We start from the raw sequence: 69,466 nt of genomic DNA, 5'->3' as shown, positions 1-69,466 counted from the left end.
CCTCTCGCATAGCGCTTTTTTGCCAAATTCTACTTTTTTTTAAATCAGTAAACCTCGTTTTCATCATAGTACTCCAGATATGGTGTATTAAATCCTCTGCATGTTACACACTTCATTCCCGTGCTGGTTCTTCGATCTTGGGTGGCTCACTATCTTCATTCTTGGTTCATTTAATTTTTTATTGAGATACAGCGTAGATTACACCCTTCCAGACTTTCAAGCCGTGCTCGCTAACAACTCTTCTTCTTCTTCTTGTGTTGTTTTATGGCGGTTGGCAAACCAGCTTTAAGGTGCATTGCCACCACCTGCTAGACTGGATTGTGCTAAACCCCCCCCCACCGATTTCAACTTATACTTATCACAGGACTCTTTAATGAGCAATTAACCAACCAACCGGAAGGCCTTTGGACTGTGGGAGGAAAACCCATGTGATCACGGGGGGATCCAATCAACTCACTGGCATTTAAACCTAGTTAATTTTCTGTTTAAATTGGGGGCACAGTGGCTGCATATGGTGAGTCTGTGTCAGAGCACCAGCAACTCCAAATGGTTCCTTAAATTCTCCCTGTGACTGTGAGGGATTTTAGCATCAAAAAGGTATCCAGGTTGTCAGAAAGATTGGCCACTGAAACCACTGTAGCTGTCTGAGGGGAGGGGAGGGGAGGGGAGTGGAGACACATCAGAGTTCCTGGGGAGATGAGATGTGGGTGGGGGGGAGGAGGAGGAGGGATGCAAAATCCCTAAGGTTCTGTGTTCTAAGGAAATGTATAAAAATGATGAGAATCACAATTAGTCATAGTATTTTCCAGGATAGATATTACAAATACTGATGGCATACAGGGTAACATAGCAGTTTGTGCAACATTATTACAGCTCAGGGTGTCAGAGTTGGAGTTCAATTCCAGCACCGAGTGTCAGGAGTTTATACCTTCTCCCTGTGAGCACATGGGTTTCCTCAGTGCTGTAGTTTCACTCACTGTGAAACAGGTGGGATGCTGGGTGGTGTGGCTCATTAAACTAAAGCTCAAGTTGAGTTGGGGGGAAGTTCATAGACACAGGGAGGAATGCGCTTGGAATCCATTAATGGAGGTTTGGTAGCAGCAGATAAGGTCACATTGTTGAAGAGGCTATCTGCCAGACACTTGCCAGGCGGGGTATAGAGGGATATAGACCATGTGCCGAAAATCTGAATTTTCCTGATCAGATCTATAACTCAGTATGGTTTGCTTTCCTGTCTCTGAGCAAAGGAGTCTGTGTGTAAGACCATCAATCCATAAGACACAGGAGCAGAATTAGGCCAAGAGGCCATTTGAGTCTGCTCTCCCATTTGACATTGGCTGATTTATGAGGCCTCTCAACCCCAATCTCCTGCTTCCTATGCATAACCTTTGATGCCCTCACTGTGCTATTTAAAACTGCCCAAATCAGAAATTTTTCCAGATGTTCCTCTGTGCTTTCACGTCCATCTCCATCAAATCAGAATTGTCCATGGCCCCTATTTAACGGATAAGATATCATTTTTCACCGGAGGGCTGCGCACACGCGGTGCGCTGCTCTCTCTCCTCCCGTCGATAAGACCATTAATCCTAAGACATAGGAGCAGAATTAGGCCAAGTGGCCATTTGAGTCTGCTCTCCCATTCGACATTGGCTGATTTATGATGCCTCTCAACCCCAATCTCCTGCTTCCTATGCATAACCTTTGATGCCCTTACTAGTCAAGAACCTGTTGACCTTCACTTTAAATATACTATACCCAATGACCTGGCCTTGACCGATATCTATGGCAATGAAATCCTTAGATTCACCATCATCTGGCAAAAGAAATTCCTCTTCACCATTGTTCTAAATGGATGCCCTTCTACTCTGAGACTCTGTCTTCTGGCTCTAGACTCCCCAACATTGGAAATGTCCACTCCATGTTCACTCTGCCTTGGCCTTTCAATATTTGGTAGATTTTAATGAGATCCCCTCTCGTTCTTTTAAACTCCAGTGACAATAGGCACAGAGACGTCAGATATTCCTCATCCAATAACCTTTCCATTCTGGGATCGTTCTTGTGAGCTTTCCTTGGACCCTCTCAATACCAGCACATCCTCTCTGAGATATGGGTCCCAAAACTGTTCACAATAGTTGCTGCGCTCCTGACTTGCAGAATGAAGTTGGTAAATCTGGATTGTGAAAATACTGGTAAAACAATTGTATTACTTCTTGAAGCATTGTGCTATTTAAAACTGCCCAAATCTTTATGTTGATATTTGTGTTGAATCTTCCAGAGCAAAATGATCAATATGATGCTGATCAGGAATCTGGTTCTTCCAGTCATCTTGACCTTGTCACAGTTGCTGTGTCCATGAAGATCAGATAAAAGTAGTTAAGCACAGAATCATAAATAATTAAAAATATGTCTCGATGGAAGTGTGCGACCATGAATATTTGTCATTATTTTATTGCAGCCTGTTTTTACAGTCACATCTTCAAATGAATGTCTGGCAGAAATACTTGGGCATTAAATGTGATGCAGAATGTCAACTTTGTTCTTTACAGTGAGATCACTTCCGGACAGTTGGATCACCACAATTGCTGTATACCTGTTTGTTAAACTGCTCGTTGGTCTTGGAGTCATTTACAGTTTGACGAGGATAAACAGAGTAAGATGTTTTTCTTTATTTTGCTGTGATTGCCTGCAAGAAGAGTATATGATGGCATACTGTATACATACTTTGTTAATAAATTTACTGTAACTTTGAAGGTTTTATGTCATTGCTCTTTTCTCCCACCAGGTTAAAGAAAACAGCTACAATAGTTGTTTCATTTGGCCCTTCTGGCCTGTTCCCCCCTTCAAAACATTCACGACTGGTCATCGACTACAGTACCTTATTCCTGCCTCCTCCAATTGTTCCTTTAACACTGAGCAAAATGCCCACTGCTTCCTGGAATATATTTAATGACATGGCTTTTGTGCATTTTGTGACTGAGAATCTGCCTATCTCTGGGTGTAAATATTTCTTCAGTCTGAGCTCCCTGCACTGCGCCATAGGGTTATAAGCAGACCTTGCAGTTATAAGATTCATGTCCCATTCTGGAAGGTTACTAAACAGGAACGGATATCAGGAACAAAAGAAAATCTGATGCTGGAAATCCAAGCAACACACACAAAATGCTGCAGGATCTCATCAAGCCAGGCACATCTATAGAAAAGAGTAAACAGTCAACGTTTCGATCTGGGACCCTCTGATATCAGTCTCTGAGCTGAAAGTGAGACTATCCTTCAGGAGGGTGAGCCCATGAATAACATTTGGGACGGATGATGTACCCGGCCCCGAACTGAAGACCTGTTGAAAACAATTGGCTGGAAAGTTTACTGATATCTTCATCTGCACCACAAGATGGCTCCAGTGAACAACACGAACAACGGCAACATCCTGCACACAGTTCACAAAACTGCTTTGTTTACATCTTTTACTTCTTTCAAATATGATTGTCCTATCAAATCAATTCAAGATTAATTATCATTCAACGGTACGTAGATCAGCTGAATGAGACAGAATTCCTTTGGGGCCAAGGTGTAAAACATTCAAAACAATGAGCAACATTCAAAATAGCAAGCAAAGAAACATTTTCACTCAAAAAAAAACAAGACCCTGAGAGACAATGTCTGGCAATTGATGGTACAGTCTCACGGCTGTGCGCAGACACATATGACCCAGCATGTAATTCCACTGATCGAACAGAGGGTGGCAGCACCAAGAGGAGAGGCCGGTCATTTTCATTTTGAAGGTGTATGTTTGGGCCATTTGAACGATCTAGTGCGTCTCTGTCTTTAAGGGAGTTCAGTGATGCTCGGAGCGGGGTCTGCAGCTTAGAGGCCTGGAAGCCTGGGGATGGAGCTCGAGCCCATGATCAACTCCATTGCTTTGCTCTGACTGAGGCCTTGAGGTTGCAAGCCCATGATCGACTCCATTGCTTTGCTCTGATTGAGGCGTTGAGCAATGGTGAAGTCTCTTTCAATATTTTTATCAATATTATATAAATTGCATAAATAGAAGTACAAAATTCATAAGGATACAAGTAATTAATACGAATTACATTACATTTAAATCACAGTAAGATGATCACAGTATCCCATATTCCAAATCAATCATGTAGAATAAAAGATTGAATTATGAATGAAATAAATAAAATAATTGTATTTTATTTAAAAGAATCTACCCCCACTACCAAAATGAGCCAGTTGGTTAAAAAAAAAGAGAAGAAAAAGTACGTTACTATATAATATTATAATAATAATGGCTCAGAGCCATACTTTACTAACAGTTCAAAGATTATGAAAATAACTCAGAAAGGGTCCCCATGACATTAGAAAATCATGTTTAGAATCAGAAATCGAATAACGAATCTTCTCTTGATCAAGGCACAACATAACATTAGATAGTCATTGAGCATGAGTGGGCGGGGCGGCCTCCTTCCACTTGACCAAGATCGCCCCCCGGCCATAAGAGACATAAAGGCCAATACCCGCAAATTAGATGGCTTCAGTTTTGTAGCACTATCCTCAACAATAGCAAACATTGGCAGTCAAGGGACTGGGCATAAAACTTACATTGAAAAGTACAGAAAAAGTTTGAAATACATCTGTCCAAAATTTTTCAAGGCTTGGACATGTCCAAAACATATGAATTAGTGTGGCCACTCCATTAGTACATCTATCACAGTAAGGGGAAATATCTGCGTAGAAATGAGAGAGCTTGTCGTTAGACATATGAACTTTATGTCCCACTTTGAATTGCAATAAAGAATGATGAGCACATAATGATGAAGAATTAATCAATTTTGAAATAATCTTCCAGTTCTATTCAGATATGAAAATCTATAAATCCTTTTCCCAGTCTCCTTTAATTTTATCTAAAGAGGCCTTTTTCAGTCCCAACAGCAGACCATGAATGTAAGATATTGAACCGTTGTCAAAGGGTTTCAGATTAAAAATTGTATCTATTATATTCTTATCTGGACTTGTAGGAAATGCATGTAATTGAGATCTTAAAATATCTCTAGTCTGTAAACATCGAAAAATGTGGGTATTAGTAAGGTTAAGTTTTGTTGAAAGGTGTACAAAAGAAGAGAGAATCCCTCCATCAAACAAATCCTGAAATTGTTTAATACCCAATCTACCCCATCCTTTAAAAGATAAGTCAATTAAAGATGGTTTAAAAAACAATTAGAAAAGATGGGACTCGAGAGGGAGAATCTCAATAAACCATAAAGTTTTATAAACTGTAACCAAATCCTCAAAGTATGTTTGACCACCACATTGTCAGTTAGTTTATTTAAAGATAACGGAAGTGAGGATCCAAGTAAAGAAATAATGGAATATTTCATAACAGAGTTGACTTCCAAAGAAACCCATATAGGGCAATTCTCATGGTTAATGTAATATATCCAGAATGTAATATTTCATATATTAACTGCCCAATAATATAACCTAAAATTGGGTAAGGCAAAGCCTTCAATCTGTTTGGTTTTTTGAAGGTGAGCTTTATTTATTCGAGGTTTTTTATTCTTCCATATAGGAAGAAAGAATTGAATCCAAAGAGTCAAAAAAAGATTTAGGAACAAAAACACGAACAGCTTGAAAAAGGTATATAAATTTAGGTAAGATATTCATTTTAATAGAATTAATTCGGCCAATCAGTGATAAAAAGAGAGGTGACCAACTAGAAAGTGTTTTTAACATAATTCATTAAAGTGAAAAAATGTTCATAAATAAATCTTTATAATTCTTAGTAATGGTTACTGCTAAATAGGTAAATTGTTTTCTTAAAATTTTAAAGGGTTAATATCAGTTTTTATTAAATTGTTTAAAGGAAACAGTTATGTAAATTTAATTTATATCCTGAGAACTGATTAAAATTAGTTGGTAAACAGAACACAAATGGTAAAGAGGTTGTAGCATTAGATATAAAAAGCAGTAAGTTATCAGCATAGAGCGACACTTTATGAATAGTACCTCTCTTTAAAATACCAGTGATCTCTTTAGACTCTCGAAAAGCAATTGCTAAGGGTTCTAATACCAGATCAAAAAGCAGAGGGCTCAAAGGACAACCTTGTCTAGTTCCAGTTGGAGTTTAAAGGGTTTAGAATTCTGAAGATTTGTAAGAACCTGAGTGGAGGGAAATAAATAAAGTAGCTTAATCCAATGAATAAAATTAGGTCCAAAATTAAATTTTTCTAAGGATGTAAAATGTTGAAGTCAACGAGGATGAGAGAAGAGTATAGGGTGTTCAGAACCATCTGCTTGCGTTTCACTGGTCTTTCTCTTCCTCTTGATGGTTGCTGTGGGACAAAAGTGAAGAAAACTTGTGATCTACTTTGCAAGGATTAATCAAATTCCAAGAGCATCTTCAAAGAGCAGTGTCTCAAAAAGGTGGTGTCCATATTAAGGACCCCACCACCCAGGACATGCACTCTTTCATTGTCATCATCAGGAAGAAGGCCAAGAAGCCAGACGGCACGTACTCAATGGTTCAAGTACAACTTCTTCCCCTCCGCCATGTGATTTCTGAATGGACATTGAACCCATGAACACTACCTCACTATTTTTAATTCATTTGCACTAATTTAATTTAACTACTATATATATACTGACAGTACAGTCTGTAATGCATGTTTTTATTCATGTATGCATTGTACTGCTGCTGTATGTATACAGAATACAAATCTGACATTTATCATCCTGCAGGCAGTCATGAAACTAAGAAACACTATGGAACCCATTCAAGTAAACATCAAACACCCAACACCTGAAAAATGAACAAGCTGCGCAAACGACAAAAAAGTGAGTGAAATCAGAATCAGAATCAGGCTTAATATCATTGGCACATGTTGTGAAATTTGTTAACTTTGCAGCAGCAGTCTTGCCTCCTTTATGACTACATCAATGTGTTGGGACCAGGTTAGATCCTCAGAGATCTTAACACCCAGGAACTTGAAGCTGATCCCTCTATGAGGATTGGTATGTGTTCCTTCGTCTTACCCTTCCTGAAGTCCACAATTGGCTCTTTTGTCTTACTGACGTTGAGTGCCAGGTTGTTGCTGCGGCACCACTCCACTAGTTGACATATCTCACTCCTGTACGCCCTCTCATCACCACCTGAGATTCTACCAACAATGGTTGTATCATCAGCGAATTTATAGATGGTATTTGAGCTATGCCTAGCCACACAGTCATGTGTATACAGAGAGTAGAGCAGTGGGCTAATGACACACCCCTGAGGTGCTCCACTGTTGATCGTCAGCGAGGAGGATATGTTATCACTAATCCGCACAGACTGTGGTCTTCCAGTTAGGAAGTCAAGTATGCAGTTACAGAGGGAGGTACAGAGGTCCAGGTTCTGCAACTTCTCAATCAGGATTGTGGGAATGACGGTATTAAATGCTGAGCTATAGTCGATGAACAGCATCCTGACATAGGTGTTTGTGTTGTCGAGATGGTCTAAAGCCATGTGAAGAGACATGGAGATTGTGTCTGCCATTGATCTATTGTGAAGATAGGCAAATTGAAATGGGTCCAGGTTCTTGTCGAGGGAGGAGTTCAGTCTAGTCATAACCAATCTCTCAAAGCATTTCATCACTGTCGATGTGAGTGCTACTGGGCGATAGTCGTAAAGACAGCCCACATTATTCTTTGACCCAGGGCTGGTTATGGGAGGCGGAGGAGCAATTACAGGATGGCTTTGATTCAGTGAAGTGGGCTGTGTTCAAACACTCATCTAGAGATCTGAATGGATACACCATCGTTGTAATGGAATTTATTTTTAAAAACTGCAGAGAGGGTCAGTTAAGTGGGATAGATGCTGCACTTGAGTCTGGTAGTATGGGCTTTCAGGTTTTTATATATTCCGCCTGAAGGCAGAAGGGAAAAGAGAGAATGTATTGGGTGGATGAGGTCTTTGATTACATTGGCTATTCATTACAATCTTTAATAGTTCGCAATATCGGGTTAATGTTGAGCCAATGACGTTTGGATCATGTGGAGATCTGTTCCGTAATCTGTAAATTCACCCTATCTTTAACTGAATTATGTCATCTATTTCCAATTGCATTTCTAATAATGTGTCATCTATTTTTAAATGTATATGTCATGTTTCTTATCTGATTCATTGCAGAGACAATTCAGATAAAGTGAAAGGAAGAGCAACAGAGGATTCACACGAAGATGCCACATGCAGGTCTTGAAATCTGATACTGATCTGGATCCTTGAATGAACATTGCAGCCCATTGGAGGCTATTCAGCCCATCATGTCCATTCCCCAGAGAGATCTGCCGGTTCCGGAATCCAGACTGATACAGCCTGCAAGTTTTGGAACTTGACTTCTGATTTTACTCTCCGCTTATGAGAGGTGATTAATAAGTTTGTGGCCTAAGGTAGAAGGAGGTGAGTTATACAGCTCTTGTTTCATGCACATGCAGGTCCACTCTTTGAGTGATTATTTAGAAAGTTTGAAGTTAATAACTCATCTCCGTCTAGCTTAGGCCACGAACTTATCAATCACCAATTCGGTGGACACTTTCTGGAGATCCAAGATCCGTAAGCTCCACGACTGCTGGACTAAGTGTGTAAATGTAGGAGGGGACTACGTTGAAAAATATATGTGCTAGGTTTTCTAAAATTGACTCCTCCTACCTTAGGTCACGAACTTATCAATCAGCCTCGTATTTCATGTGACAAGAAAACTTTATTCCCTTTGAAGGGGCAGATGTGTGAAGAAACACAGTACAATTTACTGAAGACATGAATGTACATTTTATCCGTAAATGAATAAAAAATCTTTCAGCAGATCACTCCTCAGGAATGTAACAGAGGGGGAAGGACCAGTGGCCACAGAAGGAGAACATTTTCTCATCTGAGTTCGACTCATCAGAACAAGGAGATAAATATAATTGAAGGGGATCTTCACACTAGTTTCACTCAGGAAGTAGAGTAGGTTTACAGGGTTAAATGGGTCGATTCATTACAATCTTTAATAGTTCGCAATACCGGGTGAATGTTGAGCCAATGACATTTGGGTCATGTGGAGATCTGTTCCTTAATCTGTAAATCCACACTATCTTTAACTTAATTATATTAATAATTTCCTGTTGCTTTTCTAATAGTGAGACATCATCTATTATTAAACGTATATTTCATGTTTCTTGTCTGATTCATCACAGAGACAATTCAGATAAAGTGAGGGGAAGAGCAACAGATGATTCACAAGAAGATGCCACATTCAGGCCTCGAAATCTGATACTGATCTGAGATTCTCAAATGAACAATGCAGCCCATGGGAGGCTATTTGGCCCATCATGTCCATTCCCTAGAGAGATCTCCCGGTTCCAGAATCCAGATCGATACAGCCTGGAAGTTTTGGAACTTTATTTCTGATTTTACTCTCAATTTATTTCACGTGGCAAGAAAAGTTCATTCCCCAGAGAAAATATTGTCAGGCAAATTTCACCTCAGTATTGGTAACTGTATTTGTGAAGAATATACTTTCCAGGCAACTGTAGAAAATCCAGCCTCTAGAAAATATCAGTGTAATCATCTTAAACTCAGTCAATCCGGACAACACAGTATCATTTTGGACAATATTTGTTGCAGTCCCTTCACAGAGAGAACGCTGTGAAGAATTGAAAGTTGCACACAAAACTCTGGAGAGGGTTACATCAACCACGGCATGGCTGCAGCAAAGCCTTCTTGCTCACATATTGCATTCCTCTTGCAATCAGTGCCAACAATATAGTCATAGTTGTCATAGTCATACTTTATTGATCCCGGGGGAAATTGGTTGATACAATAACCTGTTTGTCTTGCTAATTGCTCACTGCTCCTGAGTACTTGCTTTCTGCAACTGATATACAATGACACGAAGATCCAGTTGCAACTTCCATTTACCCATTCTATTATCATTCAGATTACCTATTCTATTATCATTCAGATTATGTTTCCTTTGGCTTTTACAGCCTTAACTCAGTGTAGCACTAGCAGTAAGTGTAACATTATTACAACGCCAGCAAACCATGTTCAAATCCAATATGTCTGCAAGGAGAACATACGTTCTCCCTGAGACTGTGTCGCTTTCCTCCACATGCTCTGGTTGCCTCCAACATTCCAATAATGTAAAAGGACTATTTGAGAAATTGGTCACATGGTGTAATTGGGTAGCACACTCTTATTGGGCCAATAGAGTCTCAGACCATGCCCTGCATCTCAGTAAAAAAACGGATCAGATATGTTTCTTCAAAGTAGGGAATGTATATAATGTAATAATTACTGAGACTATCTGTCACAAATAGCTCCAATCTGAAGACCTTGAGAATTTTTATAATAAAACGAAACTGACAGGAGGTGTCGTTATCGCATGCCGTGATATACCATAGGCAATGAATTTACCTTTGTTAAACTGTGACATATAATCAACCTTTAACTTTAACTAGAATATAGTTACAAACAATTCATTTAAAACGTAGACCCAACAAAGTCAAATAAATGCCTTAAGGGCAACACAGTTGTTGTACTTCCTTCACAGTGGGAACATTATAAAGAGATGAAAGTTGCACTCAATACTCAAGCGAGGGTTACGTCAACCACAGCACAGCTGCAACATTGCATTCTTGCTCACGTATTTAATTACCTTGTGGGGAATGTCAACAATATACTGTTTTACTTGGTAATTGCTCACTGCTCCTGAATACTTGACTACTGCAACTCAAGGCACCAAGATCTAGTTGCAACTTCCATTTACCCATTCTAAATCATTCAGATTATGTTTCCTTTGCGGTAAGTGTAACATTATTATAACGCCAGCAAACCAGGTTCAATTCCGCTATGTCTGCAAGGAGAACGTACATTCTCCCTGAGACTGTGTCGCTTTCCTCCACATGCTCTGGTTGCCTCCTACATTCCAATAATGTAAAAGGGCTATCTGAGAAATTGGTCACATGGTGTAATTGGGCAGTACACTCTTATTGGGCCAATAGAGTCTCAGATCATGCCCTGCATCTCATTAAAAAAACAGATCAGATATGTTTCTTCAAAGTAGGCAATGTATATAATGTAATAATTATTACTGGGACTATCTGTCATGAATAGCTCCAATCTGAAGACCTTGAGAAGTTTTATAATAAAACAAAACTGTAGTGTGTGAATTAGACTCATATGATCATACTGTCAGAAGGCAGGTACATGGATACCAGACGACTGCATCAATGATCATGGGGCTATTGTTCTCTGTAGCCTTGGTATTGTGTCATTCTGAATCTAGAAACAGCTAACATTGCATTTGTCTGTAATATTTTTAAATAAAATTTAGAACAATCTTAATTTGTTTGAAAATTCCTGCTTTGAATTTTATTTCATACCTGAAACGTTGATGACAGAATGTAATGGTACACATATGAATAGGATGTGAGTCATACAATTTGCAAGAGTGTGGCCTCCTGAATATATCGGTGAGACCTGATGTAGATTGAGAGACCAACTCAGCGTAGCAAACTGTCCTCCTCTGTAACCTGTCCCGGGTCAAGGAAGTTGACGCCACTTAGCCTCACTTCTATAGACTCTGTATCCATCTCCGAAGAAAATACAGATGAAAGAATTCATTTAAGGTCACACCTATTTGTTTCCACTCCACACATAGATTACCAATCTGGTCTTCCAGAGGACCAATTTTGTCCCTGGCAATTTTGCTAATTACATTTCTGTAGAATACCTTCATATTCTACTTCACTTTGTCTACAAGAGCGACTTCATACCTTTTTCAGCTTTCCTGATTTCGTTCTTAAGTGTTCTCTTGCATTTCTAGTACTGCATAAGCACTTCATTTGTTCCTGCTTGCCTGAACCTGCTTTTCACCTTCTTTCTTCTCTTAACCAGGGCCTTGAAATTTCTTGAGAACCAAGATTCCCCACATTTGCTATCTTTACCTTTTATTCTGATAGGCAGATACATGTTCTGAACTCTCAAAATTTTGTTTTTGAAGGCCTCTCACTTTCCAAGTACACCTTTGATAGAAGACAACCTGCCCCAATCCAGTTTTGTCAGAATATTTCTAATGACATCAAAATTGGCTTTTCTGCAATTTAGAACCTCTAACCGCTGACCAGACCTATGGTTATATATATTTACTTTGAAACTAATGGCATCATGGTTGCTGGACTCAAAGTGTTCCCCAGCACAAACATCTATCACCTGCCCTGTCTCATTCCCTCATTGAAAGTGTGGTGCCTCACGTACTCTCGTCCAGACTTCTACAGACAGAGGAAGGTAGCTTGCTTGAATACATTTGAAAAACTATCCCATCTAGTCCTTTTACAGTATGGGATTCCAGTCAATATGTGGGAAGTTAATATCGCCTTCTAGAACCTTATGTTTCTTGCAACAATCTGTGATCTCTTTATAAATTTGTTCTTCTAGATTCCTAGGACTGTTGGGAGGTCTGTAATATTGCCTAATTAGTGTGGTCATACCTTTCTTATTTCTCAGTTCCACTCATAACGCCTCACTCGTCAATTTCTCCAGTCTGATCCTGATGGAGCACTGCCGTTACAATTTCCCTGACTAGAAGCGACACCCCTCCCCCTGCAATTGCCCCAACTCTTCCATGTCTAAAACAATGGAACTGCAGAATATCGAGTTGCCAATCCTGCCCCTCCTGCAATCAGTCTCACTGATGGTGACAATGTCATAATTCCAGGTGGTGATCCATGCCATGAGCACATCCACCTTTCCTACGATACTTCTTACATTGAAATATATGCAAATCAGGACACTAGTGATTAAAATACACTAATGGTTTGGGGTGCTTAGACATTATTTGGTTTCATTTTGACCATTTGGGGAGTAGAATGTTCTGTAGCCTGGTTATTAGGCTTCATCTCAAAGAAAGGTTTTACATCCCTGCTTTAAATTTACACTGGTCCAATACCCTCGTAATCCAGCCAGAACTGATCAGTCCAGCCTGTACCCATCCCTTGGACCAAGGTAATAAAAGGCATGTCACTTGAGGGTTATGTTAATTTAGAACTCGGTATTTAGTTTTATTTTGACTATTTAGGAAGTATCAAGTTTCGAGGCCTAGTTATTATATTCAAACTCAAAGTAAGATGCAACTTCGCTACTTTAGACTTACATTGTTCTTTGCTTTGCATCTTGGTGAGTGAGGATTCCATGGGTTAAGTTAACAGGGTTTACTGCAGATTCAGTTTCACTCCACACTGACACTTTGTATTTAGTGGTGACCTGTTTTTTTGCAGTACTTGTTTTAGGCTTTACTTCTTGCCTTTTAGCTTGCAACTCATCATGTTGACTGCAATTTTACCCTAACAATAGACTCACATTGCCTCGGTTTGTAAACCATCTCCCTCATCTTCAGCACCATTATTCGCCTTTCCTACAATACTAATTCCATTGAAATATAAGCAGCTGAGGATACTGGTCGCATCATGCTCAACCTTTTGATTCCTAACTTTGTCTGAGGTCTGACCAACATCTGCCTCCACAACTTCTCCAACTGTTCTGACACGCTGGTTCCCATACCCCTGCAACTCAAGTTCAAATCCCTCAAAAAATCACACAGAAACAGACTAAGTAGATGGGTGAATTGTGCCAGATGAAGAAAACAGATGATCAGTTCAGAAGCAAAGAAAAAAGATTTATTTATACAGGACATTGATGTGCCAAAGTGTCACCAACTCCAGCACACAATTACCAACAAACACAGACATAATAACCTTTTGATCAAATATCTGGGGAAACAGAGTTTCTCACAATCAAGGAGCAAGCTGGATTTGGGAGGAAAAAGAACGTACTCATACAATTGAAGAAATGCAAATACTGAAGTTGCAATGAATATGCTAAATGTGGTTATAAAAAAAAATCCACATACTGGCAGTAATAATATTCATAACTATTGTATAAAAACATTTCTTTCCCTCATCCATACCTGTTCATGCATATCAACAATTTGCTTAAAAATCCTGAAAATGTGCCCGAATTTTTGACAGAATGTAAAACATACCCCTTGCCTAAAGCGAAATCGCAAATGATCCATCAAGATATTGCCATATTACTGGTTTACAAACAATATATAAAATAGTAACATCATGTATTTTACAACTAGTCACCACTCACTTTGATAACCCCAATATATTTATAGAAGAGCAGAAAGGATGTCGTCAGTGTATGACAGGGTATAAATAACGACTGGTAACAGACTCTGTAATTCTAAATAAAGCCCGGCAGAAAAGCAAAAGTCTTCCATGTTGATATATCGATGACCAAAAAGCAATTGCTTTCTGATCCACACTCATAGTGAATAGAAGTTCTTAATATACATAAACTTGACACAATACTTGTGAAATTCCTTCAATATCTGAAGAAGCATTAGTGTATTATAATCACCCTACCTATTAACAACCAAAAAGGAATAACCGGAATTAGAAGGGTTCTTTGTGTCAATACAGGACCAGGTGGTTAACACAAAAATGATCAACAATGACAAACAAATTCCAGCTGATAAATGCAGAAAATGCCAAAAGAAGCCAGAAACAATCCAACACATTGCAGGATCCTGCAGCAGTTTAACTCAATCTGATTACTTACACAGGCACAATCGGGTGGCAAGAATGCTCACAAATTCAGAAATCAAAAGGTTGAGCATGATGCGATGAGTGTCCTGAGCTGTGTATATTCGATGTAAGACGTATCGTAGGAAAGGCGGATAAGCTCGGAGTGGATCAACACCTGGAATTATGACGTAGTAGCCATGAGCGAATCTTGGTTACAGGAGGGGCAGGAATTACAGCTCAATATTCCAGGGTTCTGTTGCTTGAGATGTGTCAGAGTGGGATGGATTAAAGGTGGAGGGGTAGCGTGACCAGACAGGAATAATGTCCTGGCAGTGTACTATCAGGACACATTGGAGAACTCCATTAGTGAAGCATTATGGGTGGAACTGAGCAATAAGAAAGTTATAATCCTGGTAATGAGTTTATATTACAGACCATCTGACAATCCTAGGGATTTGGAGGAACAAATTTGTTTTAGAGATTGCAAACTGTTGCAAGAAACATAAGGTTGTTATAGAAGGTGATTTTAACTCTTCACATATTGACTGGGACTCCAATACTGTAAAAGGACTAGTTGGGATAGAGTTTGTCAAATATGTTCAAGAAAGTTTCCTTCATCGTAATGTAGAAGTCGGAACAAGACAGCAAGCAGTACTGGATCTGCTATCCTGGAATGAGACGGGGCAGGTAACAGGCGTTTGTGTTGGGGAACACTTTGTATCCAGTGACCACAATGGCATTAGTTTCAAAGTAAATATGCAAGGAGATTAGTCTGATCCCGTGTTGAGATTCTAAATTGTAGAAAGACCAATTTTGATGGTATCAGAAATGATCTGGCAACTGTCATTTGAGACAGGCTGTTTTCTGTTAATGGTGTACTTAGAAAGTGGGAGGCCTTCAAAAACGAATTTTAAGAATACAAAGTTCGTATGCGCCTATAAACTCTTCTTCTCGGGCTTCCAGATGAGTACAGATGGCAATTATATTAGACATTTTGATGATAAGTTCTGCAATCTTCATCAGGGATGATGCCTGGGCATGTCTAGTCTGGCGACATTTATACCCTCATTATCCATCTCCCATGATTGGTTAGTCCTCATCAAATCAGGATTCTGTCAACGTACTCACATGACATATGAATGAATCTGACACCTTCTATTATCCGGAGGTTAATTTTCTTTCAGCCATTCACAGTAGAAAAGTGAAAGTGGACAGAATCAATGAAAACAACACAGAAAGAAGACGATCTGTGAAAATACAACAAAAATTAAGAAATACGTAGATAATTGAATAAATGAGCAAAGTAACAAATGCTGAGAACATGAGTTGTAGACTCCTTGAAATGTGAACAAAATATAGAGATAATGATTTTCCTTGAATTTACATTACTAAACAGCTGCAATCTCCCTGAAGGAGGGTGAATCACTTCTTTCCTTCCTTCCTTCATTATTATCCTGGTGACTGGGAAATGCAAAGACAACCCTTTCTGCCAATGATGGACTTTGGGCCGATGGCAGAAAGAGGCAACAGATTCTGATCCAACCAGGAGCAGTAAGTCAATAGCCTCCCATTACCATCAAATCCTGATCCCTGTACAAGGCAGTGAGGGCACTTGCAGAACCTTTTGTAGTATCAAGCCCGGTCTGGTTTCCAGCCAACAATCTTTTCACCATCAAAACATGCAGATTGTATTAGGAAATGGAAATCAATTTGGTAGATTTTCTCTGATGAACGGATGTATGATCTAATAAAACCATAAGACCATAAGACATAGGAGCAAAATTAGGCCATTCAGCCCATCTGCCATTTCATCATAACTTCATGTCTATTTCTTTTGCTGACTGAGGAGAACTTGAAGGAGCTGGGTCGTTTGCTAAGGCGATAGAGACGACACAAAATACGACTTTTCACAGCAAACTCCTTCCCCTAAATGCTGTGACCAAAGCTGTGCTTAACACTGCAACAGGGGGTGACCCAGTTTTCCACAGGTTGCTCCAGATAGGCTGAGATCCAAACACGTCTGGTTACATTTGTTTCCCACTTTGTTCTCTCTCACTTTTCTTGTCAGGACCAGTTGCCTTCCCAAACTCAGTCTCAGGATGGATTGGGAATATCAGAAGTTATCATTAAAGTGGATGAAAATTCTAATAAATGTATATTTTGCATCTGTTTTCAAGGAAAATTCAGGGGAGAGACAAACCTGAACTCACAAATACTGACTCCATTCCTTCACAGAATCACGCATTTCATGAGGAAATATTTCTCTGATTTATCAGCTCACACATTTGAGATCTCCCTCAACATTTAATGTAGCAAGGTTCAGAGTTCAAAGCAAATCGATAACCAAAGTACAGTATGTACTCTATATGACACCATATATTTTCTTGTGACAATTCACAGTAGATACAAGAAGCACAAATGAATCAATGATGAAAAGAAGATCAGACAACCAAAGTGCAAAAGGTGACAAACTGTGTCAGTAAAAGGAGAAAACAAAAACCAATTATAATAAACCAATACATAAATAATATTGAGAGCAAGAGTTGTTGAGGCCTGGAAAGTGATTCCATAGGTTGTGGGATCAGTTCTGATATGAGGTGAGTGAATTCATCAGTTACTGCTCAAGGACATGATGTTCCTGGGAATTTAAATGTTCCTAAACCCGAAGGTGAAAAAGCTAAAACTACTGTCTTTCCATTCCGATGGCAGCAGTGAGTAGAGGGCATTGCCTGCATGGTGGGGATGCTTGATGAACGTTCTTCTACCAAAAGCATCTAAAATGTGCTCTTTCACTTCCCATTTCTGAGCCCTGATTGTTTTTTTCCTTTTCTATCTAAGGTCAGCAGCTTTCAGCCACAATGATATCCACATCCTGAACTAGAAAGGAAGAGGAAGAATGCTGCCATGTAGCTTCATAAGAGATAGCATCAGTGACTGTGCAGAGTGAGACTGGGGACCACAGCTTATTGTGTGTCTCTGTTCTTGGACCTTTGCCGCTGAATCTCTGTGCTTCAACACATCTCTCTTCCCACAATGTAGACAGCCTCACTACAGTCTCACTTCAGGGAAAAGATTGGTTTAAACAGAATTGTGGAGAACAGTCTGACAGGCTGCATCACTGTCTGGTATGGTGGGGGCTACTGCACAGGACCAAAATAAGCTGTGGAGGGTTGTAAATTTAGTCGGCTCCATCTTGGGTACTAGCCTACAAAGTACCTAAGACATCTTCAGGGAGCAGTGTCTCAGAAAGGCAGTGTCTATTATTAAAGACCTCCAGCACCCAGGGCATGCCCTTTTCTCACTGTTACCATCAGGTAGGAGGTACAAAATCATGAAAGCACATACTCAGCATTTCACGAACAGCTTCTTCCCCTCTGCCATCTGATTCCTGAACGGACATTGAACCCATGAACACTATCTAATTTTTAAAATATATATTATTTCTTCTCTTTTTGCACAATTTTTAATCTAATTAGTATACATATACTGTAATTGATTTACATATTTATTATTATTATTATTATTATAAATTAAGTATTGCATTGAACTGCTGCTGCTATTGAATTTCACGACACATGCTGGTGATAAAAACCTGATTCTGATTCCTACACCTTCCAGTTGCCCCCAGAAACTGCAGCCATTGCTGGTCTGCTATCATTCCTGCAAGTGTGCTTTTCGGATCAGCTTTTGCCAGCTCTTCTCTCATCGCTCCATAAATCCTTTTACTCCACTTTAATACTGATACATCTGACTGATACAACTGTCACTCTCAGATGCAGAAAGAATTCCATCAGATTATGTTTGCTGTCTCCTCAGGGTTCCTTTACCTTAAGCACCCTGATCAATTCCTGTTAATTGCACAACACCCAATCCAGAATAGCTGATCCCCAAGTGGGCTCAAACACAAGCTGTCCTAAGAAACCATCTTATAGGCATTCTACAAATTTCAAGGAGAGAGAGAAGCAGAAGAAAGGAAATTATAGGCCAGTGAGTTTCACCTCAGTGGTTGGGAAGATGTTGGACTCAATTGTTAAGGATGTGGATGTAGGTTACTTAGAGGCACATGATAAAATAGACACCAACCAGATTTTCCCAATTTACTTGCATAATGAAATCTTCCCCCGCTGTCACATCTTTCTAAGGATTTGATTTAAATTTTTACCAACATACATCTCTACCCCCTCTGCCTACCTTTTTGTCCTTTTGATGCGATGTGTATCCTTGGAGTTTAAACTCCCAATAATAATCATGACTCACGACTCACTTATTCCCTAAACACCATTCTTGCCAAACTCTGTCTGCACTATAAGATCATCGACTTTATTCTGTGTATAGCATGCATTCAAACATAACATGTTCAGTCCTGTATTCAAAATCCTTTTGTGATTTCATCCCCTGGTTACTCTGTAAATCATCCTGTCATTTTGCCTGCTCTTCCTGACAGGGCTGAGGATGGTGCAGTTGGTATACAAATTGTCTCTGCTTTGATACCAACTTCCCCACCCTCAGCCTGTGCAGGCAGCTCCCTAAACCCCTGCCAAGTGATTTTCAACTATCCCTCACTGTTCTAGCAAACCTACCTGCAAGGATATTGATCCCCCTGGGTTCAGGTGTAACCCATCATTTTTGTACAGTAGAGATTCCAATGATCCAGCAATCTGAAACCCTGTTCCTTGCACCAGATCCTCAGCAATACATTCCTCTGTCAAATCATCACTGCCATGTGGCACAGGCAGCAATCCAGAAATTTGCTGAAAGGAGAAATTAATATTCATGACATCAGGTGTGAGAGACTATCCAGATGGAATATAAGGCATTGTTCCTCCATGCTGAGGGTGGGCTCATTGTGGAAAAATAGCAGGCCATGGACTGATGACCCTTGGCTTCTCAGGCACCACCATCACTTCATGGTCCTCGTACCCAAACACCCATACCCTCTCCCTTCCTCTGACGGCACCAACTCTTCTCTCCCTTTCTAATCCCAGATCTAATCCCTGCTGTGCCTTCACCATTCCTTCTGATCTTCTCCTCTCTGAGGCAGAACATTCTGTCCTCAGCAAGTGCCTTGCCTTTGTCCCCCTTCAACCGCAATTCGGTGAGATCAGAGCCCGCCATGACACCGAGCTCTGCTTCCAACTCCTCCACCTCAAAGCCCAATCCTTCGGCAAGAACTACCCAACCCATATTGTGACCTTTTCTCCTATCTCCAGCTCTTCTCCTCTTCCTGGATAACCCACACTGGTTCTCTGCCTGCCCTGGATCATTTCATCTTGATTTGCCGAGAAGACATCAAACATCTCCATTTTTGTCCTCTCTTCTCCTCCAACCTTTGCTCCCAGAACGTACTGCTCTCCACTCTTACCTACTCCTTGTATAGGATCCCAACTGGGACAAACAGAAAACTGACTCCAGCACCATCACTGACCTCATCAATTGTGGAGAGCTCCCGTCCACAGTCAAAAATCCTAGACAGAGCTCTTAAAGATAGTGGAATCAAAGGTTATGGGATAAGGCAAGAACTGGATACTGATAGTGGATGATCAGCCATGATCACAGTGAATGGCGATGCTGGCTCAAGGGGCTGAATGGCCTACTCCTCCACCTATTGTCTATTGTCTATTGTCTAATTCCCTTACCTCACACTGCCTGCTTCTACCTAGTACCCAAGATCCACTATACTGACTATCAAGGTAGGCCCATTGTCTGTGCCTGCTCCTGTCCAGACCCCAGGTCTCTAGCTGTCATTTCATTGTACGTGGTCATCAGATTGTAAAATGGTGTTGCGTATATTCATTAACTGTTAATGGGATTTACATTGCTATTGCTGGAGGCAGCACTGATCTGTCCAGAGCCCAGGTATACACTTGTCATTTCATGGTACATAGTCATCCGATAGTACTATGGAATCTTCTATATTCATTAACTGGATGTAAATCAGCTGCAAAATGCCTTTCAAAAGGCACAACTGACATTGTGCACTGAGCAAACTGTTGGTAAGGCTTGTGTGCTTTGACCATCGCCGGATGTTCTGCAGAGGTTTGAACTGAGGAAACCATAGAAAAGGTGCAGAGGAGATTTACAGGGATATTGCCCAGATGAGGAAACAGGTTGAGTAAACTCGGCCTTTTCTCCTTGGAGTGATGGAGGATGAGAGGTGACCTGATAGAGGTGTATAAGACGATGAGAGGCATTGATCGTGTGGATAGTCAGAGGCTTTTTCCCAGGGCTGAAATGGCTGCCACAAGAGAGCAAACGTTTAAGGTGCTTGGAAGTAGGTACAGAGGAGATTTCAGGGGTAGGTTTTTTACGCAGAGAGTGGTGAGTGCGTGGAATGGGCTGCTGGCAACATTGGTGGAGGTGGATATGATACGGTCTTTTAAGAGACTTTTGAATAGGTAAATGGAGCTTAGAAAAATAGAGGGCTATGGGTAACCCTAGTAATTTCTAAGGCAGGGACATGTTCGGCACAACTTTGTGGGCTGAAGGGCCTGTATTGTGCTGTAGGTTTTCTATGTTTCTGTGATTGCACCAGTGTTGTTGAGTAACAGGTTTTGAAATTCATGTCAACAATGATGACAGACGAATAATGAATGTGCATGTAGGCATGGACCGAGTCACAGAGTCGTGAGAGTACAGCGCAGAAACAGGCCCTTCGGCCCATCTATCCCTGAATGAGATGAAGATCTTGCTGTTCCTTGCTGTCCTTATTGCTTTCATGTCAGTGGAGAATGCTGGATTCCAGGGTGCTGTTGGAGAAACTAATGCCATATCATCTTATTTATGGTGGGACCATGAGTCTACAGTGAACCAACAGAGAAAGGAATCTATTCTGGATATCAGTGAGTGTCTTTTGTTGTGTAGAGCCTCACATTTCCATTAAATCAGAGAACATTAATTTATATCTCTCATATACACTGTCAATGTCAGAGAGTAAGAGAAGCATGAGACCTCCCTGTCCACCTCCTCACAACATCCTGCTCTGATCTGGTCCATTGGCCATTTGGCTGGTTCATTCGATTTTCTGATCATGTCGACTGTCAGCAGGTGTTTGTTGGGATTTGCTGATGTTCATTCCACTACATGATGTTACCGTGCAGACGTGATCAACACATGGGCAGACATAAGAATATAATAATTTCCCTGACTTCATATCCTCAGTTATTTCAATTTGACTAGTTCCTGATCAGTACAAATTGTAACATTTTGGGACAATTTTAACAAGTGTGCAGTTTCTTATGTGGCCCCCGGTAAGCCTCAGGCTCGCTCAACTCGCTTTTGTCTAGGGGGAGCAGCCTTCGGCCCCGCCAAACTGGGAAATCAAGTTTGTGTGGATGCTGTGTGATGTACCCCACCCAGCCAAATAACAGACAGTACACCATATGCGATTAAATGATTACAATTTATAGATCTTACTGGAACTATGTAATTAATAGAGATAAAATATAAAAGGGAAATAAAAGGCGCCAAACTTATCAAAGTTCAACCACTTCGTGCACAACAGCTGGAGCTCAATTAACGGAGCCTTCGTTCCACCATTCGATCCCCTCCACCCGCCTGGGACCAACCACGGTGGTTGAGCAGATGCTCCACATGAGTCTGTCCTCGTCTCCTCTCCTTGCCGAAGACCCTGGGCCTTGGACTCCCGCTTGGGGACCATCCCGTAGGCCAGCTTACAGCATCGCGTCTCCTCTCTCTGTCCCCATTGCGCCTTTTCCCTCAAAGCCCACGAACAGTAGTTTACAGACACACAAGAAAGAATAACATCTATCCCAACTGGTGAGCAAATGAACACAATTCTCTTTATAACCCAAACAAGCTGCTAGAGAGAGAACTTTCTCAGCAATTATTATTACAGAAAAGCCATTTTAATTATAACATAACAAAGAAGCCATTTTGTTAGCCTTCGCAGTAACATAAAAGAAGAAACCCCTTACATTTACTACTCTCACAACAGAATCTACAAACTCATTCGTAAGGCCAGTGACGTTGTGCGGACGGAACTGGACTCTGACGGTGGTGTCTGAAAAGAGGATGCTGTCCAAGTTGCATGTCATCTTGGACAATATCTCCCATCCACTACATAATGTACCGGTTGGGCACAGGAGTACATTCAGCCAGAGACTCATTCCACCGAGATGCAGCACAGAGCGTCATAGGAAGTCATTCCTGCCTGTGGCCATCAAACTTTACAACTCCTCCCTTGGAGGGTCAGACACCCTGAGCCAATAGGCTGGTCCTGGACTTATTTCCTGGCATAATTTACATATTACTATTTAACTATTTATGGTTTTATTACTAATTAATTATTTATGGTGCAACTGTAACAAAAAACAATTTCCCCACGGGATCAATAAAGTATGACTATGACTATGACTATGAAAGAGGAACCTTGGAAATGAAAAAAAGTTGTGACAGGAAGGGGGAGTGTCTGTGAACAGTTAAAGTTTACAACTGGAATGATTGAATACGCAGTCTTCATTTTGTTCAGATTCTGAGGTATTAAAATCATTGACTAAACCAGCTTCAGATTTACTTCAGGTTGTTTCAGGAGACTGGATCTACATGTTCCACTATTTGTTTCACTCTGACAGGGAAAGGGATGGAATCTGTGAAATGAGGCTTCAAATTGCCCGCAGCAAAATGCCTCCTCTTCTGATACTCAGTTTATTTGTTTCGCTCCTTCAGTCTGGTTTCACCCAAAGTAAGTACTTTAGCTCACTGATTAGTCACTGCTGTTTTCTGCATTTTCAATGCTTCTACTCACCAGATGGGACTGTGGATCTGGTGTGTCTGGACTTTTAGCTGTTCCTTCAGTAAAGTTGCACACAAAATAATGCAGATGGTTTGGTTATAACATGGAGATGTGCACCAAAGATATTCCAATGATTGAGGTGCTGTGGATATTGTTCAGCAAGAACAGGTGAAATGGACTGGATCTGAATTATTCAGAGGTTAAAAGAGTGCAAGATGATCCCACTCAAACATACAAAATTCTGGGGTGTCTAGAGTCAGGCAAAGATAAGAGAAAAAAAAAAAGATTTTTTGGATACAAGAGATTGTTCATGATTTTCAGTCGTACAGAATTGTGTATGCTCTATCATACCAGTGCAAGGATCTTTAACGTTTTGGATGTTCAGGTAAATATGGGACATGGGGTCAGTAGAAAAAAATGGTGCTGAGGAAGCAGGTCAGATATGATCTTGTATACTGATAGAGCAAACATGATGGGCTGAATGGCCTATTGCTGCTTCAATTCCTTGTATTATTACCTGTGTCTTGAAACATGCACTGGTTTTTCAGAAAGCAAGTGTGGTCTTTATGTCCACAATTCTGCACATAACAATCTTCACCTTACAGTCTGCAAAAATATGTTTTCAGTTTCCAGACTAAAACAATATCTCAACAACCTTACCAGGATAACCTGTCCAACTTGTCTCCCAGTTTGTGACATCTTGGTATTCCATAACACATATTATTCATCTATTTCAAAGACTGAATGTTTTGTACAATGATTTGAAAAGAGAGAAATATCTGAAAGTGTCAAAAATATGGAACTTCTGCAAAGTTACTGTTCTCTGATCCAGAGTTATTTACTGAAGATACTCCTCAGTCAATAGTGCTTTTTATTGGTGTTGGTTTATCATTGTCGCAAGTGCAGTGGAAATCTTGTCTTACATGCTATTCATATAGACCAATTCATTACCCTGTGTGTCTCGGTCGTACCTGGGGAAACAGAAACAGAATGTAGAATAAACTGCAGCAGTGGCAGAGAAAGTGCAGTGCGGGCAGGCATTTAGGTGCAACATCAAAACAAGTTCAACTGCCAGATAAAGAGTCCATCTGATCATACTAGAGAGCTGATCAACATTATTATAACAGTGAGTTAGAAGCTGTTCTGGAGCCTGGAGATACATGCTTTCAGTACAATGGGAATGGGGAAAATAGAGAATTCCTGAGGAGGATGGGTTATTGATTATGTTAGCTGCTTTACTGCAGCAGCAAGAATTATAGATGGAGCCCATGGAGGTGATGCTGGTTTCCACACTGCACTGGGCTATGTATAGAGCTCTGCATTTTCTTGTGGCCAAGTGCAGAGCAGTTGCCAGACCAAGTTGTGATACATCCAGATTGGATGGTTCCTATGGTGTATCAATAAAAGTTGCTGAGGGTCAATGGGGACAAGTCAAATTTCTCTTGATTCCTGAGGAAATACAGGTGTTAGTGAGACTTCCTCTTTATGGCATCCTTAAGGTTGGATCGGGACAGGCTCTTGGTGGCGTTCACTTGTTTGTGTTTGAAAATTGGTTAAAAAAAAAACCTACAATCTCTAAAAGAATGGTTTGGAGGAGCCATCACAGTGTTGCTCTAGATTATAAATATGTTTTAGATTGGGGAACTTTTCTCCTTGGAATGTGAACAGGACAGCACAGGAACATGCTCTTTGTTTCACAGTGTCCTTGCCAAGCATGATGCCAATTTAAACTGCACAGCTGTCTGCACATGGTGTATATCGCTCTACTCTTTTGCCTCATCTCGAACTTGTTTAAGTACCTCTTCAATGTTGCTCCCATATCTGCTTCTAGCACCTTCCCTGGCAGCAAATTCCAGGCCCCTATCAAGCTCTCCTGAAGTTCAACATATCATATTTCTTTGGATTATATTCCATCAGGCATTGCACTGTCCCAATTTATAACTGATCTAACAACTAATGAATTCTTTGTCAATCTTTTTCATTACCCAATATTTTGCCAAATTTTATGTCAATGATAAAATACTGGTGCGGGAGGAGAAGATGGCAGCGTGACACAGCGCGCGCAGCTCTCCGGTGAAATGATATCATATCTGTTAAATAGGGGCCATGGACAATTCTGATTTGATGGAGACAGATGTGAAAGCACAGAGGAACATCTGGAGAAATTTCTGAAATGCCGGCTTGCTGTCGCTGCTACTGCGCGATCGAGAATCTCCGGCGGGTAGGCCCCAAAATCCCCGGCTTTGCCTGCTGTTGGCGACCGAGGCTGAGGTTGAACCATTCGGCAGAGATGGTGCTCAGTACTCGGTGTCGGAAGGCTGATCGGAGATCGAAGTTTTCGGACGACTCAGAGACGGACTGTGGTCGGGCTGGCAGGGAGATCTTAAATAGGTTTTTTGCGTCTGTATTTACTAAGGAAACTGGCATGAAGTCTATGGAATTGAGAGAATCAAGTAGTGAGATCATGGAAACTGTACAGATTGAAAAGGAGGAGGTGCTTGCTGTCTTGAGGAAAATTAAAGTGGATAAATCCCCAGGACCTGACAGAGTGTTCCCTCGGACCTTGAAGGAGACTAGTGTTGAAATTGCGGGGGCCCTGGCAGAAATATTTAAAATGTCGCTGTTTACGGGTGAGGTGCCGGAGGATTGGAGAGTGGCTCATGTTGTTCCGTTGTTTAAAAAAGGATCGAAAAGTAATCCGGGAAATTATAGGCCGGTGAGTTTAACATCGGTCGTAGGTAAGTTATTGGAGGGAGTACTAACAGACAGAATCTGCAAGCATTTGGATAGACAGGGACTTATTAGGGAGAGTCAACATGGCTTTGTGCGTGGTAGGTCATGTTTGACCAATCTATTGGAGTTTTTCGAGGAGGTTACCAGGAAAGTGGATGAAGGGAAGGCAGTGGATATTGACTGCATGGATTTCAGTAAGACCTTTGACAAGGTCCCGCATGGGAGGTTAGTTAGGAAAATTCAGTCGCTAGGTATACATGGAGAGGTGGTAAATTGGATTAGACATTGGCTCAATGGAAGAAGCTGAAGAGTGGTGGTAGAGAATTGCTTCTCAGAGTGGAGGCCTGTGACTAGTGGTGTGCCACAGGGATCAGTGCTGGGTCCATTGTTATTTGTCATCTATATCAATGATCTGGATGATAATGTGGTAAATTGGATCAGCAAATTTGCTGATGATACAAAGATTGAAGGTGTAGTAGACAGTGAGGAAGGTTTTCAGAGCCTGCAGAGGGACTTGGACCAGCTTCAAAAATGGGCTGAAAAATTTCAAATGGAGTTTAATACAGAAAAGTGTGAGGTATTGCACGTTGGAAGGACAAACCAAGGTAGAACATACAGGGTTAATGGTAAGGCACTGAGGAGTGCAGTGGAACAGAGGGATCTGGGAATACAGATACAAAATTCCCTAAAAGTGGCGTCACAAGTAGATAAGGTCGTAAAGAGAGCTTTTGGTACATTGGCCTTTATTAATCAAAGTATTGAGTATAAGAGCTGGAATGTTATGATGAGGTTGTATAAGGCATTGGTGAGGCCGAATCTGGAGCATTGTGTTCAGATTTGGTCACCAAATTACAGGAAGGATATAAATAAGGTTGAAAGAGTGCAGAGAAGGTTTACAAGGATGTTGCCAGGACCTGAGAAACTCAGTTACAAAGAAAGGTTGAATAGGTTAGGACTTTATTCCCTGGAGCGTAGAAGAATGAGGGAAGATTTGATAGAGGTATATAAAATTATGATGGGTATGGATAGAGTGAATGCAAGCAGGCTTTTTCCACTGAGGCAAGGGGAGAAAAAAACCAGAGGACATGAGTTAAGGGTGAGGGGGGAAAGTTTAAAGGGAACATTAGGGGGGGGGCTTCTTCACACAGAGAGTGGTGGGAGTATGGAATGAGCTGCCAGACGAGGTGGTAAATGTGGGTTCTTTTTTAACATTTAAGAATAAATTGGACAGATACATGGATGGGAGGTGTATGGAGGGATATGGTCCGTGTGCAGGTCAGTGGGACTAGGCAGAAAATGGTTCGGCACAGCCAAGAAGGGCCAAAAGGCCTGTTTCTGCGCTGTAGTTTTTATGGTTTCCATGGTTTCTATGGAGAGTTTTCTTCCTTCGCCCATCTGCACGAGATGTGGGACATTCAAGAGACTTTGAACTTTTTTACTGTGCCATGGACTGCTCTTCATCAAGTTATGGTATTGTTGCACTGTTGTAACCATATGTTATAATTATGAGGTTTTGTTAGTTTTTCAGTCTTGGTCTGTCCTGTGTTTCTGTGATATCACACCACAGGAATATTGTATCATTTCTTAATGCATGCATTACCAAATGACAATAAAAGAGGACTGCATGCCCTCATAATCTAATCAAATTATTTACATGTTTCTCCAAGTCATTGACCCGTATCAATGATCATTGTGGTACACTACTGGTCACAGACCTTCAGTCAGACTAACACCAGTCTATCACTTTCCTCTGTGTACTCTCTGAGTTTCCAATCAGACCACTTCCCTCTGTCTACTATAGCCAAGCCAATTTGGAATCCCATCGACCAACTCTCCATAGATCGAATGTGGTTTTATGTTCAGTATCAGTTGATCACTGGGATCATGTTGAAAGGTTTACCATTTCCATGTATACAACATTCAGTGCCCTACCCTCACCAATCATCTTTGTCATTCCTCAAAAAAAGTCAATCAAGTTCGTAAGAGAAGATGCCCCACACAAGGCATGCTGTCTATTCCTAATGTTGGTTGTACAGATGTGAGACCTTCCTGTCCCAAGCAATATTCTCCAACAATTTCTATACAGCTGAAATATGACTCTCTGGTTTGTGTAGGATTCTATGAATAAAACATGTGAGAGTCATTTTATAGGCTTAACAAAAGCTGTAGCCTTTATGTTAAACATAGTCATCTTTCCCTTCTTGCCCTGACCAATCAAGAATCTATCAACCTCTCCCTTAAGTATACATAAACACTTGGTCTCCACAGCAGTCTGGGCAAAGAATTCCACAGATTCACCACCCTCTGGCCATAGAAATTGCTCCGCATCTCTATTCTAAAAGGACACTGCTCTACTCTGAGCCTGTGTGCTCTAGTTTTAGACTCTCCCACATTAGGAAACATTCTCTCCACATCCACTCCATCAAGGCCTTTCACCATTCGACAGGTGACAATGAGATCACCCCTTATTCTACTGAATTCTAGTGAATACAGGCCCAGAGCCATCAGACACTCCCTGTTTGACAAGCCTTTCAATTTCATTACTCACAGCACTCCAAGTGAGGCCTCAGCAGTGTTTTATAAACTTTCAACATTACATTCATCCTTATATATATTTGTCCTCTTGAAATGAATGCCAACAATGCATTTGCCTTCCTCACCACAGGCTCGAGCTGCAAAATAACTTTTAAAGAGTCCTACAAAAGGATTCCCAAGTCTCTTTGCACCTCAGCATTTTGTATTTTCTCTCCTTTTAGAACATTCGACCCTTTCATTTCTTTTATCAAAATGCAAGACCATACACTTCCCAACATTGTATTCCATATGCCATATCTTTGGCCATTCTCCTAATTTTTCTAAGTCCCTATGTAGCCTCTCTACATCCTCAAAACTACCTTCCTCTTCACCTTTCTTCTTACCATCTACAAATTTTGCAACAAAGCCATCAAATTTATCATCCAAATCATTAACATATTTACATAAAGAGAATTGGTCTCAACACACACTCCTGTTGAATACCGCTAGTTACCAGCAGCCAGTCAGAAAAGCTTCCCTTAATTCCCACTTTCTGCCTCCTGCCAATTAGCCACTGCTTTCTCCATGCTAGAATCTTTCCTGTCATACAATGGGCTCTAGCTTGTTAAGCAGCCTCGTAAGTGGCACCTTGTCAAAAGTCTAGTGAAAATCCAAGTATACAACATCAACCAATTCTCCTTTGTCTATCCTGCTTGGTTATCTCTTCAATGAATTCCAACAGATTTGACGGGCAAGATCTTCCCTTGATGAAACCATGCTGACTATAGCTTATTTAATCATGTGCTTCCAATACCCTGAGCCTCATCCTTAATAATCAAATCCAACATCTTCCCAACCACTGAGGTCAGACTAACTAGCATATAGGTTCCTTTCTTCTGCCTCTCTCCCTTCTTGAAACGTGGTGTGACATTTGCAATTTTCCAGTCTTCCAAAACCATTCCATAACCTTGTGATTCTTGAAAGATTATAACTAATGCCTCCATGATCTCTTCAGCAAACTCTTTCAAAACTCTGGGTGTGCACCATCTGATCCAAGTGACTTACCTTCCTTTAGACCTTTCATTTCCCAAAAATCTTCTCAACTTCACACCCTTCTGACCCCTAACTCTCTGGAACTTCAACAATACAGCTAGTGTATTCCATAGGGAAGACTGATGCAAAATGGTTTTTACAGTTTGTGCGCCATTTAGTTGTCCCCCATTACTACCTCTACAGTATTGTTTGCAGCAGTCCGATATCCACTCTTGTTTCTCTTTTACACTTTACGTACCTGAAGAAACTTTTGCTATCCAGTTTAATATTATTGGATAATTAACTTTCAAATTTCATCTTTAACTTCTTAATGATTTTCTTGTTGCCTTGTTGGTTTTTAAATCTCCTCAATTCTCTAGCTTCCCAATAATCTTTGCTCTGTTACATGCCCTCTCTTTTGCTTTTATGTTGGCTTTGACTTCTCTTGTTAGCCATGGTTCTGCTTTCTTTGCTTTAGAATACATATTCCACTTCCTGATGTACTTATCCTATGCCTTCCAAATTGCTTCCAGAAACTCCAGCTATTGCTGCTCTGTCGTCATCCCTGACAGTGTTCTTTTCCAATCAATTCTGGCCATCTGCCCTTTCATGCCTCTGCAATTCCCTTACCATACTGACACATCTGACTTCTCAACTTTCAGGGTGAATTCCATCATATTATGATCATTTCCCCTCAGGGTTCTTTTACCTTAAACTCTAGAATCAACTCTGTTTCATTACACAACACTCAATCCACAATAGCTGATTTTCTTGTGGGCTCAACTTTGAGCTGCTCTAAAATGCCATCTTGTAGGCACTCTAGAAGACCCCCTCCTGTAACCCAGCACCAACCTGATTTTTCTAATACATATGCATATTGAAATCCGCCATGACTATTGTAACATTCTTCTTTTTGCAAGCATTTTCTATCTCCCATTGTAATCTGTAGGCCACATTCTCACTACTGTTCGGGGGTGTGTATACAACTCCCATCAGGATCTCTTTACCTTGTAGTTCCTTAGCTCTATCCACAATGATTCAACAACTTCCAACCATATGTCACCTCTTTCTAACAATTTGATATAATTTTTACCAACCCCCTCTGCCTTCCTGCATATCCTTTCAATACAACTGGACATTAAGCTCCCAGATATAATCCTTCAGCCATGATCTTGTGTTGCCTGCAACATCGTACCTGCCAATCTGCAACTGTGCTACAAGTTCATCTACCTTATTCTATATACTGTGCACATTCAGATACAAAACTTTCAGACCTGTATTCGCTCCTTTCAATTTTGTCACACCATGCTCAACCTTATGATTCCTAACTTTGTCTGACATCTGATCAAGGTCAGGCTCCACAACCTCTCCACCAACTCTTCTGGCATTCTGGTTCCCATTCCCCTGCAACTATAGTTTAAACACCACCATGCAGCATCAACAAACCTTTTTCCTTAGATATTAGTCCCCCTGCAGTTCAGGTGCAAACTGTCCCTTCTGTAAAGGTCCCACCTTCCCCGGAAGAGAGCCTAATCATCCAAAGATCTTATGCCCTCCCTCCTTCACCAACTTCTTGGCCATGTATTAAACTGTATAATCTTCTTTGTTCTAGCATCCCTAGCACGTGGCGCTGGTAGCAATCTTGAAATCACAACTCTGGAGGTTCTGCCCTTTAACTTAGCACCTAACTCCCTGAACTCCCTATGCAGAACCTGATCACTCATCCTCCCATGTTATTGGCACCTTCATGAACCACGACTTCTGGCCGTTCACCTTCCCTTTTAAGAATGCTGAGGACTCAATCTGAGAAAGACTGGACCCTGGCACCCAGGAGGCAGCATATTATCTCACCCATAGAACCTGCTGCCCGTTCCCCTATCACACAGCTTGCTTCTTCTTCCCCCTTCCTGTCTGAGTCACAGAGGCAGATTCAGTGCGAGAGCCCAGACCAATGTGTCTGTCCTCTTTTATGTCATCCACCCCTGACAATATCCAAAGTGATCTACCTGCTGTAGAGGAGGATGGCTATAAGGGTACACTGTTATGGCTCCTTAACCCCTTTGCCCTTCTTGACTGTCACACAGTTTTCTGTGTCCTATACTTTGGGTGTAACTACCTTTCTATAAGTTCTATCTATCACCACTTCAGCCTCTCGAATGATCCAAAGTCCATTCAGTTCTAGTTCCAACTCCTCAACACAGTTTGTCAGAAGCTGCAGCGGGATGCATTTTTCACAGTTGTAGTGTCAGGGATACTGGAGGCCCCCCTGCCTTCCCACATCCTGTGAGTAGAGCATTGCACTATCCTGCCTGTCCTCTCTACTGAGTTGAGCAAATGAAAAATGAGAAGAAAAAAACTTCAGCTTTCCCTTCCTTTACTTTCTGTGAGTCATCGTCACTCACTGAAGCTTGAAGACCACCGCTCAGTCAACTCATACGATGGCCACTGTGCTTGCCCCTGTCTTCCTTTAGTTAAACGCAAACAATGATTGACTGCAGGTGAAAGCACTATTACGCCTCCGCGAACAGCTCCCGCCTTTTATCCTCGGGCAGTGGACCTGGTTGAAGCCCCTTCCTGTTGATCAGGCATTTGTTGCACAAAGAGTTCCTCAAAAATAAAGGAAGGATGGTGATCCCCAAGGGGAGATAGCTTGTGGTCCATTAGTTCTGATGGCCCAGTATCATCTACACCAGGCAAGGAGATTGGCACACTCAGACTCAGACAGTCCAAAAATCTGTAATAGGTATGTTTTCAGAGCGACGTATTTATCATGCACAGGCAGGTCTTTCAGTATACATACCACTCTGGCTGTAGTGGAACTGCGAAGTGATGCTACGGTGGAGTAAAATTTGGTAATGTCCACAGTGATTTCATGCAGCGTGAACTGGGTTTCTGTCTGTGCCAACCACATGTTAACTGCTCCCAAAACTTGGGTAGCTTCAAAGCAACTGCATTGGTCAATATGTCATTGAGTAACTCTGGAATCGTCTTAGACTGTCAGGGTCATTAATGTAGGAATTTGCAAATAAAACTGGCAAGAGACATTTTATGAGCATAACAAAAGCCGCCGTCCTTTACTTCTATTGCAAACAAATCAAAAGCTGCCAGCTTATACCAGTGTTTCTCACCCAGGCTTTCACGAGAGGTCATGATTAAAAAAGTATCATTGTTTTTTGAACTTTGCGTGATGTGCGAGGCTAGCGGTTGTGGTGGAGAGCAGTGACTGAGCAGCCCCGTTGACAAAGTTATTAGACTCTCTCAGTTCAGTATGGTAGTGTGCAGTAGCACCGTGTTTATCCAGTAGTCCTCTCCCTCCTTCCTCTTACGCACCGCTGACTGACTTCTGGGAGCAAGTAAACCCAACTTGCGTAGCAGAAAATTGGAGGGAGCCTTTCAGTCTAGGGCCGGACCAGTCTGGTGATTTTTGAGGAGGAGACGTGAGATGGAAGAGGAGGATTCTAGGCCTAGGCCTACAACAATTCTGATAAGGTTTATGATGAAGAATTACAATCTTCTGAGTCATTTCACTGCACTAGTATAACAACTGACACAAAAAAGCCCACCTTTACAATGAAAGCTACTTATCAATGGGTTTTACATGGACTGGTGATTCAAGTTGTCTGAACCATTGTGCTCATCTGTGGCAAACAACTTACAAATGCAGCAATGGCACCAGTAAGTGAGGTGGTTCATTTCGGTGGGTCAAATATGATGGCAGAATATAGTATTAATGGTGAGACTCTTGGCAGTGTGGAGGATAAGAGGGATCTTGGAGTCCAAGTCCATAGGACACTCAAAGCAGCTGTGCAGGTTGACTCTCTGGTTAAGAAGGCATACGGTGTATTGGCCTTCTTCAATCGTGGAACTGAATTTAGGAGCCGAGAGGTAATGTTGCAGCTATATAGGACCCTGGTCAGACGCCACTTGGAGTACTGTGCTCAGTTTTGGTCGCCTCACTACAGGAAGGATGTGGAAGCCATAGAAAGGGTGCAGAGGAGATTTACAAGGATGTTGCCTGGATTGTGGAGCATGTCTTATGAGGATAGTTTGAGTGAACTCAGCCTTTTCTCCTTGGAGTGACGGAGGATAAGAGGTGACCTGATAGAGGTGTATAAGATGTCGAGAGGTATTGATTGTATGGATAGTCAGAGGGTTTTTCCCAGGGATGAAATGGTTGCCACAAGAGGACACAGGTTTAAAGTGCTGGGGAGTAGGTACAGAGGAGATGTTAGGGGTAAGTTTTTTACTCAGAGTTGTGAGTGTGTGGAATGGGCTGCCGGCAAAGGTGGTGGAGGCGGATACGATAGGGTCTTTTAAGAGACTTTTGAATAGGTACATGGAGCTTAGAAAAATAGAGGGCTATAGGTAAGCCTAGTAAGTTCTAGGGTAGGGGCATGATTGGTACAACTTTGTTGGCTGAAGTGCCTGTATTGTGCTGTAGGTTTTCTATGTTTCTACGTTTCAAAACTGAGAAGACATTTAACTGAAAATCACAGCCATATGACATGTAACATTTCTGATTATTTTAAATGAGTACTGGAATCTTAAAACACTAAAATTTCAGTCAGTAAGGTAGTAAAAGTGAATGGGAAGTTGGATAATTGGAAAACTTCAAAATCCAACAAGAAGGCAGCTAATAAAGCTATAAGAAGGGAAAAGATGAGGACAAACTAGCAGATAAGTCAAAGCAGGATACCAAAAGGTTTTCAGTTTTATAAAAATAAAGTGGAGGCGAGAGTTGATATTGGACCATTGGAAAATGATGCTGGTGAGGAAGTATTGGGTGGCAAAGAAATTTAGCATTAGTTTTCTCTGTGGAAGACACGAACAGTGTGCCAGAGGTCTTTGGGTGTCAAGGAGCAGGAGTGAGTGCCATTGCTATTTCAAAGCAAAACATGTTAGGCAATCTCAAAAGTCTTTCTTTTTCTTTTTAAATCTTATTAATTATTATTGAAAATCAACAACAGAGAAAAATACATCAATATAATCAAGACAACATATCCATATGTAGAGTAAGAGTTAAACTATCAACCAAGTGGAACAGTATATCAATAATAATAAAAACAACAAAATGTTAAAGCTTTTTATATGGAAAAAAGAAAGAAAGAAAAAAAAGAACCCGTACTAACTAAAACAGAAAAAAAAACCCTAATAACAAAAAAAATGGGAAAAAACCCATTTGGAGCACAAACCCAGAGCTATACGTCATACAAGCTTCCATAAAAAAAAAAGACATCAATCCGCCAGCCAAATCCATATACCCAAGCATCAGAAAAGGACCATCTTTATTAACTCAAATCAAATGATAATAACGGGCAAAAGAACCCCAGCTTTTCTCGAAGTCAAATCTACGATCAAAAGTTCGACTTCTAATTTTTTCCAAACTAAGACATAACATCACCTGAGAGAACCATTGTATCAAAGTGGGAGCAGAGGCATCTTTCCATTTTAACAAAATAGCCCTTCTAGCCAATAATGTGACAAATGCAATTACGTATTGGTCTGATATAGAAATACCGTGAATATGTTGAGGAATTATACCAAACAAAACTGTCAATTTATTAGATTTTAAATTGATTTTTAAAGCTTTAGAAATTGTGGAAAAAATAGATTTCCAAAATTGTTTCAATACAGAGCATGACCAAAACATATGTGTCAGTGTAGCTATCTCAGTTTTGCATCTATCACACTGACTATTTACATTAGGAAATATTTTAGACAATCTCTCCTTTGTCAAATAATAACAATATACAATTTTAAATTGAATTAGAGAATGACTGACACAAATCGAAGAAGAGTTAACCAGCTTCAGAATTCGCAACCAATCCTCTGTTATCAAGGTCATGTTAAGCTCTCTTTCCCAATCTTGCTTAATCTTAAGTAAAGGATAGTTATCCTGTTGTAATAGTAAATTATAAATTTTCCCAATAAAACCTTTCACTGAAGGGTTCATTTTTATAATAATGTCTAACAGGTAAGAGTCTTGTATATATGGAAAATTACTTAAATATTCTTGTAAGAAATGTCTGACCTGAAGATATTGCAAAAAATGTGAATATGAGAGAGAGTATTTAGTTACTAATTTTTCAAAGGACATCAATCAGCCTCCTTGAAACAAGTCCATAAAAGAAAAAAATTCCTTTATTCCTCCAAAGAGAAAAGGTAGGATCACTAAGTGAAGGTTTAAATAAATAGTTTTGATAAATTAAACTAAAAAGGTTGAATTTTTTAAGATTAAAAAACTTACGAAACTGGTACCAGATTCGTAATGATTGATTAATCATAGGATTTATATTTAGAATAGAAATTTTGGCTAATTGTACAGGTGAAGGAGCTCCTAATAACGAAGTTAAATGAAATTGTTTCAATTCCAGATCAACCCAAGTTGGTTGTTCCTTTTTATCGTTCCAATATAACCAAGAACACGCATAACGTATATTAACCGCCCAATAATACATTCTTAAATTAGGCCGTAGAAACTAGTGTACTTACTTCATTTTTCATCATATGAATCAGTTGAACAAGTCTCTGTAAGGCCCTGTCTTGACTTCAAGTGACAAGCTTCTTGGATTCAAAAGGAAATCAAATCTTTGGAAAAATCATGTTGCAAAAGGAAATCTTGAAATGCTTCCACTGCTTCCTGGGTTTGAAAGTGAGGAAGGATGTCAGAAAGTCTAAAGTCTTATTGACAACCACCTGGAAGAAATGCAGAACAAAATTGAACAGTACTTTTCCTCCCTTTCAACACAAGTGTATGACTAGATGAGGGACACTTTCTCCGAATCTTCTGCTCAGCCTGAGAACTTGTCTTTGGGAGAAGAGGAAGAACTTTGTGAGCTGCCGTCTCATTGTGCATTCAAGATGAGATTTACTGACCTGCTCCTGGACAAGTTCTGGATTTCTGTGAAAGAAGAATATCCAGCCATTTACAGGAAAACAATGAACATTTTGCTGCAGTTTTCAACTTCTTACATGTGTGAGCAAGCTTTTTCTTGCTGAATTAGCATCAAGAGCAAGGATAGAGATCATCTAATTTCAGTTGAAGGTGAAAACCATGTGTGGTCATCTCAAGTTCAACCCAGCATTGAATATAAAACACTCTGGTTTGCTTGGCTGTATAAGTCTAGGGGAGACACCCTCTGGCCCCGCAAACTCGCGAGCTTGAGGCGTGCTCGATCCCACCCCAAACCCCAGTTTGTGTGGGTGCTGTGTCATTTGTTACTCTGTTACAAATTAACGCCACAAAATAACAGATAGTATACTGCATATAATTAAAGGAAATATATTTCTGAGTATTAACTAAAGGGTTAGTAAAGAATTACAAAAGAAAATGGCCCATTCTAATTAAACAGTCAGGAACAGTCCAGGGCAAATATTGAGGAAGGCTGGCATCGACTGAAGCGACAGCAGCTGTGTCCAGTTCTGGTCGCCTCACTATAGAAAGGATGTGGAAGCATTGGAAAGGGTACAGAGGAGATTTACCAGGATGCTGCCTGGTTTAGAGAGTATGCATTATGATCGGAGATTAAGGGAGCTAGGGCTTTACTCTCTGGAGAGAAGGAGGATGAGAGGAAACATGATAGAGGTGTACAAGATAATAAGAGGAATAGATAGAGTGGATAGCCAGCGCCTCTTCCCCAGGGCACCACTGCTCAATACAAGAGGATACGGCTTTAAGGTAAGGGATGGGAGGTTCAAGGGGGATATTAGAGGAAGGTTTTTCACTCAGAGAGTAGTTGGTGCGTGGAATGCACTGCCCGAGTCACTGGTGGAGGCAGATACACTAGGTTAAGAGACTACTAGACAGGTATATGGAGGAATTAAAGGTGGGGGCTTATATGGGAGGCAGGGTTTGAGGGTTGGCACAACATTGTGGGCCGAAGGGCCTGTACTGTGCTGTACTATTCTATGTTCTATGGCTTTTGACACTTTGGCAATTGTGTGCACAGTTAAGTCACATTTGAAAGAGCTTGTTTCGTCTCATCAAATGCTCTGATCATGTCTGCAGACTACTGAAGAATGTGATTAGGGTCAGTGCCTTGAAGGGCACTATACAAGGGAAGCATAAATTCAGCAGCTTGCAGAATTAACTGGTGATAGGAGTTCACCATACCCAAACACTCTTATATTGCTTTGGTAGTGCAGGGCAGTAGAAACTCCATAATACTGGTGACATTTGATGGCTGGGGTCACGCCTTCTGCGGAGATGTGGTGGTTGAAAAAGTTGATAGTAGACAACCAGAACAGGCATTTGACGGGATCAATAATCACACAATGTTGGCTTAAGCACTTGAAAGGTGTGTGGAGATGTGATAAGTGTTTGGTTTTGGATGCGCTGGCGACAAGCATGTCGTCTCGCTAAACAAAAAGGAAATCTAAATCTTTTAACATAGAGTTCATCAGTCGCTGCATGTTTCAGCCCCAACAGCATGCACACAAACCCAAGGAGGCCAAACGGAGATATAGCTGCTGTTTTGGGAATTTTCTCACTTCACATAGGCACCTGATGGTAGCCCCTCAATAAGACCACTTTAGAAAATTTCATCTTTCTGGCTAAATGTGCTGAAAACCCTTGAGTATGTGGGTCTGGGTAATAATTGGGGTTGTGGCCTCATTAAGGAGGAGGTAATCCCTGCATGGACAGCAACCATCATCGGACTTAGCGACCAAGTGGGGGAGTGGTGGTGAAGCCCAAGGGCTATTCAACCTGAACACAAAGCCAAGCATTTCCATGTTTGCAAACACAGCTTTTGTGCTGGCCAGCTTTCCTGAGTCCAGTCTACACGGATGGGCCAGTTGTGGAAGTGTGCTGGTGGAACTTACTGGGGGTACAGGGTAATAACCAAAAGTCCTTTGTGTCCACAAACCACTAGTTCTTTAGATCTCCGAAGTCTTTTTGACATAGAAGATATCTGCGCCGAGCAGATATCTAGCAACTTTAGCCAAAACAAAGTCCCATATGTAGCACCATCCACTGAAGCAGAGTGTCACATGTCGTGTCCCACAAGTCCGGACCCTGCTGCTGTTGGCAGTCTCCATTGAGGATCAGTCACTCTCTGTTTTATGGATGACACTGGCAGCACACTCACTGGAGCGGCCCTGTCGCACAGGAAGCGTCGTTCTGGAAGGGTGTTTGTAATGAACAATATTCGACCCTGGCAGCTGGAACCCAGGGTGTTGACAGACCTCCGATGTCCCGATGTGCTGGCACTGTCGAAGCTGCATGGTGTTTGTGCCAAAGCGTGAATGGTAAAAGCATCGACCCGGTGATGTGTGTTTCGGAGCCACAGGAATGAAACTATTCGAGGCTGTGCTGACAGGGCTTACTGAGACAGGGAAAGGAGGAGGAACAACGTACCTCCGACTCAGACAGTCCAAAAGTCTGTAATCGGTGAATTTTCAGTGTGACATATTTATCGCGTGCAGGCAAGTCTACTAATAAACTCACCACTCTGGCTGCAGTAGAACAACTTAGTGATGCTATGATGTTGTAAAATTTGGTATTGTCAGCAGTGATTTCTCACAGTATGAATTGGCCTTGCACCCTTTCAAATCAGGCGGCAGTCTACTGCTCACAAAACACTGGCAGCTTCACAGTGGCTGTTTCGGTCAACAGGACATTGTCTGGAATTGTTTGAGAGCAGTGGGATGCCCAATGTAGGATTTTACACATAAAACAGGTAAGAGACATTTTACATGTTTATTTTAAAGCAGCAGCATTTTACTATCATTATGAACAAACTAAACACAGTCACAGAACCAGTGGATGTAGTATATTTGGATTTTCGAAAGGCTTTTAACAAGGTCCTACACAGGAGATTAGTGTGCAAACTTAAAGCACACGGTATTGGGGTAAGATATTGATGTGGATAGAGAATTGGTTGGCAGACAGGAAGCAAAGAGTGGGAATAAACGGGACCTTTTCAGAATGGCAGGCAGTGACTAGTGGGGTACCGCAAGGCTCAGTGCTGGGACCCCAGTTGTTTACAATATATACTAATGACTTAGATGAGGGAATTAAATGCAGCATCTCCAAGTTTGTGAATGACACGAAGCTGGGCGGCAGTGTTAGCTGTGAGGAGGATGCTAACAGGATGCAGGGTCACTTGGATAGGTTAGGTGAGTGGGCAAATTCATGGCAGATGCAATTTAATGTGGATAAATGTGAGGTTATCCACTTTGGTGGCAAAAACAGGAAAACAGATTATTATTTGATTGGTGGCCGATTAGGAAAAGGGGAGGTGCAACGAGACCTGTGTGTCATTATACACCAGTCATTGAAAGTGGGCATGCAGGTACAGCAGGCGGTGAAAAAGGCAAATGGTATGCTGGCATTCATAGCAAGAGGATTCGAGTACAGGAGCAGGGAGGTACTACTGCAGTTGTACAAGGCCTTGCTGAGACCACACCTTTTGTGTGCAATTTTGGTCCCCTAATCTGAGGAAAGACACCCTTGCCATAGAGGGAGTACAAAGAAGGTTCACCAGATTGATTCCTGGGATGGCAGGACTTTCATATGATGAAAGACTGGATCGACTAGGCTTATACTCATTGGAATTTAGGAGATTGGGGGGGATCTTATTGAAAGGTATAAAATCCTAAAGGGATTGGACAGGCTAGATGCAGGAAGATTGTTCCCGATGTTGGGGAAGTCCAGAACGAGGGGTCACAGTTTTGAGGATAAAGGGGAAGCCTTTTAGGACCGAGATGAGGAAAAACTTCTTCACACAGAGAGTGGTGAATCTGTGGAATTCTCTGCCACAGGAAACAGTTGAGGCCAGTTCATTGGCTATATTTAAGAGGGAGTTAGATATGGCACTTGTGGCTAAAGGGATCAGGGGGTATAGAGGGAAGGCTGGGGTGGGGTTCTGAGTTGGATGATCAGCCATGATCATACTGAATGACAGTGCAGGCTCAAAGGGCCGAATGGCCTACTCCTGCATCTACTTTCTAAGTCTCAACATCACCTTCTTGATATCAATATGCCCATGTGGGTGAGTCTGATATGTCAGAATGTACAGCTCACTATCACATTAAGAAACCCCTCCAAAGGGAAAACAAACACAGACTTGACCCCAGTATATCCATTGGCAATTCTCTTACCCTCCTGTCCACGGTAATACTGACCCCTGTAGATGAGCAGTATGTACAACCATTCACCCCTGCCCTTTACAACACCACGGACATGATCTGGAACATCCCTCAACCCGGCACCAGAGAGGCAATATACCATCCGAGTGACCCTATGGGCCTACAGAATCCCGTTTGTGTTCCTCTGATGAAGGAATCTCCTCTACACCTCTCTGCTCTTCTGAACCACAGCACCAGACTCAGTGAGAGAGGCCCGGTCACCATGGCTCCCTCTGATAGGTCAGTACCCTCAATAATAAGTATGTAAAGTTATACACATATTATAGAGGGGAACGGCCACAGGTGTACCCTGCACTGGCTGTGTATTTCCCCCCTTCTCCTGACAGTCACCCAGTTATCTGTCTCCTGCAAACTACGGACGACTACCCTCCCTATAAAATTTCTGCATCATCCCTTTTCAATGAAAGCTCTGTTCTGCTCTTAGTCGACAATTCAATGGATCTCTTGTACAATAAGATAGATTCTTGATCTCACAATCCACCTCATCATGGCATTGTAGTGTATTGCCAGTTTACACTACACTTTCTCGGTAACTGTAACAGTTTATTCTGCATTCTGTAATTGTTTTCCCAAGTACTGCCTCAATGTGCTGAAGAGATTAAATGAACTCTGGGGAGGGCTGATTAACAAAGATTTTCACATACCTTGTACGAATGACAATTATGAACCAACTTACCACTTTATTGTGTTTGTGGTTATGTTGTGATCAACTGATAAAAAAGTAATTCTGCACCAATGGAACACTAATACTGAATGAAGTAGAATTAAACATCTGTGATTTCATACTAAAGCACTTTCATTGTTTCTTTTTTTTTACAGAAAATCCCAATCATTTTTATATTTTCGGTAAGACGGATAACATTATGTTAACTGGACCAGACAATCCTGGAAATGGCCCTGTTGTGTGGGATTGGAGACCAAGCTTCACACAGGTCACCCAGCGACTTGTGACATTTTCTAAAGAAGGATCCAGAGGGTGGACCCCACAACTGGAAGCAAACTCCTCATTCCATGGCATCTTTCGTGAAATGGAGACTAACACTGATACTATTGACTTGACAATTTGGGATCCCACATTGAAATTTGCAGGATCTATCATCCTGGCGCAAACAGAACCGAGTTATGAAATCCTGAAGCAATACGAAATTTTTGGGATCAAAGGTAAGTGGGACTAAGATTTGAAAAGTTTGAAAAATTGTTTATTTTCATGATTTAAATAATTTCTGGGCCTGCCACCACTTTTGATAATGGCTTTATGCACACTGTATCATTGTACATGATGGGGTGGGGTCTTAATGAAGTGTGCCAGCAATCCAAAGATAGAGTCAAACTAGATTGGTACATGCCCAAACAACCGACTGAGCCGTATGTGTTTGGGATACGGCAAGATCACTTGAGTGAAAGCCACAGGATTTCAGGGAGAAGGTACCATTTCCGGATAGCAACATAGCTCAAGATTGATCCACGGTCACTGGAGCTGTGAAACAGCAGCACTAGCCTCTGTGTCAGGGCACCACCCCATGGTTGGCATCCACAGATAGTGTCCAAACTGTGTGACCCTAAGTTGAACCGTGACATTCCATCAGGTTCAGGAGGTGTGGTAAAGAGTTAATTCCCCCTGCTCTGTCTCACTGAATTTGGTGTAACCAGACTGAGAGTTTGTGTCCCCACTGTGTTATTCTGTGTCGGAGACCCAACACTCTTTCTGTTCTGTAGCAAGACACAAGTGCTGATCACAGTCACATCCTGAGGTCAGTTTGAATCCAATCATTGGATATGTTACTACTCACTCCACTCATTCAATACACCCACCAAATATTGAAAGGCTGATATAGATCAGATGTGCAGATGATGTTTACCATTGTGAGAGTCTCGGACCAGAGGGCACAGCCTCAGACTACACGAATATCCCATAGGACAGAGATGAGGAGGAATTTCTTTAGCCAGAGGATGCAGAAACTATGGAATTCATTGCCATGGGTGGTTGTGGAGTTCAAGTCATTAGATTAATTTAAAGCAGAGGTGAAGAGGTTCTTGATTCATAAGGGTGTGAAAGGTTACAAGGAAAAGGCAAGAGAAAAGGGTTGAGAAAGAAAATCAAATGGCAGAGCAGACACAAATGTCAGTATGGACTAATTCTGCTCCTGTGTCATTTTGTTTTATGTTTGTATTTCTCACAGTTGAGACGAGACCACAGAGGCCTGTGGAGGGCAGTGACATCACCCTCAGCTGTACCATCTCCAGACTCCTAGATACCGTTAGTCTCCACTGGAAACCAGTGGGCTCATCCCAGCAGAACAGGAGAAACACTGATCAGATCCGTCTGAATAACACTGTCTATCTGATGGTCCAACACGTTACAGTGGAGGATGGGGAGTTGTATCAGTGTGAAGTGCAGGAAAACGGAAACATTGTTCTCACAATCAAATCAGATTTTACTGTAGGCACAGGTAAGTGTTGTTACTTCATTGTAGGAATTGGGCTGGAATATATCTGTCTGGTAGGAGTTTGTTAAAAATAATACAGGAAGAGTTCATGGCCAGGTCTGTGTGGATACTCATCAGTATTGACCTTGCAGATGACATGGAAATTAGTGAATTTAGGCCAGAAAACAGTGATATCCTGATGCATATCAACAGTATGAAGGAGGAGACATTGGCAGTCTGTAAACTATGGAGTCGTACAGCATGGAAACAGGCTTTTCAACACAATTGGTCCATGCCGATCTAAGCTCGTCCCATTTGTGTAACATCTTGTTCAGCGTGGAAGAGTTGAACCGAAGGATCTGCTTCCCTGCCGTTTAACCCTGTGACTGAGATCTGGGAATTAGAGGACATTGAGGAAAATAAAACATAGATCAGGAGAAGCAAATCTGCGACGGGAACAATTTCAGTTTACATCATTACCAGTCACCTAAAGTAAATTAGTTATATTTGGATCATACCGATCATTCCAGTAGGTCATTCAAAATGTCAGCGCTACATTCTCCTGCCCTGAGATTAAAACCAATCATAATCACGGTTCGGTACTGTAATTGTTCAACTTGAGTGGTGGATATCAAAGTGTTACTCATGCCAAAGTGTTACAAGAAGCAAGAGTCCACATGACAACCACCAGTATTTCCTACTCACACTCAGCACTGGGTCCCGGTTCACACAGCAACACTGAACAACAAACCATTCTCTCTCTCACTGACCCTTCCCACCAAGTCTTTATTGTATTTGATGTGATTCTGGCTTCAGCGACCAGAATCAGGCTCATTTTGAGAGGTGTAGGATATAAAAGCAAGGATGTTAAGGCTTTATAAACATTATGCAGACTGTTCTTGGAGAGTGGTGAGCAGTTTTGGGCCTCTAATCTCAGAAAGGATGTTCTGGCTTTGGAGAGGGTCCAGAGGAGTGTCATGAGAATGACTCTGAGAACGAAAGGAATGAGAATGAGAATGTGGAGTATTTGATGGCTCGAAGCCTGTCCTCTCTGGAGTTTAGAAAAATGAGGGAGTTTTCATTGAAACATATCAAACATTGTAACAGAGTGGCTGTGGAGAGGATGTTTCTGATTTGTCAAGTCAAGACACAGAGGGCACAGCCTCAGAACAGAGCGTCATGCATTTAGGACGGAGACGAAGAGGAACCTTTTTAGCCAGAGGTTTGTGAATCTGTCGAATTAATTTAAAGTGGTGATTGATAAGTTCATAATTACTCAGGGCATCAAAGGTTAACAGGAGAAGACAGAAGAATGGATTTGAGAGGGATAATAAATCAGCCATGATGTAGTGATGGAGGAGACTCGATGGCTGAATGGCCCTAATGCTGCTCCTATGTCTGATGGTTTGATGGCGGCTTCTCATCACTTGCTTCGGAATGACATTGTAACATTTTAACGAGTTCTCCTCTTTTTCATGCAGGTCGACATAATAAACGTTACTCACTTTATCGCTCAGCAACGGATGACAGTGAATTCCACTTCCTCTGTTACAGTCGTTTTGTTCACAACAGTGCTGCCTGGACTTGGCTGTCACGTCTTCATCAAAATCTGAGGAAAACAATTGCAACAGCATTGAAATCTCAGCCCATGAGTGTCAATGAGAGTCACTTTGTGAATCGACTGATGTTCACAGAGACACGTTTTAATGGCAGGAATTTCAGTGTGAGGGTTTTTCCTGTGGTGTTTGAAGATGCAGGAGATTACACCTGTACTCTGGGATTAAGTGTATTTAGGACTATCACACTAATCACAGTTAAAGGTAGGAGACAGAATGTGTGACAACACATTTCCCAAAATCACAGCATTTTGCTTTTGTGCAGAATGTCGCTCCTGTTTTTAAAGAGACTAATAACGCTTTTCTTGTTTCCACAGTCACAGCTGAACTGTCTGATACGGTGACTGAGGGAGACACATTTACCCTGAGCTGCTCTGTGTCTGACGTCACTGCATCAACCAGACTGGTTTGGATCAACGGAGACGGTGAAACTGTTGGAGACAAAACACTGACTGGGGACGAGAAATCACTGAGTCTGATCATACAGAAAGCTGAGAGAGACAGAGGGAAATGGACGTGTGGTGTGTTTGATCAAGACAGGCTCCAACTTTCAGTACCATATAATCTGGAAGTCAGAGGTAAGTGTCTCGTGTTTTTCCCAATGTATTGAGTTTCATGATGAGGCTTGGTTCTTTTTGCCAGCGGTGAACTTTCATTTTCATACTGTGTGGGAGATCCCAGGGAGGTGAAGCTTAGAATTACAGTACTATGCAAATGTCTTCAGCTGTATATATACTGAATAGCTTGGATGCCTAAGACTTTCGCACAATGTGGAGAGGAGAGGAAGTTTATCGTTGCGACAGGGAGTAAAGGATTTTGGGATTGGACAGGGTGGAACGCAGCAGGAGGGGTGTGGGACTGGTGCCAGAGAAGGAGTGCTGAGGCGGGGGAAGATGTGGGTGCAGACACACCAAGGCTTGAGACACCAGGCAAGGACATGTGATTCTAAACACTTGGTTTCTTGATCATTATAGAATGTTTTTCTGGTGCTTCACGCTCCTTCCCCTCTCTCTGCATCTTTTCCCAAGCATGATTTCCCACTCTCGGTCCACAATAGAGACCCATATCAGAATCTGATTCATCTTTACTCACATTCCTCATGAAATATGTATTTTTTTGCAGCAGAGTCAGTGCAATACATAAATTACTACAGTAGAAAGCTAAAGTCTTTGGCACCCCAGCTATATACATGTGGTATTAAATGCAGCTTTGTATATGTGTGACAGTATCAGAATTTATTTCAATGGAATTAATTGGAGTATTCTAGCATTGCAACGTCAAAATTAACTAGTTTGTAGAAGCGGATTATCAGTCTGAGGATTCACATTCACATCCAATGGGTGTTCTGGAATACAAACTCAGTTACTATTCTGTTTTGAATGGGCGTTCAGTGTCTGTATGTGGTGAGCCTGTCACAGAACACCAGCAAGCCTAGATCAATCCTAAAGTTCTCCCTGTGACTGTGAGGGGTTTTCAGCATCACAGTGGTATGCAGGTCGAAAGGCCGATTTGCCTCTGTAAGTGACAATTTTTATCGATGACTGATGGGAGTATTGACAGGACATGTTAATGGGCAGGTGAGGTAGGATAGGGTACTGGGGACTATTTTCTAAATGGGGAGAAAATCCAAGAACCTGAGATGCAGAGGGACTTGGGAATCCTTGTACAGAACATCCTGAAAATTAACTTGCAGGTTGAGTCGGTGGTGAGGAAGGTAAATGCAATGTTAGCATTCATTTCAAGAGGTCTCGAATACAAGAGCAAGAATGTGATGCTGAGGCTTTATAATGCACTGGTGAGGCCTCACCTTCAGTATTGTGAATAGCTTTGGGCCCCTCATCTTAGAAAAGATAAGCTGGTTCAGAAGAATAAACTCCCCCCTCTCTATGTAAAGTCCAACAATATGGCATATTTTCAACAGACCAAAACAAAATAAAGGCATAAACACATTCCAGACAAGTCAAGGAAATGATATTAGAGAAGCACAGATCTGGGAAAGGCCATCTCAAAGGCTCTGAACATACCATGGAGCTCAGAATGGTCCATTATGAAACCAAGACCACACTGTGTAGGTCAAACTGACCCTCTAATCTTCGTTGCCAGAGAAGAATGTCACTTGTAAGAGAGGCTACTGTGATGCCAACGTTATTCTGAGTGAGCTGCAGTGGTCTGTGGCTGAATTGTAGATGAAGTTCATGGCTCCACAATCTGAGGCCTTGCACAAAAATCTCTATTTATGGAAGAGGACTAAGGAAGAAGCCCCGGCGAAAAGTAATACAATATCCTTTCCCATAAAGACTTTGCAAAGTATCGCACAGACGATACTGTTAAGATGTGGAAGAAGCTCTTGTGGTCAGCTGAGATTCAACACAAAGTGGTATATGTGGCCTAAAACTGATACTGCACATCAGCCAGGGAACACCACCCTAGTGTGACGTATAATGGAGTTAGCATCATGCTCTGGGGATGCTTTTCTGCTGCAGGGACTGGAAATCTGGTCAGGATTGATGAGAAAATGAATGCTGCGGAATGTAGAGAGATCCTGGATAAATACCTGCTAGTCTCTGCCAGAAAGCTTAAACTGGAGAGGAAGTTCATCTTTCAGCTGGACAATGACCCATAGCACACTGCCAGACAACCATGGAGTGGTTTCAAATGAAGAAAATTTATGTCCTTGAGCAGCCTGGTCAGAGTCCTGACTTTAACTCAATCGAACATCTCTGGCAACACCTCAAGATTGTTGTTCACCACTGCTCTCCAACTGACCTGGAGTAGCTTAAGCAATTTTGCAAAGAGGAATGGGCAAATCTTATTCCATCATATTCTGCAAAACTAATAGAGACTTGTCCAAAAAGACTACTGGCCGTAATAGCTGCGAGAGGTGGTACTGAGCAAAGGGGAAGAAATACTTTTTTACTTCTGACATTCCAGTTTTCAATTTGCAGTTTTTCAGGCTTTAAATTTTAACTGTTGTTTGGGCTCTACTCTGAAAAAAAGGAGCATGTTACTCACAAATAAAGATTTCTCAGTTAAATTGATCAAAATCCCCTGGTTTTAATACTCACAAAAGGTTGTGGGTTATATACTGTTACAAGGCACTGTATATGTATTTCTACACCCATTAATTGCCATGAAATCAAGGGCCTTCTCCCCTTTATTATCCCATAGGTCTATTTCAATGAGTTCCATATTCCTTGAGACATCTGTCCCTGAAAATTCATTCAAAGCCATGTGTTCTGAGAAAACATAATATATCTTATTGGCTCCAAATATGTTACTAGGGTTCTTCATCTGTGTGTTTCTGCATGACCAACCCCAGATCTCTAGCTACCATGGAGTTGCTGCAAGGGCTGAATAATCTCTTCTCATTAAAAGAATATGACATTCTCATTCAGGAACATTACAATAAACTGTTTGTTCCTTTGGACTGTGGTAGGAAAACCTACATGGTAACGGGGAAAACATACAAACTCCCTGCAGGCAGCAGTGCGGATAGGACCTGGTCGCCTGAATATTAAAGCATTGAGCTAACCATAATGCTACCATTCCACTAGTCAATATCATTGAAGTATAAGATCAATAAAGTATAAGATCTTACTTTTGTGTACAACTCTCTTTGCAGTGAATGAAACATTTGTTAACTCCAGATCTCCAGATTCCTCGGTTTCTCAAAGCTCTGCAATCTCTCACCATTTAAATGACAAGCTTTTTTTCCTCTAATTTACTCAGCCAGACTCCACCACCAACATCTTTCTCACTAAGAATGACTAGAGTACATGTGAACTGCTCCACTAGCATGTTTCCCCTTTAAATTGCATGCTGTCCTGATTTGGCCTTGCAATGACACCACATTCTGCAAAATATTTTTTTAGAAAATAGATCTGTACATTTTTAGGCTGTGATCAAGTGATGGAACGTGAGTGAAATAGGTGACTTTTTTCCAACAAACACAAACACAATGGCTCAATGCCCTCTTGTGTAGTAAATTTTATATCATCCATGAAATTTATAACATGACACAAAGGCAATATCTTCCCTACATCGTTTAGTTTTCACTGAAATAGTAATTATTTCAGTGTCAGTCTAGAACAGAGGTTCCCAACTTTTTTATGCCATTGACCTCTACCATTAACAGAGGTTGGGAATCCCTGCTCGAGACAATGAGCAATATACACTCAGTGTCCACTTTTTTATGTACCCCTGCTCATCTAATATCTAATCAGCCAATCCTACCGCAGGAATTCAATGTATAAAATCATTGACAAGGCCAAATGTTCATTTGCTGTTGAGATCAAACATCTGAACGGGGAAGAAATGTAATCTAAGTGACTTTGATCATGGAGTAACTGTTGGTGCCATGCAGGGTAGTTTGAGTATCTCAGAAACACCTGATGTATGATTTTCACACACAATGCTTTCTAGAGTTAGCAGAGAGCGGTTTGAGGGAGAAAAAAATCCAGTGAGTAGCAGTTCTGAAAACGCCTTGTTAATGGGAGAGGTCAGAAGAGAATGGGCAGACTGGTTCAAGCTGACAAGAGGGCGACAGTAACTCAAAAAAAACACACATTACAGCAGTAGTGTGCAGAAAAGCATCTGTGAGCACAAAACATGTCGAACCTGCTAGTGGATGGGCTACTGCAGCAGAAGATCACAGGCATGCTCTCAGTACCTACATTATTTGGTACAGGAGGCAGCTAATAAAATGGAGTTTCTGACTGTTGTATGGCAAAAAGTGTTACAGCTGAATCAGATTCTTTATTGATCAGCCAACTCTACATATCTGCCAGATGGAATCTTTGAGTTGATACCATGAATGAAATCCCTGTGTGATTTTTTTTGCTCTATCTCTGTCAGAAGAGTCATTTATAATACTGCAGTCTTCCTGATTGGTTAATTTGGATTAGGACTCCAATGAAAAAGCATTTGGTCTTTCAGGGATATTTTAAAAAGTGTTTAATTACTGTACATGCATAATCTAAAGGTGAAATTTGTGCATACTCTTCTGCCAGTTAACTACACCAATATTGTTATTATTGGAAGTCTGGTTCTTCTGCTCATCATTATCCTGGGACTGGTGCTGTGTTTGAAGAAGTGCAAGAGAAAAGGTGAGATGCATGACAAAAATCTTAATTTAAGCGAAAATCCAAAACAAAATTACTATTGAGGATTTTATCTTAGATGCATTTGCCAGCAGCCTGTTAAATATTGTTTGCATGTCATCGCCTCATGTGATATTTTTAAGTAATTGATCATGCTTTAAAATCTAGCATTGGTACGGGGGGGGGGGTTATGGTGAGTCTTTAGTATTGATTTGTGGTGAGAAATGTGGTAGCTGCGGTTCTACCGATAGTTAGGACAATCGCTTTCACTCTACGTTCGGAACATAGTATATGTGATGAATGTTTAATTTGCTGGTAATTTGATGCTGGTGATGGGTAATGATCTTCAAGGTCAAGCTTATTGTCATTCAACCGTACACACGTATACAGCTAAGCGAAACAACTTTCCTCAGGGACCTAGGTGTAATTAGCCATGTAACCGACATATGGAGCATAATACAGGAAAACAGAGACTAGCTACTTAGAGAGGAGAATATTTAGATGGAGTGATACTAAGAAATTTTGTGAGAAAAAGGGGCCTATAGTGCTAAATACAAAGAGTTTGCATGCAATGCAGCAAGTAATTAGGAAAGTCCTCAGAGGTATTCTATTAGGTACATACATATACCTGCTCATTATTGAAAATATCTAATCAACCAATCATGTGTCAGAAACTCAATGCATAAAAGCATACAGACGTTGCCAAGGGGCTCAATTGTTGTTCAAACCAAACATTAGAATGGGGAAGAAATGCAATCTAAGTAACTTTGACTGTGAAATGATTGTTGGTGCCAGACAGGGTGGTTTGAGTATCTTAGAAATTACTGATCTCCTGAGATGGTCACACACACCGGTCTCTAGAGTTTATAGAAAATGTTGTAAAAAACAAAAAAAAAAATCCCGTGAGTGGCAGTTCTGAAAATGCCTTGTCAATGAGAGAGAACAGAAGAGAATGGCCAGAGTGGATCAACACGACAGGAAGCTGACAGTAACTCAAATAACCACACATTAGAGTGGTGGTGTACAGAGGAGCATCTCTGAATAAACAATAAATCAGAAGTTGAAGTGGGTGGTCTACAGCAGCAGAAGACAATGAACATGCACTCAGTGGCCATTTTATTGGGTTCAGGAGATTCCCAATAAAGTGTCCACTGGGTAGATGTCACAAATGAAGCTAGATTCTCTCTACAATGAGTATTGCTTTTACATAGGATAGTTTTCTCTGATGGATGAGACACATTCCTACTCATTCTTGTTGCTTTCTATAGCCATTGAGTACTTTTTGTCTATATATTTAGAGATAATGTTTTAAAATTAATCTGAATTAGAAAAAATTGTGTATATTCCAGATCAGACACCTGCAACTGAGACCAGTCATGTTGCTGAATATAGGTCTGTCGATATGAAGTCAAAGCAAGAAGGTAAGGAGATGAATCCAGTTATACACCTCTCTATGCAAGTTTTTTTTTGCTTGCTCACCACTGTGTCTGACTAGCAACAAAGTTGTTCTTGGCAAGCGGTTAAAGTTCCTGGACTTCATGCATCATCATTCCTGAGGCCAGACATGGTCATTCCGTCAGAAACCTCAAAGCAGGCGGTCATGGCAGAAGCGAAAGTTCCTTGGGAAGAACAGATTCAGAATCAGAATCAGGTTTATTATCATCGGCATGTGACGTGAAATGTGTTAACTTAGCAGCAGCAGTTCAAAGCAATACATAATCTAGCAGAGAGAAAAAAAATAAAACAAAACAATAAAAAAGTAAATCAATTATGTATATTTAATAGATTTAAAAGAGTGAGCAAAAACAGAAATACTGTATATTAAAAAAAGTGCGGTAGTGTCCAAAGCTTCAATGTCCATTTAGGAATCAGACAGCAGAGGGGAAGAAACTGTTCCTGAATCGCTGAGTGTGTGCCTTCAGGCTTCTGCACCTCCTACCTGATGGTAACAGTGAGAAAAGGGCATGCTCTGGGTGCTGGAAGTCCTTAATAATGGACGCTGCCTTTCTGAGACACCGCTCCTTGAAGATGTCCTGGGTACTTTGTAGACTAGTACCCAAGATGGAGCTGACTAGATTTATAACCTTCTTCAGCTTCTTTCGGTCCTGTCTAGTAGCCTCTCCATACCAGACAGTGATGTGGCCTGTCAGAATGCTCTCCATGGTACAACTAAAGAAGTTTTTGAGTGTATTTGTTAACATGCCAAATCTCTTCAAACTCCTAATAAAGTATAGCCGCTGTCTTGCCTTCTTTATAACTACATCGATATGTTGGGACTGGCTTAGATCCTCAGAGATCTTGACATTAAGGAACCTGAAGCTGCTCACTCTCTCCACTTCTGATCCCTCTATGAGGATGGGTATGTGTTCCTTCATCTTACCCTTCCTGAAGTCCACAATCAGCTCTTTAGTCTTACTGACGTTGAGTGCCAGGTTGTTGCTGTGGCACCATTCCACTAGTTGGCATATCTCACTCCTGTACGCCCTCTTGTCACCTCTTGAGCTTCTACCAACAATGGTTGTAACGTCAGCAAATTTGTAGATGGTATTTGAGCTATGCTAAACCACACAGTCATGTGTATACGGAGAGTAGAGCAATGGGCTAAGCTCACACTCCTGAGGTGCACTAGTGTTGATCGTCAGCGAGGAGGATATGTTATCACCAATCCGCACAGACTGTGGACTTCCAGTTAGGAAGTCAGGGATCCAATTGCAGACATAGGTACAGAGGCCAAGGTTCTGCAATTTCCCAATCAGGATTGTGGGAATAATGGTATTAAATGCTAGCTCTGGTCGATGAACAGCATCCTGACATAGGTGTATGTGTTGTCCGAGTTGTCTAAAGCCCTGTGGAGAGCCATTGAGATTGCTTCTGCGTTGAACTATTATAGCGATAGGCAAATTTCAATGGGTCCAGGCCTTTGCTGAGACAGGAGTTCCGTCTAGTCGTAAACAACCTCTCAAAGCATTTCATCACTGTTAATGTCAGTGCTACCGGGCAATAGTCATTAAGGCAGTTCACGTTATTCTTCTTAGGCACTGGTATGATTGTTGCCTTTTTGAAGCAAGTGGTAACTTCTGCCCGTAGCAGCGAGAGGTTGAGGATGATTTTGAGCGTATGAAAGTCAACCCAGCATCAGCAGGTAGAGCAGTGCGAGAGACAGACTGGACCACACAGTGCAAGCTTATAGAGGTGGAATGTTGAGGTTTTGCTGGCTGCTTGCTGTGCAGAACCTCCTCTCTCCTGGGCAATACAGGGGCCGCAAAGAGAAGAACCATCAGCACCATAACAGAGGCTGCTGAAGAAGCCTCAAGTTGGCTCTGGATCAAGAGGTGTAACTCGTGGACCAATGCTTCTGGGAAACAAGCCAGGGCCTGATCCATCCTGGCCGGGTTGCCTGGGCGAGAGTGTCTGATGTTGAAAGACCCAGAACACCCAATGACCCCAGGTTACATCACATGTATCTCAGCATTTTTAAAATAAAGACTGCCATATTTCACAGAGCTGAAGTTTCTGTAGGTAATTTCACATTTCGTACTGGAAACCCTATATATTTGTCATGAAGTCTGAACAATCGTAGGTAAAGTTTGATTTTGTAAAGCTGTATGATCATATGTTATACTAATAGTCTCCAGTTTTGATCTTTTTCAGAAGTACATTATCCAAGCAAAACCTTACAGAATGTTAAAAATCGTTATTGGCCTCTCACTACTTATTATTCATTTACACATTCCAGTATTTTGCATCATTTCTTAAAAATATCACCCCATATTTCTGAAATCATCCTTACAAAATTTTGTATCTTCTCCATTTGCTTTTCTAATACAATGTCTGAATGTGGTCAAACTAACATTTGGTGAAAGTTCACTTCCTCTCAACAATATTTTCATTGTCCTTATTAGGTTGTGACCCTACCTTTAGTGAGTTACGTATTTAGTTCCTGGACTCCTTTGATTATTTTTTAATTGCATTCAAAATTTTCTTTACCAAACAATAATATCTTACATTTATAATTGACAACAGAACGTCGACACTGATAATTCTATTCTGAAGTTTCTTGAGACTTCCTGCAAACTTCCTCAGTCATGACAGTTCCTTCACCTGCACCAAAGGCCTGAATTAGATGGCCTTTCAGATGTTCCTCTACTCTCCCAAGGTCAGATTGTTGTAAATTTGTTTGGTGTCTGCTTTTGCCTTACATTCTCAAATTGCTGCTACTCAGCTGCAACAGTACAAATTATTGATACTTCACAATCTTGATATTTCACATTCTCCAGTCATTTGTAGATAGGAAAATGAATAAATTATGTCTGAAGGAGTAAGTGTGGATGTCAGGAGCACACTTGACTTTGAGACTTCACATAATCATTTAGCTTCCCATCACTATTCAGGCTGAAGGGATAAAGCACTTTGGGTTACAAGCCAGAAAACTCTTGGTGTTTGTAGAAACACAGCATGATGACACATTGCAGAGATGGGAGTAAAGAGAAATATACTGGAAAAGAAAATGCAATTAATTGCATTTTTCTTATTCTAAGTTAGTTAAGTAAAGGAGGAAGAGCCCATTTGACAATAGTATAATTTTGAAAATAGAAATCAGGCTTCAAGGCCCACTTTGGCCTTCATTGTGTTCTTTTCATTGACAAAACAGTTAGAGAGAGGAATATGAAAAAGTGTTACCTTTCAGCTGAGACCTGCTTTTGTTCAATTAATGCTATGATTGTATTGATTGAGGGAAACCAGCAGAGCAGACGGGTGAAAACTCCTCACTAAACTGTTAACACAACTACAGATTGAGTATTTATTTGATTTTCTATTTTTAGAAGCATGAATAATGTTTGTTTGTCTGACATTAACATTTACATTTTAAGTGCAATGTATGCATTACGTAAATTTTATATTACTTGTCTCTGCAGACACAGAGGAAGCTATTCATTATGGGGATATAAATTTTAAAAATAAAACATCAGGTAATGAAAACTTTTTTTTCACGTTTCTCTTTCATTTTTGCTTTATCTTTCCAGACAGTTAGTGCTAGGCAAGAAAATTCATTGCTGTTAGTCTCCTTTGAGCAGTTTAGAAGACCCTGCTGTAAAACACCTCACTATGTACCTCATCAGGAAATTAGCAGCACAGGCACAATCAGTTACACATGTTTCTCTGAGTTAGACGATCATTGGTTTAATCCCTTTAAGAATAATAAAACATAGGAAACTGTTATAATGGCCAAAAGTGCTGGGTTTCAGATAAAATCTTAAACCAAGACACTGTTTATATGCTCATGTGATCACAAAGCTCATTTACTAATTTTCCTTTTGATAAATACACTCATTTGCATGCATAAATAGAAACACAATATGGAATTTGAAAGAAGTACTGTACACTAATGTTCCCTCTAATTTTTAGTAGTCAGTGTGATCAAAAATCTTATGTTATGCAATTTCTTTTCTGTGACAAAAGTATGTGTGCACTGAATGCACACATGGCACAGTTTATGTAGGTTTACAAAATATTTGACTTAAAACTGCACAGAATAATAACAAAATAAAATACATATTTATGTCACTCAGTTATTTTTTCTTTCTCCCGTCTTTGGCATTTACCCATTCTTTGTAAATTCTATCTAGGCTAATTGAACTTCCATCAAATTGATAGCTTTTGATTCTCATTAACATATCCAAATGACATTCACCTAAACGGTCTCTCAGCTTGTTTTTGAGTTGATTCATGAGGCTAAAACCTCGCTCACACTCCGCACTAGATGCAAGAAAGGTTCCCCCAATGTCCATTAACTGTGCAAGGTCGCAAAACTGTTCATTTTGAAGTACAAATGCCACCATTTGAGCAAAGTTTGAAATCAGTTTGCATTTAATTTTTTCTTGCACGGAAAATTTGAAATCATTAAACTGTCTAATTATTACAGTACTTTCAGCTAGAAAATCATGGTATTTTAGACATAAGGCATTAACTTGTTCATCGCCAAATGTGAAGTCACAATCTGCAATTGTGCAGAAATCAAAAGCTGACCATTCTTGTACCTCATCTTCAGGAAACCTTTCTTCTAAATGAACACAAAGACTATTTATAAAAGTCAACAGTGAACTTGTATCTACTGTGATGTTTTCTTCACGTTGTTGGCTTAGCCAAATTTTAACTTTGTCACTCCGCGAAACATTGTCTCCCAGATATTGCTTTCTTGTTAATTTTGCCTCGCGCAAAATGAAGTGAATCAATTGATGTCAGGCCACTCTTTTGCAGAATCTTGCACAGTGCAGCCAGTTCATCAAAGGCATCACTTAAAACCTGTAAAGCTACTTTGAATGTGACGTTTATCAATTTCTTGTGAGAGTATTTAGCCGATGAACTAGTTAACAGAAACATTTAGCCAAAAGATTATTTTCAATAAGTATAATTATTAATTACTACATTATTTTAGGTAACTAACCTTTGTGCACACATTAATTTCCTTTGTGCGCTGGTTGAAAAACGTGTGTGCCCGCACACGTGCACAGTTTAGAGGGAGCATAGCTGTACACGTGGCCCCAACTTATTTGAAATTGCATTGAGATTGCCCAGCTTGAAACATAGAAACATAGAAACATAGAAACATAGAAAATAGGTGCAGGAGTAGGCCATTCGGCCCTTCGAGCCTGCACCGCCATTTATTATGATCATGGCTGATCATCCAACTCAGAACCCAGCCTTCCCTCCATACCCCCTGACCCCTGTAGCCACAAGGGCCATATCTAACTTCCTTTTAAACATAGCTAATGAACTGGCCTCAACAGTTTGCTGTGGCAGAGAATTCCACAGATTCACCACTCTCTGTGTGAAGAAGTTTTTCCTAACCTCGGTCCTAAAAGGCTTCCCCTCTATCCTCAAACTGTGACCCCTCGTTCTAGACCTCCCCAACATCGGGAACAATCTTCCTGCATCTAGCCTGTCCAATCCCTTTAGGATCTTATACGTTTCAATCAGATCCCCCCTCAATCTTCTAAATTCCAACGAGTACAAGCCCAGTTCATCCAGTCTTTCTTCATATGAAAGACCTGCCATCCCAGGAATCAATCTGGTGAACCTTCTTTGTACTCCCTCTATGGCAAAGATGTCTTTCCTCAGATTAGGGGACCAAAACTGCACACAATACTCCAGGTGTGGTCTCACCAAGGCCTTGTACAACTGCAGTAGTACCTCCCTGCTCCTGTACTCGAATCCTCTCGCTATAAATGCCAGCATACCGTTCGCCTTTTTCACCGCCTGCTGTACCTGCATGCCCACTTTCAATGACTGGTGTATAATGACACCCAGGTCTCGTTGCACCTCCCCTTTTCCTAATCGGCCACCATTCAGATAATAATCTGTTTTCCTATTTTTGCCACCAAAGTGGATAACTTCACATTTATCCACATTAAATTGCATCTGCCATGAGTTTGCCCACTCACCCAACCTATCCAAGTCACCCTGCATCCTCTTAGCATCCTCCTCACTGCTAACACTGCCACCCAGCTTCGTGTCATCCGCAAACTTGGAGATGCTGCATTTAATTCCCTCATCCAAGTCATTAATATATATTGTAAACAACTGGGGTCCCAGCACTGAGCCTTGCGGTACCCCACTAGTCACCGCCTGCCATTCTGAAAAGGTCCCGTTTATTCCCACTCTTTGCTTCCTGTCTGCTAACCAATTCTCCACCCACACCAATACCTTACCCCCAATACCGTGTGCTTTAAGTTTGCACACTAATCTCCTATGTGGGACCTTGTCAAAAGCCTTTTGAAAATCCAAATATACCACATCCACTGGTTCTCCCCTATCCACTCTACTAGTTACATCCTCAAAAAATTCTATGAGATTCGTCAGACATGATTTTCCTTTCACAAATCCATGCTGACTTTGTCCGATCATTTCACCGCTTTCCAAATGTGCTGTTATCACATCCTTGATAACTGACTCCAGCAGTTTCCCCACCACCGACGTTAGGCTAACCGGCCTATAATTCCCCGGTTTCTCTCTCCCTCCTTTTTTAAAAAGTGGGGTTACATTAGCCACCCTCCAATCCTCAGGAACTAGTCCAGAATCTAACGAGTTTTGAAAAATTATCACTAATGCATCCACTATTTCTTGGGCCACTTCCTTAAGCACTCTGGGATGCAGACCATCTGGCCCTGGGGATTTATCTGCCTTCAATCCCTTCAATTTACCTAACACCACTTCCCTACTAACATGTATTTCGCTCAGTTCCTCCATCTCACTGGACCCTCTGTCCCTTACTATTTCTGGAAGATTATTTATGTCCTCCTTAGTGAAGACAGAACCAAAGTAATTATTCAATTGGTCTGCCATGTCCTTGCTCCCCATAATCAATTCACCTGTTTCTGTTTGCAGGGGACCTACATTTGTCTTTATCAGTCTTTTCCTTTTTACATATCTATAAAAGCTTTTACAGTCCGTTTTTATGTTCTCTGCCAGTTTTCTCTCATAATCTTTTTTCCCCTTCCTAATTAAGCCCTTTGTCCTCCTCTGCTGAACTCTGAATTTCTCCCAGTCCTCAGGTGAGCCACTTTCTCTGGCTAATTTGTATGCTACTTCTTTGGAATTGATACTATCCCTAATTTCTCTTGTCAGCCACGGGTGCACTACCTTCCTTGATTTATTCTTTTGCCAAACTGGGATGAACAATTGTTGTAGTTCATCCATGCAACCTTTAAATGCCTGCCATTGCATATCCACCGTCAATCCTTGAAGTGTCATTTGCCAGTCTATCTTAGCTAATTCATGTCTCATACCTTCAAAGTTACCCCTCTTTAAGTTCAGAACCTTTGTTTCTGAATTAACTACGTCACTCTCCATGTTAATGAAGAATTCCACCATATTATGGTCACTCTTACCCAAGGGGCCTCTCATGACAAGATCGCTAATTAACCCTTCCTCATTGCTCAAAACCCAGTCCAGAATAGCCTGCTCTCTAGTCGGTTCCTCGACATGTTGGTTCAAAAAAACCATCCCGCATACATTCCAAGAAATCCTCTTCCTCAGCACCTTTACCAATTTGGTTCACCCAGGCTACATGTAGATTGAAGTCACCCATTATAACTGCTGTTCCTTTATTGCACACATTTCTAATTTCCTGTTTAATACCATCTCCGACCTCACTACTACTGTTAGGTGGCCTGTACACAACTCCCACCAGCGTCTTCTGCCCCTTAGTGTTACGCAGCTCTACCCATATCGATTCCACATCTTCCCGGCTTATGTCCTTCCTTTCTATTGCGTTAATCTCTTTTTTAACCAGCAACGCCACCCCACCTCCCCTTCCTTCGTGTCTATCCCTCCTGAATATTGAATATCCCTGAACTTTGAGCTCCCATCCCTGGTCACCCTGGAGCCATGTCTCTGTGATCCCAACTATATCATAATCATTAATAACAATCTGCACTTTCAATTCATCCACCTTATTACGAATGCTCCTTGCATTGACACATAAAGCCTTCAGGCACTCTTTTACAACTCTCTTAGCCCTTTTTAATGCTTGCCCTGGATTTGTCGGAACAAGAAAGCATAAAAGGCAGACCAAGCACTTCAAATTGATATTGACTATGACAAAGGTAAACTGAAGTTGTCTTTCCTTACCATGATAAAATATTAAGGATCTTCACAGGAGAGTTTACAAGAATGTTGCTGGGACTTAAGAAAAAGTTGAAGAGGTTAGGACTCTATTCCCCAGAGAGTAGGAGAATAAGGGGAGATTAGATAGAGGTATACAAGATTATGAGGAGTACAGAATGGACCTTGGGTGACACTAGAAATAGAGGTCTAAGGTTTAGGGTGAAAGGTTAAATATAAAAGGGGAAATTGAGGGGGAACTTCGCCATGCAGAGAGTGGCGTAAATGTGGATTGATTTGTCAGCAGAAGTGCTACTTATGGTTTCAATTGAAAAATTTCAAACAAGCTTGGACAAGTACATGCATGATAGGGTTATAGACCATTAGACAGAGAGGAGAAGGACTAGGCCATCTGGCCATTGACTCTGCTCCACCATGCAATCATAGCTGATCCTTTTCCTCCCACCGCCCAGCCTTCTCCCCATAACCTTTGATGCTGTGGCCAATCAACAACCTGTCAGTCTCCACCACAAGTACACTCAATGACCTGGCCTCCAGAGCTCCCTGCAGCAACAAATTCCACCAATGCACCACCCTCTAGCTAAAGAAATCTATCTGTGTTCTCTGCTTTAAATTGACACCCTCCTTCCTGACGATGTGCCCTCTTGTCTTAGACTCCCCCACGACGGGAAACATCCTTTCCATATTTACACTGTCTAGGCCTTTCAATATTTGAAAGGTTTCAATGAGATCACCCTCATCCTTCTAAATTCCATAGAATACAGACCCAGGGTCATAAAATGTTTCTCATATGATAACCCTTTCATTCTTAGAATAATCCTTGTGAACCTCCTCTAAACCCTCTTCAATGCCAACACACCTTTTCTAAGGTAAGGAGCCCAAAACTGTACACAATACTCAAGGGGAGTCCTCACCAGTGCCTTATAAAGCTTCCACATCACATCCTTCCTCTTGTATTCTAGACTTAATGAAATGAATTCTAACAGTGCATTTTCCTTCCTCACCATCGACTCGACTTGCAAGTTAACCTTTCAGGAGTTCTACACAAAGATTCCCAAGTCCCTTTGCCTCTCAGATGTTTGGATTTCTCCCTGTTTAGAAAATACCTGCACATTTATTTCTTCTACCAAAGTGCATGACCATGCATTTTCCAACATTATATTTCTTTTGCCACTCTCTTGCCTTTTCTCCTAATCTATCTAAGACTTTCTGCAGCCTTCCTGGTTTCTCAACACCACCCGCCCCTTCACCAATCTTCATATCTTCTGCAAACTTGGCAACAAAGCCATCAATTCCATCATCTAAGTCATTGATATACAACATAAAAGTGGTGGTCAACCCCTGTAGAAGAACACTAGTCATCGGCAGCCAACCAGAAAAGGATCCTTTTGTTCCCACTCACTGCCTCCTATCAGTCAGCTAATGCTCTAACTATGTTAGAAATTTTCCCGTAATACCATGGGCTCTTAAATTGGTAAGCAGCCTCATGTCTGTCACCTTGTCAAAGGCCTTCTTAAAATCCAAATATACAACATCCACTGCATCCTCTTTATCTGTCCAACTTGTAATCTCCTCAAAGAATTCCAACAAGTTTGTGAGGCAAGATTTTCCCTTGAGGAAACCATGCTGACTTTGTCTTATCTTGTCATGTGTCACTAAGTACTCAATAACCTCATCCTTAACAATTGATTGCAATGTCTTCCCAAACACTGAGGTCGGGCTAACAGGTCTATAATTTCCTTTGTGCTGTCTCCCTCCTTTCTTAAAGAGTGAAATGACATTTGCAATTTTCCAGTCCTCCAGAAACATGCCAGAGTCCCATGACTCTTGGAAGATTATTACTACAGTCTATACCGTTACGTCTTTCAGAACCCTATGCTGTAGTTCATCTGGTCCGGTTGACTTATGTACCTTTATGTCTTTTAGCTTTCTGAGCACCTTCTCCCTTGAAATAATAACTGCACTCGATTCTCTTCCCTCACAACCTTCAACACCTGGCACACTGCTAGTGTCTTCCACAGTGAGGACTGTTACAAAATACTTAATTAGCTCATCTGCCGTCTTCTTGTCCCCCCGTTATTATTTCTCCGGCCTCATTTTCTAGCCGTCCTTTATCCACTCTCATCTCTCTTTATTTTATATACTTGAAAAGGTTATTTTCTGCTGACCTTGATACAGTATTATTTGCTAGCTTGTTTCCATATTTCATCCTTTCTCTCATAATGATTCTTCCCATTACTTTCTGTTGGATTTTAAAAGCTCTAGCTTCCTACTAATTTTTGCTTTGTTTTATGCCCTCTCACTTTTACATTAGCTTTGACTTCCCTTGTCGGCCATGGCTGTACTATTTTGCCATTTAAGTATTTCTTTGTTTTTGGAATACTTCGGTCCTGCACTTCCCTCATCTTCCCCCAAAATTCAAGCATTTTCTGCTCTGCTGTCACCCTTGTAATCATCTCCTTCCAACTTAATTCGGCCATCTCCTCTCTCATAGCACTGTAATTTCCTTTACTCCACTGAAATACCGCTATGTTGACCTTTACTTTCTCCCTATGAAATTTCAAGTTGAACTCAATCATATTGTGATCACTGTCTCCTAAGGGTCCCTTCACTTCAAGCTTCCTGATCACCTCCGGTTCATTACATAACACCCAATCCAGTATAGCTGATACCCTAGTAGGCTCAATGACAAATTGCTCTAAAAACCCATCTCGTAGGCGTTCGACAAATTCATTCTCTTGAAATCAATTACCAATCTGATTTTCCCAATCTGCCTGCATGTTAAAATCTCCCATGACTATCATAACATTTCCATTTTGACATGCCTTTTCTATTTTCCATTATAATCTGCAGTCCACATTCCAGCTACTGTTTGAAGGCCTGTATATAACTGCCATCAGGGTCCTTTTACTCTTGAATTTTCTTATCTCAATCCACAAGGATTCAACATCTTCTGATCCTATGTCACATCTTTCTAATGATTTGATGCCATTCTTTACCAGCAGAGCCATGCTACCTCCTCTGCCTGCCTTCCTATCCTTTTGATATAACATGTAACCTTGGACAATTAGCTCCCAACTGCAATCATTCTTTATCCTTGATTTATTGTCGGTTACAACATCATACCTAACAATTTGTAAAAGAGCAACGAGATCATACACCTTATTTCTTATACAGTGCTCCGTGCATTGAGATAGAACATTCTGAGTACTATATTTTCTACCCTTTTTGATTCTACATCCTTAATGTATTGATATTCATTCTGCTGGCTGAAATTTTGTCCTGTCATCTGCCTGCCCTTCCCAATAGTCTGACTGCACACTATCTTTGTCTTTTTACTATCTCTCCTGTCCTGAGTCCCTTCACTCCATTTTCTATCCCCCTGCCAAAATACTTTAAACCCTTCACAACAGCTCCAACAAACCTGCCTGTGAGAGTATTGGAGAGTTATGATCCAGGTGCAAGTCAATGAGACTAGGCACAATAACAGCTTGTCATGGACAAGTTGGGCAGAAGGGCCTGTTTCTGTGTGGAGGTGCCCTGTGATTCTGCAATATTACAGTACCTCAATTACCAAATTAACTGGGGCAAAATTGAAAAGCGTGTTGAAGGCATTATATTCGAATACACACTGTGTATGGGATAAGTTAGATGATGTTGCACCACAATTAGTGATGAGTAGGTATGATAAACACAAGAAACTCTGCAGATGCTGAAAATCCGAGCAACACACACAAAATGCTGGAGGAACTCAGCAGGCCAGGCAGCATCTATGGAAAAGAGTACAGTTGATGTTTCGACTTGAAACTCTTCAGCAAGAGTGGAGAAAAAAAGCTGAGGAGTGGATTTAAATGGTGGGAGAAGGAAAAGAGAAACACCAGGTGATAGGTGAAACTTGGAGGGGGAGGGATGGAGTAAAGAGGAGGGAAGTTGATTGATGAAAGAGACAGAAGGCCATGGAAGAAGCAAAAAGGGGGGAGGAACACTAGAAGGAGGCAATGGGTGGGAAAGGAGGTAAGATAAGGGACAAAAAATAAAAAGACCCAGCACTGGTCCCTACAGCACACCACTAGTCATAGTCCTCTAATCAGAGAGACAACCATCTGCAACCCATCCTCTACCCAAACATGAGATTCCTTAATCAGAAAATACCAGTGCTTTACCACTGTCACTGTTAGGAGAGGTTGATGAGCAAATGCAGCCAGTTGGGAGGAGAGAAAGGTGAAGGTAGAGATAGAGGCTGGGAGGTGATAAGTGGACAGAACAAGGGCTTCAGGTACTGGAATATGATCAATAAAGATAATGATAAGTGGAAGCAATTAAGGAAGGAATGATGATCTTTGCTAAATCTTCCATAATCAATATTCTGGGAACTTTGATTTCCCCCAAAATTAACTGATCTTTGTATTCCCTTGAAAAATATACACCTAACAACTCATGACAGAACCATCAGTGAATAATGCCACTCATGAAAGAGCTTAGCTCACTTGCTTCACTGTGTAAATGCCATAGTTAATTTGGATTTGACTCTCAGAGATGGCAACTAAGTCAATTTGTGCCTTTGTTGACCTACTGTCTATATAAGGCAAAGGTAACACAAAATGGATAGTTGTATTTTATAAATGATATTAACTAATATTATCTTTAATAGTGGTGTTTGAAATTGTCACAGGTAGCAGACGTGACATGCAGGACAGTAACAAATCATCAGTTGTAAGTAAATCAATTCCTATTGATCAAATCTTGAACTATTTTTTTACTTGATGCTGCAAATTTATAAATTGTTCTTTAATGAAAAAGGTCTAAAGATAATTACCTTTACAAATGTTTATTCTGTCTTCTCTTTCAGAATGTTGGTGATTCAAAGGATGATCAACATGGTATCATCTATGCACAAGTAGCCCAAGTAACATGAATAAACTCATAAACACAAGAAATTCCGCAGACGCTGGAAATCCAAAGCAACGTAAACAAAATGCTGGAGGAACTCAGCAGATCAAACAGTAGCCACGAAAATGAACAGTCAATGTTTTGGGCCAAGACCCTTCTTCAGGACTGGAAAGGAAGGTGGAAGATGCCAAAATAAAAAGGTAGGGGGAGGGGAAGAAGGATGGCTGGAAGGTGATAGATGAAGTCAGGTGGGTAAGAAAGGTAAAGGACTGGAGATGGAGAAATCTGATAGGAGAGGAGAGTGGAACACAGGAGAAAGGGAAGGAGGAGGGGCACCAATGGAAGGTGATAAATAGGAGAGAAGATGTTACAGGTCAGATTGGTAAATAGCAGGAGGGGGAGGGGAGGAATTTTTTTAACCACTCCTCTCTCCTATCAAATTCCTTCATCTCCATCCTTCACCTTTCGCACTCACCTGGCCTCACCTATCACTTTCTAGCTATCCTTCTTCCCCTCCCTCTACTTCTTTATTCTGGTGTCTTCTGTCTTCCTTTCCAGTCCTGAAAAAAGGTCTTGGCTTGAAACGCCCACCGTTCATTTCCAAGGATTCTGCCTGACCTGCTGAGTTCATCCAACATTTTGTGTATGGTGATATGAGTGAACTGTTCAGAATATAAAGAAAAATATTGTAGTTGTTTGTTTCTGGGAATTGAAATCTGTCCCTTGGATCTATTCTGTAACCTGTTTTTCATGGGAACCTGTGTTGATTTAACATAGTTTTGAAGTAGGCTTACCAAGCCTCAACTAAAGACAAATTTCTTGGAAGTAAGAATGATTTTTTTTGAATTTTAAAATGTTTTTCACAATTTCTGAAGATGCTATGTAAAAATGCAACTCCGTTATACAAGCTATATTGAACATTAGTAGTAACTTTCCAATTGACTCAACAAATATTTCAAAATTGCAACATTTGAGCACAAAAAAGCACAAGTTGTCAGTGATAAGGGAGTGCAGTACATTCTGGGATACTGTACTATTTACGTTGTTACGACTGTCAAAAATGTTGAATCAGCTGCAGATTATTCCTACCTTCAAAGAGGCTCTTATTCCAAAGTACAAAACACAAATAGCACAGCTGCCCAAGAATTATCAACTATTTGCACAGTTCAGTGTTGCTGCTACCTAAAAGGCCAGAGCTATTTCAAGATTTCCATGGATACCAACCGAAAAGGGCAACAGGCAGAAGCCCCTGGAAAAAAAATAATCGCATATTGGCACTGTTTAGATGTAAACAAAGCAATTTCCATTTAACTTCTTGGAGAGAAAGCAATTTCCTTTTTATTTATAAGAAAGAGAGAAATTAAAGAGGAAAAATAAAACTTCTAAAATACCATCTCACTAAAGGAATGATGCATTTTCTTTTTTCTTTTACAAGGTAATAATTTTGAGTGGTGCTGTCAGTTACTATGCGATATATGTAAAATAGTGAATTCATAAGGGAAATTTGAAAAGAGAAAATATTCAAAGGCTTGACTACAACAGAATGATTGCTCTAGAAGGACAAGAGAAAATTAAAGGGAAATGAGGAAGTATCAAGCATCAGAGTTGGTGATTGGTTTATTATTGACACCTGTACCAAGGTGCAGAAAAACATTTTGTTTGCATGCTGTTCAATCAGATTATTCCAGAGGTAGGGAGTATATGTTAAAATAATTTAAAAAATCAGAATGCAGAGGTTGATGTGAATTCAAGATTTGATCCCACATCAATGTTAGAGGTGTGTTTGCTTCTTTTGATGAGAATTTACCAAATGTAATATGGTAAAAGCGTTATTAGATGTGAACAGTATTTGTTTCTTTAAGGCTCCTACCCCTTTAGGAGTCATAGGACTGAGTGCTCTCTGGGTTGCAACAAAATGTATGTAAAATTTTGAAGGAATTAAACTTTAAATGAATGTATTTGTGTTCCTTGTGTCTTCATGTCTATCAACTTTGCACGAAGGTATACTGGAGCTGTGCGGAGGGTGGGGTTGTTAAACTAGAGTGCAGGGGGATGGGACCCAGAATGCCAGACCAGGTAGTGGAGTGGTTGAGTGGCTGTGGAGAAAGATGATGTTAAGCCCACATACAAGGTCAAGAATCAGATAGTTGAGCATGGTGTGACTAATGTTCTGAGCTGTCAATGTAAGGAGTATTGTAGGTAAAGCAGATGAGCTTAGGGCATGGATCAAAATATGGAATTATGACATTGAAGCCATTAGTGAGGCTTGGTTGTAGGAGGGGGATGACTGGCAGCTCAATGTTCTGGGGTGCCGTTATTTTAGACGTGATAAGAGTTAAAGAGATTAAAGGGGGATGGATGGCATTAATAGTTAGGGAATATGTCATGGCAGTGGTCAGTCAGGATAGACTAGAGAGCACATCTAGTGAGGCTTTATGGGTAGAACTGAGGAATAAAAAGAGGATGACCATGTTAATAGGATTATATTATAGACCACCTACAGTCCATGTGATTTACAGGAACAAATTTGCAAAAGATTGCAGACTGTTACAAGAAACACAATGTTGTGACTGTAAGTGACTTTATCTTTCCACATATTCACTGGGACTCCAAAATTGTAATGGATGGGAAACGGTTTGTCATGTGTTCAAGCAGGTTTCCTTAATCAGTACAAAAGTCCCAACTAGAGAGAATGCAATACTAGATCTGCTATTAGGGAATGAGACAAGGCAGGTGACATGTTTGTGTCGGGGAACACTTTGGATCTAGTGATCATAATGCCATCAGTTTCAAGGTAATTATGGAAAAGGATGTCTGGTCCTTGGATTGAGTTTCTAACTTGGTGAAAGGCCAATTCTAGTGGTATCAGAAAGGATCTGGCAAGTGTGGATTGGGATAGGTTTGTTTTCTGGCAAAGATGTTCTTGATAAATGGGAGGCCTTCAAAAGTGAAATTTTGAGAGTCCAGAGATTGTATGATGCTGTCAGAATAAAAGGCAAGGATAACAGGAACCTTGAATTTCAAGAGATATTGAGGGCTTGATTTTAAAAAAGGAGGAAGTAAATAACAGGTATAGTAGGCAGAAACAAATGAGGTACTTGAGGAATATAGGAAATGTAAGAGAACACTTAAGAAGGAAGTGATTGCTCTAGCAGACAAGATGAAAGAGAATCCTAAAGTCTTCTACAGATAGATTAAGAGCAAAAGGATAGCAAGGGACAAAATTGGGCCTCTGGAAGATCAGAGGAGGAGATGTTTGCTGGGAAACTGGATTGGCAAATTTGCTGATGGCACCAAGATAGGAGGTATAGTGGACAGCAAGGAAGACTATCAAAGCTTGCACTAGGATCTGGACCAGCCCAAAAGCTGTGATGAAAAATGGCAGATGGAATTTAATGCAGACAAGTATTCGGTGGTGCCTTTTGGGTGGACCAACCAAGGTAGATCTTACATGGTGAGTGGTAGGGCATTGAGGAGTGTGGTAGAATAGAAGGGTCTGGGAATACAGATCCATAATTTCTTGAAAGCGGTGTCACAGATAGATAGATCCATAAAGTAAGTTTTTGGCACAGTGGCCTTCATAAATCGATGTGCTGAGTACAGGAGTTGGGATGTGTTGAAATTGTATAAGACATTGATGAGGCATAATTTAAAGAAATGTGTGCAGTTTTGGTCACATGCCTACAGAAAAGATGTAAGTAAGATTGAAAAGAGTGCAGAGAAAATTTACAAGGCTATTGCTGGTACTCGAGGACCTGAGTTAAAGGGAAAGGTTGAATAGGTTAGGGCTTTATTCTCTAGAATGTAGAAGATTGAGTGGAGATTTGATAGTGGTATAGAAAATTCTGAGTAGTGTAGATAGGGTAGATACAAACAGACTTATTCCACTGAGGTTGGGTGAGACTACAACTTGAGGTCATAGCTTAAAGGTGAAAGGTGAAATATTTAAAGGGAACATAAGGTGGGGGGGGGGACTTCTTCACTCAAAGGGTGCTGAAGGTGTGGATGCAGGGTTGATTTCACATTTAAGAGAAACTTGCATAGGTACACAGTTGGGAGGGATATGGAGAGCTATGGTCCGAGTGCAGTTTGATGTCACTTGGCAGATCAATGGTTTGGCACAGACTAGATGGGTCAAATGGCCTCTTTCTGTGCTGTAGTGCTCTGTGACTCTATAACTTTATAATCTACAATGGCACTGTCAAGCCAGGCAAAGAAACATTATAAACACAATTCACAAAGCAGAAATACAATATTTGGATATCTTTTGAACATCTGGCCATATTGACAGTGAGTCAGAGGAGATCACAATAAATCATGTCTATACACTGAACTTAAGAGTGAAGAAAGAGGGAGGAAAAAGTCACTGTGTGCAAAATTAATTGCAGTTAGAAACAAATCTTGTGATTACCATAGTGTAGATAATACAGAATAGCTGGTCAGTCCCAAACTTAGTCAAATAGGAAAACCTGGTAGTTTTGAAAAGACAGGGGATGCTTGCATATTTACATCAAACGAATCAAAAAATCTTTTTGAATAGAATTATTGAGATAGATAAGAATGCTCAAAGTCAGGCTGCATGTGAACGTGTGAAGGAGACAAATACAATTTAGTAAATTTACCTGAGTGTTATGGGTCAATTCATGCCCACTTCAATAAAACACTAGAGACAATCTTTTCAACCTTGCAGAAAGTTTCAAGTTTGTAACCCATAACCAGAGTCAAAGAGAAAACATTCGGAATTGAGGATGTAAAAAGAGGGAGGAATGGAAAGAACTAAGAATTAGGGAAATTCTTGGGAAGCCAATATACACTCAGTGGCCACTTTATTGGGTACACCTGTACACCTACTTGTTACTGCAAATATCTAATCAGCCAATCATTTGTAGTGACTCAATGTATAAAAGCATGCAGACATGGTTAAGATATTCAGTTGTTCAGACCAAACATCAGAATGGGGAGGAAATGTGATCTAAGTACTTAAACCCTGGAATTATTGTTGGTGCCAGACAAGATGCTTTG

General features: G+C 40.9%; 1 protein-coding gene across 1 annotated transcript; it reads left to right on the top strand.

Annotated features, from left to right (window-relative positions):
• The first annotated feature begins 23,171 nt into the window (after positions 1-23,171).
• On the top strand, positions 23,172-64,604 carry LOC134348859 (uncharacterized). Its single transcript, XM_063052641.1, has 10 exons — positions 23,172-23,308; positions 41,609-41,950; positions 42,970-43,239; positions 44,697-45,035; positions 45,149-45,409; positions 49,841-49,936; positions 51,280-51,351; positions 54,847-54,900; positions 64,227-64,267; positions 64,404-64,604. The coding sequence occupies exons 1-10, from the start codon at positions 23,221-23,223 to the stop codon at positions 64,467-64,469; spliced, it is 1,629 nt and encodes a 542-aa protein (XP_062908711.1). The 5' UTR covers positions 23,172-23,220; the 3' UTR covers positions 64,470-64,604.
• Positions 64,605-69,466: the final 4,862 nt, after the last annotated feature.

The sequence above is a fragment of the Mobula hypostoma genome, chromosome 7, assembly GCF_963921235.1.
Source record: "Mobula hypostoma chromosome 7, sMobHyp1.1, whole genome shotgun sequence".
In the NCBI taxonomy this organism is placed as follows: domain Eukaryota; kingdom Metazoa; phylum Chordata; class Chondrichthyes; order Myliobatiformes; family Myliobatidae; genus Mobula; species Mobula hypostoma.
Note: the sequence above shows the minus strand (reverse complement) of the source record. Positions and strands in the feature narration are given on the sequence as shown.

Excerpts from the sequence above, each read along its gene's own strand:
- LOC134348859 (XM_063052641.1), top strand. The coding sequence starts at position 23,221 with ATGAGGCTTCAAATTGCCCGCAGCAAAATGCCTCCTCTTCTGATACTC. Across the intron at positions 23,309-41,608 it reads TCAGTCTGGTTTCACCCAAA|AAAATCCCAATCATTTTTAT; the intron begins GTAAGTACTTTA and ends TTTTTTTTACAG. Across the intron at positions 51,352-54,846 it reads TATGAAGTCAAAGCAAGAAG|ACACAGAGGAAGCTATTCAT; the intron begins GTAAGGAGATGA and ends TTGTCTCTGCAG.